General features: G+C 49.8%; 5 protein-coding genes across 5 annotated transcripts; 2 read left to right on the top strand and 3 right to left on the bottom strand.

Moving 5' to 3' along the window:
• Positions 1-8,554: 8,554 nt before the first annotated feature.
• LOC311216203 (olfactory receptor 14C36-like) lies at positions 8,555-9,493 on the bottom strand (the record flags this gene model as incomplete). The annotated part of the gene is made up of 1 exon (XM_084297749.1): positions 8,555-9,493. The coding sequence occupies one exon, from the start codon at positions 9,491-9,493 to the stop codon at positions 8,555-8,557; it is 939 nt and encodes a 312-aa protein (XP_084153875.1).
• A 9,606-nt stretch (positions 9,494-19,099) lies between these two features.
• On the top strand, positions 19,100-20,035 carry LOC311216202 (olfactory receptor 14J1-like; the record flags this gene model as incomplete). Its single annotated transcript, XM_084297748.1, has 1 exon — positions 19,100-20,035. One exon carries the CDS (start codon positions 19,100-19,102, stop codon positions 20,033-20,035), a length of 936 nt encoding a protein of 311 aa, XP_084153874.1.
• Positions 20,036-29,567: 9,532 nt separating this feature from the next.
• On the top strand, positions 29,568-30,509 carry LOC311216201 (olfactory receptor 14A16-like; the record flags this gene model as incomplete). Its single annotated transcript, XM_084297747.1, has 1 exon — positions 29,568-30,509. One exon carries the CDS (start codon positions 29,568-29,570, stop codon positions 30,507-30,509), a length of 942 nt encoding a protein of 313 aa, XP_084153873.1.
• Positions 30,510-37,920: 7,411 nt separating this feature from the next.
• On the bottom strand, positions 37,921-38,856 carry LOC311216200 (olfactory receptor 14C36-like; the record flags this gene model as incomplete). The annotated part of the gene is made up of 1 exon (XM_084297746.1): positions 37,921-38,856. The coding sequence occupies one exon, from the start codon at positions 38,854-38,856 to the stop codon at positions 37,921-37,923; it is 936 nt and encodes a 311-aa protein (XP_084153872.1).
• Positions 38,857-50,764: 11,908 nt separating this feature from the next.
• On the bottom strand, positions 50,765-51,706 carry LOC311216199 (olfactory receptor 14J1-like; the record flags this gene model as incomplete). Its single annotated transcript, XM_084297745.1, has 1 exon — positions 50,765-51,706. One exon carries the CDS (start codon positions 51,704-51,706, stop codon positions 50,765-50,767), a length of 942 nt encoding a protein of 313 aa, XP_084153871.1.
• Between the last annotated feature and the right edge of the window lie 18,724 nt (positions 51,707-70,430).

Genomic DNA, 70,430 nt, shown 5'->3' with positions numbered 1-70,430 from the left:
AAGCCTAGGGTTAAATAGAGTATTTTAATACTATTATTAAGGGTAGGGTTTAGGGTGAGTAAGAGAGTAAAAGTAATAGAAAGGGGCTATGGGGTGAGTTTTGCTTCAAGGAATACCTTGTGTTCAAGCTTTAGAGAAATGGATTCCTGTCAGAGTGTTGGAGGAGCATTTAGATTTAAGGATTAAGACTACTGGTTTAAATAGTGTAAGGGCCATACATTACTCTACAAGTCAGTGTTGCTGCACAACCTGCATTTCATGATGCCTCTTACCTCTACGAAATCATTAATTTCTGCTGGCCATGCTCCTCTTGCCACCTGAAAATCTCACATCTCTCATGTCCAGGTTGCTCCTGACCTCCCCATATCTTATTGGGATCAGCTTTCCGATGACATCCATGACATAGGCAGTATATGTCTCACCTCTGTGGGCTACTCTGTTCTTCAGAGAGAAGTGGCATTGTAGTCAGGAGGGAAAAGGGCCTAACGGAGCATCCTGCCCAGTATGCCCATCAGCTCTGCCTCTCTACAAAATTGCGCATCCTACCTACTAGTTTTGTTTCCAGAATAGCTTCCATGGATCTCAAGTTCTTTTTCCAGGCCCTTATGAATGCTTCAGTTTTGGATGTGTAGAGATGGGATAAGGAAAGCAATGTGCGGATAGACCTGAGCTTAGCAAGGGATGCAAAGAATAACAGGAAGAGATTCTATAGATGCATAGCTCAGAAAAGAAAGGCCAAGGAGAGTGTACCCACTCTGAGGGATGAGAAGGGTAAACCGGTAATGACAGACATGGAGAAGCCTGAGGGCCTCAACAACATCTTTGCCTCAGTCTTCCCTGCCAGTGAGGCTTCCCAAGTTTTTCATTTCCCTGAACCCATAGATGGAGGCTGGGGGGCAAAGAAGAAGATCAAGTGGCTGGAGAACCTCTCCTATGAAGAAAGGCTGAGAGCACTGTGGCTGTTCAGCCTGGAGGAAAGAAGGCTTCAGGGTGACCTCTTTGTGGCCTTTCAGTACTTAAAGGGGGCTTATAAAAAAGATGGAGTGTGATTCTTTGCTCAAGGACATCACAATCCCTGCCCTCTGCCCTGCCCCAAGGGGACAAACAGCTGAAGTTAGGGATAGGAGTGGGTTTGAAGATGAGATGTGCTGTGTGTGTGGTGGAGGGTTAGGTGGTCAATTTAACATTTAGGGATTAGAGGTCAACTTTTAGGGCTAATGCAATGGAAGGGCTTTGAGGGAGGGATTGGTGTTCTGCTCAAGATGCCTGCTCAAGGTGTGGGATAAGGGCAAGCCTTGTGGGTTAGAGTTTTGTTTAGTTCTTGGGTGAGGGCTAGGGTTAACGCTGGCATTCTAATTCATGATTAGGCTTAATCATCCTTCTGCTCAGCCTTGAAGTACAAGATGCTTTCGACATCTGCCTTTTCCACGTCCCGAGGAACCACTTTGATCAATCTGTCCTTTCCAAGGTCTTTGAGATAAGTCTTATGATGACGTCTGCAGCTCCACCAGCACATCTCTCATCCTTCCCATACTACCTATAAGCAACCCTAGGACTGACAGGGGGATGATGAAGGTATGAGAAAGGGCTTGATTAAAACCTCTGAGCACAGCCTTTATGGGCTTTACACAGACAGTGACAACGGTGTCATAGAAAACAGTGACACTCATGAGGACAAGAGCAGGTGGATAAGGCCTTGGGCTTGTCAACAGAGGATGCACACACATGAAAACTGCAGGAAAGAGAAGAGGAAGATGATCCAAAGGAAGGAAGGAAAGAAGGAAAGAAGGAAGGAAGATCCCAAATGTAGATTATGAAAGGAAAGACCATGAGTATCATTGTGGCACTGCAGGAGAGCTCCAGCAATGGGGGAAAACCACAGAAGGTGTCTATGACACTGGGGCCACAGAACAGTAGCTGGGAGGAGAAAGAATTACTGCACATGAGAGAAATTCCCCTGGTTCAGGTACAGCTGCCTTCTGGAGTCAGACCTTCCACTTCTCAAGCCTTTCAGAGCACAGGGGTGGCATACAGCCCAGGGCTGACTGTAGGACATGGCCCCCAGCAGGAAGCACTGTGGTCATGCAGAAGGTGCAGCTGGGAGTGCTGTCCCCCTTTGCTGACAGAGGTTGGAGCACTGTCTCCCCCATGTGGTGTCTTCCCCGTGTGGAGTATGGTGCCTTGTCTCCCCCACCGCACGGCCTTGACTCCTTGTCTCTGCTGGGCCCCACCTTCCACACGCAAATATGTCCCTTGGCTGTCGGCTCCCTCTCCCCTGCCCTGTGTAGCAAGCTGGAGCGGACAGGTTACCATTAGATGTGGTGGTGCTTCTGTAATTCACATTGGTGATGGCACAAATGACAGTTCCTTCACCAGTGATGCACATCCTTCTTCATGTTAGGACATAACTCAATGTCCTTCACTCTGCTTTATCACACTGATGAACAGAACATGGTCTCCTTGATTATTCTGAGGCACAATGCAATGCTTTTTGCCTTCTGCTACTCCAGCACAATATGTGTGACTTTCCCTTACTCTGCACATTGACTTGCAGGGTCATTCCACACTTTTTACTTTCAAGCCTTACTTGGACAGGGGCCATTTCCAAAGCAGGGCAAGCGGATGGGTTCTGCCTCAGCCATCTGAAGCATGCTATACTTGAGTTTTTCAGCCTGAGTTTGCTAAAGATGACCCAGGAAGGTAAACGGATGTTCCAGTGTCTAGTAGGAATAAGGGAGAGTATCTCAGGTTTCCAATGGCCATTTCAAATCTAGGTCAATCTCAGGACCCCACTGAAGAAGAGGTTTGATTTTGAAGGGGTTTCCTGTGCTGGACTGGGCTGCAGTTACAGGGACAAAGACCACTGCTGGCAGTGGAGGTGCCCTGCGAACTCCACCTGGCTCCACCTGATTTTCCCAAAGGGCTCCGGCCTCCTGCAGGTCTTTTCTGACATCTGCCAGTCCAGGCAAGTGCCTCAAACACAACAGGACCACAGGACGTTTTCCCTGGTCAGAGAGCAACGCTCTGCCTGAGTACTCAGTTATTTCTTTAGTTCTTAACTAATAAAGCAATCGCTCATCAGCTCAAATGATTCAATTCCTTCTGTAAAATGTCTCAAGTGAAGTGTAATTCCAATCAGGAAGAAATTATAATTACCATGATCTATACTCATCTCAGAAGAAGAAATACAGATAATCTCCTTTACTTGCATTCTCATCGCTTTGTCTATCATGGTGTGCTCCCTCATCTTCCAGGGACAACACACATCTTGATTACACAGACCCTGCTGAACGTCCCATTTCCACCTGCCTGTCTGGACCCATGCACTACCAATGGTTCTCCTGGTTTGCTCTCCCCTTACTCTTTGACCATTCAGACCTCTCTCACCAACCCAGTTGCTGCTGTGAGATTCAGTGAGTTCGAGCTCGCCCATCTCTCAGCAGTCTGTCTAATGGTTTCCTGAGCAAGAACCTCAAAATTATCATTGAATATGTATGATATGGATTAATATTAACACAATCATTTGAAATTTCCTATTAATCAGTGGAAAATACATCATGTACAGTCATCCTTTTAAGAAGGTAAACATCACTGGAGGCAACAAAATAAGGAACATGACCTTTGTTTTTTTTTGAAAATTGCAGCATGATTTCCTGTTGTTTGTTTTGAAATAGGAAAACCCTGCTCTTCCCACCTAAACAGGGCTTCAAAGGCGAAACCCTAGACCGATACAAACATGAGAATAATGCTCTAAACTGAAACACAACAAAATTCAGCCTTTAAAATGAAGAAAGATTTTTATTAGATACTCCTTGAAATCTTCCCCCTTAATTACAACATGAAAGCTCTCCAATTAGCTGAACAAGTCTTGAATACTTGAAGAAAACGGTGGGAGAGACATGGCTCCTTATGAGTTTCTGTGTTTTAATGAGTTCCATGGTGTATTTTGGTGCTGAGTCAATGAAAGTTGGGTACTGAGAGGAGAATGATGCAACTGAGCGAAAAAGCAAACTCAAAAGGAAAAGCTGAAGTGACTTGGAGTATTAATGGGTCCTACTGAGGGCTGTTACTAACAAAGCCTCCCCAGGGACTGCTTAGGGCAGATAATTGGAGGCCATGATTACAGACAGGCAAAGCACTGTGATGAGAAAAGTCTTGGTTGGTTTTGGTGAAGCAAAAGGTCTAAAGCCTGACCCCAGTCACTGTGAGGGGAGATCCTGCACCCCCCTGTCTGGCTCAGGACTTTTCCTGGAGGTCTGAGGAATGTGGTGGGCAGTGTGATGCCATGAGAAGGACACTGGTATGACACTACCCTGCCTCTGCACAGGGTTGCAAGGAAGCAAAGAGGCTGCATTGCAATGACTATATGTCATCTTCTTATAAGCTCTAGGCAAAGCGTCAGGACTGTTGGGGCCTTCCCTTTTTACCAGCAACCTCTGCCTTCTCCTCTGCACGTTTTAATATGCTGTCCCACACTTTGTCCTATTTCCTGGAAGTCTGCAGACACCCATCTCTGTTCACAACCTTGCTCTCATCCCAGCATTTCCATCATTTCACCGTCTCATCAACCCTCACCAGCTGTTCCTTGAAAAGTGAAGCTAAGGTCACATCATAGATACTCACCAGCAGCTTCCAAGCCAGGGCCCTGCTGCTGGCCTTGCAGCTTCTTGGCTACACACAGCCAAGCCTTGTGCCTCCTGTTGTGCAGTCATGGACTCAAGCAGAAGGGACAGGACAACCCATGTTGGGGCCTTCTTTCTGCCTGGGTCGTCCTGGCTCTGGAGGCAGAGGGGATCCCCCAGTCAGCATGCCAAGCAGGTGCCTTCTGCTGGCCTAGCAGGGCCACTGCCAGATGTCAGCCCAAAAGTGCAGATCCCAGGAAGAAGGCAAGGGTGACCTGCCACCTCCAGACACCAGTGACCTCACAGTCCCTTTCCATGACACGTTCCTGCAGCTGCCCTATCAAGTGCAGAGACAGAAGTGACCTCACAGTCCCCGCCACAGTCACATTCCTCCTGCTGGGGCAGGAGATCCTGAGATAGAGCCGAGCTCACTCTAGTCTCCTTGGTACCTCTTTTTCACTTTCTGTGTTAGAGATTAAGCAGAGTTTTAGTGGGAGTGTTTGGTGTTCTGCTTGTGGTGTCAGGTCTGTGGTTAAGGTATGGACAAGCTCTGTGGTTTAGGGATGTTTTAGGTCTGCTAAGAAGTCTAGGGTTAAATAGAGCATTTTAATGTTAGTGTTAACCGAAGGGATTAGGGTAATCAAGAGAGAAAACTGCTTCATTTCAGAGTATTATATTAGAATTTAGGTTGGGGAATAAAATTACTGTTTCAAGTAAGTTAAGGGCCATATGTGACTGTTTTAAGTCAGTCTTACTGCACTACTGGCATTGCATGAATGCTCTTACCTCTATGAAATCATTAATTTCTGCTGGCCATGCTCCTCTTCCCACCCCATAATCTCACTGCTGCTCCTGACCTCCCCATATTTTGTTGGGATCAGCTTTCTGATGACATTTAACATCTCAGTGTATCTGTCTCACCTCTGTTGGCTCCTCCATTCCTGAGAAGGAAGTAGCATTGTAGTCAGGAGGGAAAAGGACACGAAGGTCGTTAGGCACATCCTGCACAATGTGCCCATCAGCTCTGCACCTCCACAAAATCACGCTTCCTACCTACAAGTTTTGTTTCCCAAGTGGCTTCTGTGGATCCAGGGTTACTTTTCCCAGGCCCTCTCACATGTTTCAGTTTTGGATGTGCAGGGATGGGATAAGGAAAACCAAGGAATGGATGGAACTGAGCTTAGCAGGGGATGAAAAGAATAACAGGAAGAGATTCTGTAGGTACCTTGCTCAGAAAAGGAAGGCCAAGGAGAGTGTACCCCTGTGATGAATGAGAAGGGTGAACTGGTAATGACAGACATGGAAAAGGCTGAGGGACTCAACAACTTCTTTTCTTCAGTCTTCCCTGCCAGTCAGGCTTCCCAAGTCTTTCATTCTCTGAACCCATAGATAGAGGCTGGGATGTGCAAATTCCCACCTGTTGTAAGTCAAGAGAAGGTTTGAAGCCACCTGAAGAAGCTCAAAAAGTACAAGTCTATGGGGCTTGATGTCTTGCCTTTCAGGGTGTGGAATGCTGTGGCTGAGGCTGTGGATGTTCCATCCTTGGGGGTGTTCAAGGCCATGTTAGATGAGGCCCTGAGGAACCTGATCTAGGGGGTCGTGTCCCTGCCTATGGGGGGTTGGAACTAGATGATCGTCGAGGTGCTTTCCAACTCGACCGTTGTATGATTCTCTGATTCTGTGATTGTGCTTCAGAGGCAAAGTAATAATAACAGTAATAACAGTAATAACAATAACAATAATAAAAGCATGATATTGAGTTTCAGAATACTCAGTGATCCTTTGTGATATGGTTTAGTGGAGGACTTGTTAGTGGTAGGTCAGAGGTTGGACTAGGTGATCTTGGAGCTCTCTTCCAGCCTAGATGATTCTGGGATTCTGTGATCCAGTTCATCCATGAGACAAAACCCTGCAAGCAGCACGAAGGACACTGAAATGTGGCCTAACATGAAGGAGGCTCCAGATCACTGGTGTAGAAACAGCATTTTTGTGCCATGATGAATGTGGTATATGCTGCAGGAAAAGGCCTCCATCTGAAGTAAAAGGCCTAGGGCAGCAGCAGTGTGGCACAGGCTTGAGATTTGTGTGTTTGTGAAACTTATGGAACCACAGGCTCTTTAAGGTCCCTTCCAACATGAGCAGTTCTATGATTCTGTGCTTAGCAGCCCTGTACAGCCCCTGTAGGGCCTAGCCTCAGTTCGTGCACCTCAGCTTGTGCTCCAAAAGTGCTCCCTCACATCACTTGTCCCATCTGCATTCCTCAGCTACCCCAGGGCATCCTGAAGGCAGTGGCCACCTCTGAATAGAGAATGGAAACCAGCCATGAAAGTAGATCTAGGAAACAATGGGAACCTGTGCATAAAAGGACTCTAAGTAACAGCTGAAAGAGTCTTTTATGGCAACACCACCAGCTTTTTTTTTTTTTCTATGAATCTCTTGATTTAGTCTCATAGGTTTTTTATTATTATTTTATTTATTTATTTATTATTTACTATTGACAGCACTGTGGACAAGGATTACCTACCAAAGTAGGCTTTTTCTGTGAATAGTCTTATGCAAAGATTTACCAAAAGACATTTCCAAACTTTTTTTTTTTTTTTTTTTTTTTTTCCTTCTTCCTCCACCTCCCACTCTTCAAGCAGAACTCCAAGGGAAGAAGTCACTGAATTAAAGAATAACTCATGTTGAAAAGATCAAGACTGGGAAATGTGCTCCATGACATCATAAAGGGAGATAAAAAAGAGGGTCAACTGTGTTGGCCCAAGTGCCCATGACTGAAGGGTGCTGCTGGTAACTAGCTGGCAGGAGGACTTGGTATCACTAATGTCCAGCCAACTTCTCCCCCCCCAACTTCATCCCCTTCTTCAGTGTGAATATCAGCAATGTGGCTAAAGGGAGACTCCAGGAGACTATGGCAAAGGCCTTGCCAAATCCAGGTTCACCACATTCCCTTCTCTGCCCTCCCCTACTGCTTCACCTGCGGCAGGACTTTCCCCATCATGTTCCCATGGGCAGAGGTGACAACTGCAAATCTCCCAGTCCTTTTTCTTGTCCTTCCTGAAGACAAGTTTGCTGTCTGCTTTTTCCAAGTCCCCAGAAATCTCTCTGATCCAAACGCTTGATGGCCTGGTCCAGAAAGGCAGGGTAGTGTGACATAGCAGAGAGGGGTATCTGTAATGAACCTGTGAGAGGGAGGTTACAGAAATCTCACAGAGACACTGGGGGTTGGTTCTGGAGTCACACAGGGCAACGACAGCGCTCTGTGAGGTGTCCACATCTGAGCTGGCCTCCCACGCTCCTCATACACACAGGGCTGTTGCGAGACACGAGTCTCTGCCTTGCACACCACGCACAGTGCACTGCAGTGCCTGCAGTGTCCCTCTGGTTCCTGCAGCCACTGCCAGAGGCTGGGAGGCACCTCAGCCCTTCAGTGCTTTGCCCTGCTCTGCCCTTCTCTGAGATGCCCCACGGCATGAGGAATGGTCACAGGGACCTTGCTTCAAGGAAGCACATCTCAGAGCTGGATTCAGGTGCCTTCCCAGGGCATGTTACTTAACCTTGTGACACTGTCTGCCCCACTGGCCTTCATGAGACTTGTAGGAATGGCTGATGGCATTTGTGCTCGCTCGTGTTCATCTCTCTGTGAGTGTATGATGTGCCTGCTGGCACCAGCAGCAATGGGTTTCCCTTTATACATCTCCCATGAACCTGCAGGGGGCCCTGCTCTTCTCCTGGACATCCTACTTCCCAGGGAGCCTTTATGAGATGAGCAATGAGCAGTGGACTGGCCAGCTATTGCTGAACCTCCTTCGATGCACTGTATATCTCTGAGCTGGTGGTGATGCTCTCCAGAGTAAGAAAAATGACAACAAGATAACAGAACAAACCTTGAGCCTGCAATGTATTGTGGGTCATATGCAGAAAAAAATGGGCTATGTTTTTGATTGTGAAACATCTCCAGTCATGAGTCTCTTCAAGGCATCCTTGAGCTCCTGGTTCCTCATGCTATAGATGAGGGGATTCACTGTTGGAGGCACCACTGAGTACAGAAATGACACCACCATGTCCAAGGATGCAGGGGAAATGGAGGAGGGCTTCAGGTAGGCAAACATGACAGTGCTGACAAAAAGGGATACCACGGCCAGGTGAGGGAGGCACGTGGAAAAGGCTTTGTGCTTGCCCTGCTCAGAGGGCATCCTCAGCACCACAATGAAGATCTGCACATAGGACACCACAATGAAAATAAAGCAACCAAGGACTAAAGAAACGCTAAACACAAGTGCCCAGACTTCCCTGAGGTAGGCATCTGAGCAGGAGAGCTTGAGGATGTGGGGGATTTCACAGAAGAACTGGTCCACAGCATTGCCTTGGCAGAGGGGCAGGGAAAATGTGTTGGCCGTGTGCAGGACAGCATTGAGAAAGCCACTGCCCCAGGCAGCTGCTGCCATCTGGGCACAAGCTCTGCTGCCCAGGACGCTCCCGTAGTGCAGGGGCTTGCAGATGGCAACGTAGCGGTCGTAGGCCATGACGGTGAGAAGGGAAAACTCTGAACCAAAGAAGAAGACGAAAAAGAAGACTTGTACAGCACATCCTTGATAGGAGATGGCCCTGTTGTCCCAGAGGGCATTGGCCATGGCTTTGGGCAGAGTGGTGGAGATGCAGCCCACGTCGAGGAGGGCGAGGTTGAGGAGGAAGAAGTACATGGGGGTGTGGAGGCGGTGGTCGCAGGCTACGGCACTGAGGATGAGGCCGTTGCCCAGGAGGGCAGCCAGGTAGATGCCCAGGAAGAGTGTGAAGTGCAGGAGCTGCAGCTCGCACGTGTCTGCGAATGCCAGCAGGAGGAACTCGGAGATGGTGCTTCTGTTGGACATCTGCTTTTCTGGGGATGTGATCCTGAACAAAGAAGAGAAAGAATAGTAACAATGTACAACAGATTCATCAGAGAAAAACTCATCCCATTTCTCATTTAGAATTGCCAGAAAATTGTCCATTTCCAGGAAGACATTTGGTAGGTATCTTTCCTGAGTTCTTCCTGATGCCTGAGGGTATCCCCGGGAGCAGGGGACTCCTCTGTATTCAATGCAAGAGTCAGTTATGCCCAATAGCCAGAGGTAAGGTGGAACATGGGGCAATCTCAGACTCACTTCACTCCTGATATCAAAGAACCTTGCCCCAGTGTTGCTCCCCGGTTACCCAACTTCACAGCAGATATATATATACGATTTTTTTTAATTTTCATTTTATAGGGTCAGATTTTTTGTTGTTACTGACCTACCACACCTGCTGAGTTTTTCTAAAATAGAAATCCCGGGCATTTCTCCAGCACATAAGTGGAAATGTTGTGCATCCTAAGGGAAAAAGGGACTGGCCCTATAGTGCAGTGTCCTTTAGTGAGGACAGATAATCTGTCCATCAATACTGGTCTCAGCCACCATGTGAGTGTTGCAGGAAAGTTGTACTCAGAGGTTGACCTGAGAAGAACCTGAATACTGCTGAGAGTAGAGGAATCCAGGCACAAAGTGCCCATCTCCAGACCCCTCATCCTGTCCCCATACTCCTCTTCCAGCCAAACACTCCTAGGGCTCATGGAATGGGCATGTGAAACCCCCATCCCCAGCCAGCCTGGGAACAAGACCAGCAGCAGCACAGCCAGCTGGAGAAGCCAGGAGGAATGCCAGCGTGCTGCTGCCAGGGGAGGCAAAGCCAGGGAGGGACAGACGGACACTCAGCAGACCTTCCTGTGCTGCAGATCTGCCTGCAGATGAGGCAGCTCCTGCTGGGGACACCGGGGGCTTGAGGGCAGAGGCTGTGCTGGAGGGAGAGGAGAGCACGTTGTGTCCCAGGGAATGCTCCTGCCGTGCAGGGGGTTGCAGGTAGGTGCCTGAGCCCTCCCTTGCACAGCATTTGTGGCAGCAGCTCCCTCTCACCACCTGCCCAAGTCCCTGCTGCCTTCCTATTTCTCTGCTGGGAGATGGTTCTATGTCCCCACATCTCCCTGTCCATGCTCACAGACCCCATCCATGCTTCCACTGCACTGCAAGATTCGGAAAGCACAGAAACTAAAAAATCCTTCCTCTTCAGATTAACCAAGCCTCAGTTTTCCTCTGGAAATGCCCTTTTTTAAATGCCATTGTGTATAGCACATTCTATTCCACATTAAATGTAGAGTAAAAGTCATCCTGACAGATGCTATCAGCCATCAGATGTGCCAGCTGCAGAAGACCACTCTGGCAACCCGATCTGCAGTGCCCTGCTGCCAGAGCCTCACGGTGTCAAGAGCCTGCAGATGTGTCCTGCCACACGCTGCCCTCTGTTGTTGCGCTCCTCAGTGCCTCCAAGCCCTCTCTCCTTCTCTCCTCTCACCTGTGGTCAAAGCCCCCAGCCCTGCTGCGCTGTGCAGAGGAGCTGCTCCTGGGCACAGCTGTCTCTCTACAGCGATGCCTCTTGCCAGGAGCTCCCCTTGGGCTCAGGAGCCTGGCCCAGCTCAGCAGCACAGCACCCGACCGTGGCATCGCTTGCTCTGTGCCCTTGGGCTCCCTTGAGGTGTCCCCAAGGCCTCAGGGCTGACAGCTCCCAAAAGCAGCAGGGTCTCTGCTGGGGTGTGGTGTCTGAAGCAGACTGAATTCATCACCGACTGGCCTTCTCTGAACACAGGAGAGATGACTTTTAGAAATGTTATTTCTACTGTTAGAGTATGGTTGTCAAACATGATGTGCTTTAACCTGGCAGGCAGCTCAGCACCACACAGCTGTTAGCTCACACCAACACCCCCAGCCCCAAATGCTTATGTGTTGTAGTAAGGGCAGTTTGAAGTACTGAAGGGGAAGAGGAATAATAATAGCAATTATTTTTATTACTATTATCGTTATGTACAAAGCAAGCTATACACAGTGCAATTGCTCATTCCTGACTGATCTCCAGCCTGTCCCCAACTGGTAGAACATTGCATTAACCATCTGCACCTGCTCTTCTTTGACCTTCAACCACTGCATAAATGGAAGGGTCCTCCCAGGGACTGGGTGAGGGAGACAACTCTTTAACATCCTCTGTCTCCAAGGCAGCTATCCCAAAACTCCACCTGTACCCTTTTGGATCTTGGAAGTACCCTCTCATGGGGAAGTTTATGTTAAGGTTTCATAGATCAACATTCTTCTCCCTCCTTTCTTTTCTGGGCAGTAGTTCTTTTCCATTCTTAGGAGCCTGATTTTCACACCCATTGTTTTCTCCTGCATGTAGAGGCAATGGATCCTGGCAAAGGTTGGTGTTCTGGCCTAGCAAGAGCAGACCTGGGGGGTCTGGTCTAGGCCCCAGACTAGACCTGGGGCCTGTCACAGTGGCTGGAGTGGCTGCGGGACATGTCAGAGGTGTTGGAGTAGCTGCAGGGCCTGTACCAGGCTTGGAGCAGCACTGACTGAGGCTCCCTTTGGAATTCCCTTTGGAATTGCCGAGGTGATAACCTCTCCTTTTCAAGCACTTCTGCAATTTTTAAGGATTCTGCACGTGCTCAGGGGGGAAGTTCCAAAGCACTGGAGGTGCCCACTGCTCTAGGTTTCTGCCCAGATCCTCCCATGCTCCCTGCCAATCCTAAGTCTCCTGCCTTGCGGCAGGTCTCAGGAAGGCATTCTTCAAGAGTTGTTTATCCATAAACAATAGCTGAAAGACATTCTGGAGACATCACAGTAGGACCATCCCATGGGTATCCAAAGCTTTGTAGAGCTAGTGTAATTAGCCTGGAGGAGAAGGGGGAGGTGAAGGAGAAAGAGAGAGTGCATAAGTGGAGAAGTGTCTCTCCCGTTTCTCCTCATGGATTGGCTCCCTAAAGCAAAAAGATCAAGAGTGTAATTCTTAATAGTTTCTGAGTGATGGTTCCTGAGGTATGGAGGTGATGGCAATGCTCAGTACAAAGAACAGATTTGTCACATGACCAGTAATTTTCCTGACTCATAAGCCAGTGCTACACAACATAGCAAAATAACTTTATACCAGACCCAGAAATGATAAACAGCGCAATGGGAACACATGCAGCAAGTAATGTGCTATACAACACATTTCTGAAAACAAGCCCAACAGACCTGAGATCCAAAATGTCGACCTTGTGATCAGCAACTATTAAACTGGTCTAATGCTTATAACAATTTATCTTTAGCACTCTGTTGTAAGATCTGTCCTTATCTCAACCCTTCCTGCCCCACACCGGGTGCCAAAAAGACTGCTGTGGTTTAACGCGACAGTTTGAGTACATGGAATTATTTGAACAAGTCCAGATCAAGGGGCTAGAGCAAGTCTTCTATGAAGGCACACTGAGAGAACTGGTACTGTTCTGCCTGGAGAAGACAAGGCACCGGGGAAACCGTAGAGCAACCTACCAGTGCTTTGAGAGGACCTACAGGAAAGCTGGGGAGACAGTCTTTGTCTGGGATTGTAGTGATAGGACAAGGAGTAATGACTTTAAAATAGAAGATGGCAGGTTTAAATTAGATACATGGAAGAAATTCTTTCCTCTGAGGATGGTGAGGCACTGGAACAGGTTGCCTGGAAAAGCTGTGAATGTCCCATCCCTGGAAGTGTTCAAGGACAGGTTGGAATGTATTTTGAGCAACCCGGTCTAGTGCAAAGTGTCCCTGCCCACTGCAGGGGAGTTGGAATAGGACGATCTCTAGGTCCTTCCAACCCAAACCACAAACCCATGTTTCTATGATTATCTACGACACTGCCATCATTGACCATGTGAAGCTCATAAAGGCTCTCCTCAGAGATTTTAACCAAGCCCTTTCCCAAAATTTCATCATCCCCCTGGCCAGTCGTCAGGTTGCTTAGAGTTGGTTTTGGAAGAAGGAGAGAGGTGCTGGTACAGCTGCTGACATCATCATAAGACATATCTCAAAGACCTTGGAAAGGACAAATTGATTAAAGTCATTCCTCAAGACTTAGAAAAGGCAGATGTCAAACCCATCTTCTACTAGAAGGCTGAGCAAAAGGATGATTAAGCCTAACCAAGGATTATAACGCCAGCCTTCACCCTAGCCCCCAGTCAAGAACTAAACAAATCTCCAAAGCTTGATCTTCCCCTATAAATTGAGCAGGCATCTTGAGAAGAACACCGATCCTTCCCTTAAAGCCCTACCATTCCCATAACCCTAGAAGGTGAACTCTAATCCCTAAATGTTAATCTGAACACCTAATTCCCAAAACTCTCCACCATGCACACAACACATCTCAGCTTCAACCCCACTCCTACCCCTTACTTCAGCTGTTTGTCCCCTTGGGGCAGGGCAGGGACTGCGAGGTCCTGCAGCAGTCCCATGGCATTGGAAGAGGCATGTGAGGTGACAGGTATGTGATCAGATCAGAGGCCACAAGGAGGAGCTGGCTGGGAATGCTGGGATGGGATCAGGTGTGCCTCAGGATGTGCTGGGCCTGCAGGAGGCACATGGCGGTGAAGGAGGTTGGGAGGTCACTTCTGTCTCTGGATCTGACGGACCTGCAGGAGGAATGGGGCACAGATAGGAACCCTAAAGGGCAGAAGCATGTACATGGCATTGAAGATGATGGTGAGGCACCTTCTGTTCTGGTCAGGTGAGAGACCACAGGAAGGCTGATGGGATGGGAGTCGTGCTTGAGGTATAGCTCATGAGACCATAGAATCAGAGAATGGCAAGGGACTTTAAAGATCACCTATTGCCAGCCCTCTGGCCATAAGCAGGGATGCCCCCCAGGAGAACAGGTTGCCCAGAGCCCTTTGGACAGGAATCTCTTCCTCTGTTGCATCAACTACACCTCTCAGATTGGTGTCATCTGCACACTTGCTGAGGGTGCACTCGACCCCACTGTCTATGTCATTAATAAAAATATTAAATAATATGGGCCCGAGGACAGACCCCTGAGGTACAATACTTGTCACCAGCCTCCACTTGGACATAGAGTCGTTGACCACCACACTCTGGGTGTGATCTTTAGGCCAACTCCTTATCCACTGAATGGTTCACCCATCAAATGCGTATCTCTCTAATTTGGAGACCAGGATGTCATATGGGACAGTGTCAATGGTCTTACAGAAGTCCAAGTAGATGACTTAGGTCTGTCTTCTCTTGTTGCCTGATGCGGTCACTCCACTGTAGAAAGCTATCACATTGGTCAGGCACGATTTGGCCTTTGGTGAAGCCATGCTGGCTGTCTGAGATCACCTCTTTGTTTTGCATGTGCCTTGACATTGATACCAGGAGGATCTTTTCCATGATCTTGCCAGACACAGAGGTGAGGCTCAGCATTCAATAGTTCCAAGGCTTCTCATTTCTACCCTTTTAAAAATGGGAGTGATGTTTTCCTTTTTCAGGTCACAAGGGACTTCACCCGACCGCCAGGACTCTTCAAATATGATGGGGAGATGCTTGGCAACTACATCAGCCAGTTCCCTCAGGACCCTGGGATGCAAGTCATCAGGCCCCATAGACTTGTACTTGTTGAGTTCCATCAGGTGGTCTCAAACATGCTCTTCACTTAGAGTGGGTGAGACTTTGCACCCCCAGCCTCCATCCATGGGTTCAGGGAAATGAAAGACTTGGGAAGCCTGACTGGCAGGGAAGACTGAGGCAACGATGTTGTTGAGTCCCTCAGCCTTCTCCATGTCTGTCATTATCAGTTCACCCTTCTCATCCATCACAAGGCGTACACTCTCCTTGGCCTTTCTTTTATGAGCAGTGAATCTGTAGAATCCCTTCCTATTATTCCTTGCATCCCTTGAGAAGATCAGTTCCATCTGTGCCTTGGCTTTCCTTATCCCATCCCTGCACACCCGAAACTGAAACATGTGAGAGGGCCTGGGAAAAGGAACCCTGGCTCCATAGAAGCCACTTGGGAAACAAAACTTGTAGGTAGGAAGTGTGATTTTGTGGAGGTGCAGAGCTGGTGGGCACATTGTGCAGGATGCTCCTAAAGACCCATATGTCCTTTTCCCTCCTGACTACAATGCGACTTCCTTCTCAGGAATGGGGTAGCCAACAGAGGTGAGATAGATACACTGAGATGTTAAATGTCATCAGAAAGTTGATCCCAATAAAATATGGCACAGTCAGGAGCAGCTTGGACAAGAGACTGTAGATGCTAGATGCTACAGTAACACTGATTTAAAACAGTCATGTATTGCCGTCACCTTATTTGAACCAGTAATTTTAATCCTTAAAACTAAATGCTACTAAATACTAAATGCTACTCCACCTCTCTGAGAAGAATCCACTACTCAAAGTATGCACTGGAGCAAAACACAGCCCTTAGCCCCTTTCCCTTACCTTTCCCTCACCTTTACACTCCTGCTTACCCCAATCCCTACCCTAAACACTAACATGAAAATGCACTATTTAGCCCTAGAGAAGTTGTTGGCAGGCCTTAAAATACTCTAAACCACAGGGTTTGCCCATAAGCTTATGACAGACCTGATATGCACAGAAGAACACCAAAGAACACCATTAAACCTGTGTTTATCCTCTAACCTAGAATGGTGAGCTCTAGTCCCTAAAGGACTAGAGAGAGGTCAGCCCTACCTCAGGCTGTCCTTACCCAGCAGGAGGAATGTGACTCTGAAGTCACTTCTGCATCTGCACTTGATAGGGCAGCAGCAGGAATGTGTCATAGAAAGGGACTATGAGGTCACTTGTGTCTGGAGGTGGCAGGTCAGCCTTGACTTCTCCCTGGGAGCTGCACTTTTGGGCTGACATCTGGCAGTGTCCCTGCTAGGCCAGCAGAAGGCACCTGCTTGGCTGGTGGATCCCCTCTGCCTCCAGAGCCAGGAGGACCCAGGCAGAAAGAAGGCCCCAACATGGGTTGTCCTGTCCCTTCTGCTTGAGTCCATGAGTGGGCAGCAGGAGGTACAAGGCTTGGCTGTGTCTAGCCAAGAAGCTGCAAGGCCAGCAGCAGGCCCCTGGCTTGGAAGCTGCTGATGAGGTGACTTGTGTCTGCTTGGCTGAGAGGCCACTATGATTATGATGTGTTGGGATGCTTTCTTCATCTGAGAGAATGGAGCATCAGTGTGGGCGAACCTTGAGAAAATGCAATGTTTTGCCTAGAGAATCCTCTTGGCATTTACAAGGAGAAGAACCCAGTCCTGCACCAAAGAGGAACCCCACACATGGGGAAAACTGGGACCCTGCTGAGTGAGCAGTGCCCAAGAGGAGGAGGGCCTGAGCACCACGAGGGATGCCATAGAAGCAGTGGTGTTTGCTCAGCAAGAACCAGGCCATCTTCCTAGAGAGCTGCCTTATGAGGAGCATGGCCACCAAGAAGATCTGAGTTATCAGACTCAGCTCAGACTCAGTGTGACACCGCCGGACAAGTGCCTACAATAGCCACTTAAGAGGTACAGGTCTGGGATTCCCTAGGACAGCCTGGTGTGGAGAGGATCAAGGGTTTTACCAAGGCTGAAAGTCCCTACTCTGAGGCCTGACTGAAACTCACTGCCATTGACGAATCTGAAGAGAAAACTTGATAATGAGCCCAAGGTCCTCATTATCCCTATGCATGCACCCAAGAACCAGGCAGGGGTTGTACCATTCTCCTGCACTTGGCCATGCACATCCCCATCTCCTACTGCCCCACAAAGAGCCCTGAGAAAGGTGTGACTGCTAAGGATCTCCCTTCCCAGGGGACATGGGTCAAGACCCTTGTGCTTGGTGACACACATCCACTTTTCCCACACATCAGTGTCACCTTCACATTGCCTTTGTCTCCTTGTCCTCACTGCCTCCAGGGTTCTGCTCTAACGAGCTCCAAGGGAGGCTGTGTCAGTGCTGGCCCTCAGGGGGACACTGCAGGAAACTTGCCTCTGACTTGGACTTCTGGAGAGACGTCTTCAATTGTCTCTGAGTGCCTGAGGTTCGTGGGCTCATCAGCAAAGCCCCCAGAGGGATGATTGCAGTGCCTTGGGCTGGTGCTGTGCTGCTGAGCTGGGCCAGGCTCATGGGACAGAGAGAGCTCGTGGCAAGAGGGCCCTGGTGCAGAGAGAGAGCTGTGGCCAGGAGCAGCCCCTCTGCACAGCGCAGCAGGGCTGGGGGCTCTGACCGCAGCTGGCACACAGAGAGGAGAGAAGGAGAGAGGGCTTGGAGGCACTGAGGAGCGCAACAACAGAGGACAGCGTGTGGCAGGACACATCTGCAGGCTCTTGACACCGTGAGGCTCTGGCAGCAGGGCCATGCAGGTGGAGTTACCAGAGGGGTCTTCTACAGCTGGCACATCCAATGGCTGATAGTATCTGTCAGGGTGGGTCTCTCTGTTTCTCCAGCAATGAGCAGAAAATGCTTTAGAGAATGACATTTATGATTGGACATTTAGAGAGGAAGGCTAAAACTGGGGTTACCTGAAGGGTAAGATTTTTTCTATAGTCTGTGTTTTGAGCTTATGGCAGTGGAGTGCAGATAGGTTTCATGGTAATTTGTTGTCAGCATTGTGTAGGAGACTGAGACTCCTGGAGCATTGCACTGAGAGATCCATATGTCAGAAATGAACTTCATAAATTGCCTTTAGCCACCTCAGCTTAAAGATTGCACCAACGTCATGTTTGTGGTCTCCTCAGGTTTTTACTGAGCTGACGCTAATCTAGCTCCTGGCAAGGATATGGGCAGGTAGCAGGGACATGGGCAGGCAGTGAGAGGGAGCTGCTGCCAGAAATGTTGTGTAAGGGGGGGCTCAGGCACCTCCCTGCCATCCCCTGCAGGGTAGGCGTCTTCCCTGGGATACCCCCTACTCTCCTCTCCCACCAGCACAGCCTCTGCCCTCAAGCCCCCGGTGTCCCCAGCAGGAGCTGCCTCATCTGCAGGCAGAGCTGCAGCACAGGAGGGTCTGCTGAGTGTCCGTCTGTCCCTCCCTGGCCTTGCCTCCCCTGGCAGCAGCACGCTGGCATTCCTCCTGGCTTCTCCAGCTGGCCGTGCTGCTGCTGGTCTTGTTTGCAGGCTGGCTGGGGATGGGGGTTTCACATGCCCATGGGGTGAGCCCTCGGTGTGCTTGGGGGAAGGGGAGTTGCTCTGGATTGCTCTGCTCTCAGCAGTGTCCAGGTTATTCTCAGGTGAACTTCTGAGTGCAGTTTTCCTGCAACACAGATCAACTGAATCCATGGAGAGGATCCACAGGATCCAAAGTATTTCACGTGCAATAAGAAAGAAATGTACAGGATTTCTGCCTTAGATATTCTCCACAGGAGTAATGGCTAAGCTAGAAGAAAAGATACAAGTCTTCCTATGTTATTTACCTATTGGTGTAGGACAGGACTGACTCCTGCATTGCCTATAGCAGAGTCCTCTGCTCCAAAGCACAGCCTAAGCCAGCATCAATCCAAATGCAAGAAAGGAATCTGCCAAATATCTTCATGGAAGTGAGCAAGCATTTTGTGAGGCTTAAATGAGAAATGGAAATCCTTTTCCTTAGATAATTCTAATGTTAATAATCACCGTCTTTCTGTTCCTTGGGCAGGACCCCATGCCCAGAACAAGGAAATGCCCAACATCAGCTCAGTGAGTGAGTTCCTCCTGCTGGCATTCGCAGACACGCGCGAGCTGCAGCTCCTGCACTTCGTGTTCTTCCTGGGCATCTACCTGGCTGCCCTCCTGGGCAATGGCCTCATCCTCAGCGCCGTAGCCTGCGACCACCGCCTCCACACCCCAATGTACTTCTTCCTCCTCAACCTCGCCCTCCTCGACCTGGGCTGCATCTCCACCACTCTGCCCAAAGCCATGGTCAATGCCCTCTGGGAGAACAGGGCCATCTCCTATCAAGGCTGTGCTGCTCAAGTTCTCTTTTTTGTCTTCTTCTTTGGTTCAGAGTATTCAATTCTAACTACCATGGCCTACGACCGCTACGTTGCCATCTGCAAGCCCCTGCACTACGGGAGCCTCCTGGGCAGCAGAGCTTGTGTCCAGATGGCAGCAGCTGCCTGGGGCAGTGGCTTTCTCAATGCTGTCCTGCACACGGCCACTACATTTTCCCTGCCCCTCTGCCAAGGCAACGCTTTGGACCAGTTCTTCTGTGAGATCCCCCACATCCTCAAGCTCTCCTGCTCAGATGACTACCTCAGGGAAGTTGGGGCACTTGTGTTTACTGTTTCTTTGTTTTTTGGATGTTTTGTTTTCATTGTGCTGTCCTATGTGCAGATCTTCAGGGCAGTGCTGAGGATGCCCTCTGAGCAGGGCCAGCACAAAGCCTTTTCCACGTGCCTCCCTCACCTAACCATCGTCCCCCTGTTTGTCAGTACTGCCATATTTGCCTACCTGAAGCCCCCCTCCATTTCCTCTCCATCCTTGGACCTGGGGGTCGCACTTCTGTACTCGGTGGTGCCTCCAGCACTGAACCCTCTCATCTACAGCATGAGGAACCAAGAGGTGAAGGATGCAGTGAGGAAACTGTTTCAATACATGCTTCTTAAGCATCAGTAATGTGTTCAGAAGATGTATTTCTAATAATGTAGAATTTTGATTCATATTATGTTATTTCATTTTTATCTTTACTAGTGCTATCATAACATTATCATTCATAATAATCCTAACAGAAATAAAAGGGTATTTGGGAAGATGATATAGTATATTTTTAGTTATTTTTCTCTGTTAATATTTTAAATATCTTTGTTTTGTTTTTAATAATGCAATTCTTAGCATTCTGAATGTTCCGTTTTGTGTTAGTTTTCACCACATCATGTGTGACCCAGAGGCTTTCTCTGAATGTGTTTATCCCTAAATGACACCTGTACTCTGTTGTGGCATCTTGTTCATAAAATGAAGTTGCTCAGTGCTCAGGGCTCTTCTTCCCAATCTGGAGTGAAGAAGACAATCAGGGAATACCAGGCTCAAGGCCTCGGTATTGTACTTGGGTGCCACCTGGACACAGGGGCATGAGGAGTCAGGGCTGGACTGAGTCGTCACTGGTGGATGCCCATTGCCCCTGGAGACCCTGACCCGTCAAGAAGCAGCTTCTTGGGATTGACAAGTGACAGGACTGGTGGCATCAAGGAGGTATTGCGAGCCACCAGAATATCCTAAGGGTTCTCCTGGGACACTGTGTGCCTTGTGTTGGGTGGGCAGTGAGTGGATCGTCACGGTAAAGTTAAGCCAAAGGATGCATGGGCTGATGGGAGCTCTGCATTGCCAGGACACACAGTAATTACCCAGTAATTTATGTAGTACTTAATTAATAAAACAACAGCACATCAGCTCAAAAGATTCCATCCCTTCCATAAAATGTCTCATGTGAAGTGTAATTTCTATCATGAAATGTGATTGTTCAGGATGCATATTCATCGCAGGAGAAGAAATACTGGTGTTCACCTGTACTTGCATTGTCCTCGCTTTTCTATCATGGTGTGCTCCCTCCCTCATCTTTCAGGCACAAAACTCATCTTGATTACACAGACCCTGCTGAATGCCCCCTTTCCAGCTGCCTGTCTGGACCTGGACTTCCCATCTTTCCCCTGGTTTGCCCTCCCCTTACTCTTTGACCATTCAGACCGCTCTCACCAACCCAGTTGCTGCTTGGAGTTTCAGTGAGTTCAAGCTCACCCATCTCTCAGCAGTCTGTCTAACGTTTTCCTTAGTAAGACTCTCATCATTTATCATTGAATTAATATGATATGGATGGATATTAACACTATTATTTTAAATTTCCTATTAATAATTTTAAAATACATTGTGTACGTAGCCATCCTTTAGGGAACGTAAACATTACTGGAGGCAACCAAATTAGGAATTTGAACTGTGTTTTCTTGGAAATTCCAGTGTGTTTTCCTGTTCTTAGTTTTTAAATAGGAAAAAACACCTTTTCCTACCTATGCAGGGCTCCAAAGGAGAAACCGTAGACCAATACCTATCGGAGAATGATGCTCTAAACTGAAACACAACAAAATTCAGCCTTTAAAATGAAAAAAGATTTTTATTAGATGCTCTTTGAAATCTTCCTCCTCAACTACACCATGAAGGCTCTCTGTAGTGGGTTTATTTGGCAAGGTTTTCGTAGCAGGGGGCCATGAGGGTGGTTTCTGTGAGAAGGATCTAGAAGCTGCCCCATGTTTGGGAAGGGCCCCACTGGTTTCCAGAGCTGAGCCAATAAGCGATGTTGTTTTGCGCCTCTGTGAGAGCAGATTTAAGACAGGGAAAAAAAAAAAACGCTGCGCCACACAGCAGCTGGGAGAGTGAGAGGAGTGAGGAACGGCCTTGCAGGCACCAAGGTCAGTGTAGAAGGAGGGGGAGAGGTGCTCCAGGCACCGGAGCAGAAGTCGCCTGCAGACTGTGGTGAGGACCATGGTGAAGCAGGATGTCCCCCTGCAGCCCATGGAGTACCACGGTGGAGCAGGGTTCCACGCTGCAGCCCGTGGAGGAGACCACGGTGGAGCAGGTGGCCCTGCACCGACGGAGGCTGCCGCCTGTGGAAGACCCCTGCCGGAGCAGATTCCGGGCCGGACCTGTAGCCCGTGGAGAGGAGCCCACGCAGGAGCAGGTGACCCGGCAGGAGCTGCTGCCCGTAGGGGAGCCAGGTTGGAGCAGTTTTCTCCTGAGGGATGGACCCCGTGGTACAGACCCATATCTGGAGCAGTTCTGGAAGAGCTGCTGCCTGTGGGAAGCCCACGCCGGATCAGTTCATCAAGGACTGCATCCCGTGGGTGGGACCCCACAGCACAGGGGACGAGAGTGACCGAGAAGGAGCGGCAGAGAAGAAGTGCTGTAGACTGACCATAACCCCCATTCCCCGTTCCCCTGCGCTGCTCGGGGGGAGGAGGTGGAAGAGGGTGGATGGGGGGGGAAGGTGCTTTTGGTTTTTTCTTTTTCCTTTGTTTTCTCACTTCTCTCGCTTGTTAGTTGTAGGCAATAAATCTTACTATCTCCTTATGCCGAGTCTGTTTTGCCCGTTACAATAATTATTGCGTGATTTTCTCGTCCTTATCTCAATCCTTGAGCCCTTTTCACATATTTTCTCCCCATTCCTCTTTGAGGAGGGGGAGTGAGAGAGCGGCTGTGGTGGAGCTCGGCTGCCCACTCGAGCGGAACCACGACACTCTCAAAGACAATAAAAAAAATAAATAAATAAAAATACTTTAAATGATGGAAGGTTAGGGAGAATCATAATGCTTTATTGGATTTTTGGGGGGAAACCTGGTGACAAGGAATGAGGTAAAGGCTGAGACACATAATGTCTTCTTTGCCTCTTTTACTAGCAACAAAACCAGTTGTTCTCCTGGACATTTCTTCCTTCTCATGGCCAGTGCCATCCTTCCAATGCACATTTTGTAGCATTCTGTTTTTTCTCTCCTGCTCTTTCCTACTACCAAAGGAAACTCCATCAGGGTGGAAACTACTCCTGAAGTAGGCATCCCAACCCAGCAGCCTTCTTGCAACCAGTCGGACAACCAGTCACCTCAGCAGCATCTTCCAAGCCAGGGAAGGCTGTGGATGTGGTCTATCTTGACTTCAGCAAGGCTTTTGACACCATCTCCACAGCATTCTCCTCAAGAAACTGGCTGCTCTTGACTTGGACTGGCGCACGCTTCATTGGGTTAGGAACTGGCTGGATAGCTGGGCCCAAAGAGTCGTGGTAAATGGAGTCAAGTCCAGTTGGAGGCCAGTCACTAGTGGCGTCCCCCAGGGCTTGGTGCTGGGGCCGGTCCTCTTTAATATCTTCATCAATGATCTGGATGAGGGCATTGAGTGCACCCTCAGTAAGTTCGCAGATGACACCAAGCTAGGTGCGTGCGTCGATCTGCTTGAGGAAAGGAAGGCTCTGCAGGAGGATCTGGATAGGCTGCACCGATGGGCTGAGGTCAACTGCATGAAGTTTAACAAGGCCAAGTGCCGGGTCCTGCACCTGGGGTGCAATAACCCCAAGCAGAGCTACAGGCTGGGAGAGGAATGGTTGGAGAGCTGCCAGGCAGAGAAGGACCTGGGAGTGATGGTGGATAGTCAGCTGAATATGAGCCAGCAGTGTGCTCAGGTGGCCAAGAAGGCCAACGGCATCCTGGCTTGTATCAGGAACAGCGTGACCAGCAGGGCTAGGGAGGTGATCGTCCCCCTGTACTCGGCTCTGGTGAGGCTACACCTCAAGTACTGTGTTCAGTTTTGGGCCCCTTGCTACAAGAAGGACATCGAGGTGCTTGAGCGGGTGCAGAGAAGGGCGACGAAGCTGGTGAGGGGCCTGGAGAACAAGTCCTACGAGGAGCGGCTGAGGGAGCTGGGCTTGTCCAGCCTTGAGAAAAGGAGGCTGAGGGGTGACCTTATTGCTCTTTACAGATACCTTAAAGGAGGCTGTAGCGAGGTGGGGTTTGGTCTATTCTCCCACATGCCTGGTGACAGGACGAGGGGGAATGGACTAAAGTTGCACCAGGGGAGTTTTAGGTTGGATGTTAGGAAGAACTTCTTTACCGAAAGGGTTGTTAGGAATTGGAATGGGCTGCCCAGGGAAGTGGTGGAGTCACCATCCCTGGAAGTCTTTAAAAGATGTTTAGATGTAGAGCTTAGGGATATGGTTTAGTGGGGACTGTTAGGTCAGAGGTTGGACTCGATGATCTTGAGGTCTCTTCCAACCTAGACAATTCTGTGATTCTGTGATTCTGTGGGCCTGCTGCTGGCCTTGCAGCTTCTTGTGGAGACACAGCCAAGCCTTGTGCCTGCTGCTGCCCACTCATGGACTCAAGCAGAAGGGACAGGACAACCCATGTTGGGGCCTTCTTTCTGCCTGGGTCCTCCTGGGTCTGGAGGCAGAGGGGATCCCCCAGTCAGCATGCCAAGCAGGTGCCTTCTGCTGGCCTAGCAGGGCCACTGCCAGATGTCGGCCCAAAAGTGCAGCTCCCAGGGAGAAGTCAAGGCTGACCTGCCACCTCCAGACACAAGTGACCTCACAGTCCCTTTCTGTGACACGTTCCTGCTGCTGCCCTATCAAGTGCAGAGACAGAAGTGACCTCACATTCCCTGTCACAGTCACATTCCTGCTGCTGGGGCAGGAGATCCTGAGGCAGAGCTTGCATCTCCCTAGTCCCTTAGGGACTAGGAATCACTTTTCTGGGTTAAAGTGTAAACAGAGTTTTTTTGGGAATGTTTGGTGTTCTTCTGTGGTTAGGGTGTGGACAAGCTCTGTAGTTTAGCATTTTATTTAGGTCTGCCAAGAAATCGAGGGATAAATAGATCATTTTGATACTAGTGTCCAGGGAAGGCATTTGGGTGAGTAAGCCTCAGCTTGGCAAGAGATGCAAGGAATAATAGGAAGAGATTCTAGAAATACATCGCTCAGAAAATAAAGGCCAAGGAGAGTGTACCCCTTGTGATGGATGAGAAGGGTGAACTGGCAATGACAGACATGGAGAAGGCTGAGGGACTCAACAACATCTTTGCCTCAGTCTTCTCTGCCAGTCAGGCTTCCCAAGTCTTTCATTTCCCTGGACCCATGGATGGAGGCTGGGGGTGCAAAGTCCCACCCACTCTAAGTGAAGTGCATGTTTGAGACCACCTGATGGAACTCCACAAGTACGAGTCTATGGCACCTGATGACTTGCATCCCAGGGTCCTGAGGGAACTGGCTGATGCAGTTGGCAAGCCTCTCTCCATCATATTTGAAGATTCCTGTCAGTTGTGTGAAGTCCCTGGTGGCTTGAAAAAGGGAAATATCACTCCCATTTTGAAAAAGGGTAGAAAGGATAACCCAGGGAACTACTGAATGGTGAGCCTCAGCTCTGTGCCTGACAAGATCACGGAAAAGATCCTCCTGGAATCAGTGTCAAGGCACAAAGAGGTGATCCGAGACAACCAGAATGGCTTCACCAAAGGGTAAATGGTGCCTGGCCAATCTGGTGGCTTTCTACAATGGAGTGACCACATCAGACAACAAGGGAAGACCGACCAATGTCATCTACTTGGACTTCTGTAAGACCATTGCCATGGTCCCACACGACATCCTGATCTCCAAATTAGAGAGATATGCATTTGATGGGTGAACCATTCAGTGGGTAAGGAGTTGGCCTGAAGGTCACACCCAGAGAGTGGTGCTCAATGGCTCTGTGTCCAAGTGGAGGCTGGTGATGAGTCTTGTACCTCAGGGGTCTGTCCTCGGACCCGTACGGTTTAATATGTTTATTAGTGACATAGTGGGGTCGAGTGCACCCTCAGCAAGTGTGCAGATGACACCAAGCTGAGAGGTGTAGTTGATGCAACAGAGGAAGGGATTCCTGTGCAAAGGGCCCTGGCAACCTGATCTCATGGGGGGCATCCCTGCTTACGGCCGGGGGGGTTGGAACTAGATGACCTTTAAGGTCCCTTCCAACAGGAGCCATTCTCTGATTCTGTGGTCTCACGAGCTCTACCTCAAGCATGACTCCCACCCCATCAGCCTTCCTATGGTCTCTCACCTGACCACAACAGAAGATGCCTCACCATCATCTTCAATGCCATGTGCATGCTTCTGCCCTTTACGGTCCCTATCTGTGCCACATTCCTCCTGGAGGTCCGTCACCTCCAGAGACAGAAGTGACCTCTCAGACTCCTTCACAGCCATGTGCCTCCTGCAGGCCCAGCACATCCTGAGGCACACCTGATCCCATCCCAGCATTCCCAGCCAGCTCCTCCTTGTGGACTGTGATCTGATCACATACCTGTCACCTCATATGCCTCTTCCAATGCCATGGGACTGCTGCAGGACCTCACAGTCCCTGCCCTACCCCAAGCATAAAAACCACACAAGGTAGGGGTAGGAGTGAGGTTGAAGCTGAGATGTGCTGTGTGCAGGGTGGAGGGCTTTGAGGGTTAGATGATCAGGTTAATGTTTAGGAATTAGAGGTCACATTCCAGGGTTAAAGGAATGGCAAGGGCTTCAAGGAATTGTTTGGTTTTGTGCCTAAGGAACCTGCTCAGGGTTTAGGATAAGGGCAAGCTTTGAGGACTTCAGTTTAGGTCTGGTTTGGGGCCTAAGGCTAAGGCTGGCACTTTTCTCCTTGGTTAGGCTTAATCATCCTTCTGCTTGCCCCTCTACTAGAAGATGGGTTTGACGTCTACCTTTTCCAAATCCTGAGGAAAGTCTTTGATCCATCTGTCCTTTCCAAGGTATTTGAGATAGGTCTTATGACAATGTCAGCATCTCCACTAGCACCTCTCTCACCCTTCCCACACCACCACTAAGAAACCTGAGGATTGACCAGGGGATGATGAAGGTTTGGAAAGAGCTTGGTTAAGATCTGTGAGGTGGGCTGTTCTGTGCTTCACACAGAAAATGATGATTGTGCCATAGAAAAAAGTGACACTCATGAGGACAGAAGAGCAGGTGGATAAAGCTTTGGGCCTGCCAACACAGGGCACACACACATGAAATCTGCATGATTAGGAATAGGAAGATTGGATACAAATGCAAATTTTGAAAGCAAAACCAAGAGTATCACCGTGGCACTGCAGGACAGCTCCAGAAATGGAACAAAACCACAGAAGGTGTCTATGACACTGGGGCCGCAGAACTGTAGCTGGGAGGAGGAGAAAGAATTCCTGTACATGAGAGAAATTCCCCTGGTTCAGGTACAGCTGCCTTCTGGAGTCAGGCCTTCCACTTCCCAAGCCTTGCAGAGAACAGGGGTGGCATACAGCCCAGGGCTGACCGTAGGACATGGCCCCCAGCAGGAAGCACTGTGGTCATGCAGAAGGCGCAGCTGAGAGTGCTCCCACCTCTGTGAGCAAAGGGGGTGCTGTCCCCAGCCAGGAAGCTGGCCAGCATCTGACGCAGGGTGCTGGAGCTGTGCAAGGAGGACAACTCTCCCCCAGGAAGAAGGCCACGAGCATCTGCAGGTGTTTGGTGTCAGGTACCAGCATAGTGATGAGGGTGTTCCACATCCCAGTCACCGTGCTGGACAATTAACAGGGGAAGAAGATATTTGTGTATGGGTAGAGGATCTCCCAGATGGACAGCTAGGGAAACTCAATGAATGGTGTCTTAGTGTCCTATTTCCTTCATGGAAACCTTTTACAGCATTCTGGTCCCCCCTCTTTTGTTAGAACACGTTCGGAGGGGTGAAATGATCCCTGCCTGTCATGGCTGATGTGTCCTGCAATACACTGGGAACAGAATAGGGGTTAAGGGAGGGAAACATTTGTACTCATGTTTGACAACCACAGTCCAACAGCACAAATCACACTTAAAAATCAGTCTCTGACATCTACAGAAGAGAAACAGTCAGTGATGCCTTCAGTCTTCTTCAACCACCACACCCCAGCAGAGACCCTGCTGCCTTGGGGAGCTGTCAGCACTGAGGCCTTGGGGACACCTCGAGGGAGCCCAAGGGCACAGAGCAAGCGATGCCATGGTTGGGTGCTGTGCTGCTGAGCTGGGCCGGGCTCCTGGGCACAAGCGGAGCTCCTGGCAAGCGCTGCAGAGAGACAGCTGTGCCCAGGAGCAGCTCCTCTGCACAGCGCAGCAGGGCTGGGGGCTCTGACCGCAGCTGGCACACAGAGAGGAGAGAAGGAGAGAGGGCTTGGAGGCACTGAGGAGTGCAACAACAGAGGGCAGCGTGTGGCAGGACACATCTGCAGGCTCTCGACACCGTGAGGCTCTGGCAACAGGACACTGCAGGTGGGGTTACCAGAGGGGTCTTCTAAAGCTGGCACATCCGACAGCTGATAGCATCTGGCAGGGTGGGTCTCTCTGTTTCTCCAGAAAGGAGTAAAAATGCTGTAGAGAATGGCATTTATGATTGCATATTTCAAGAGGAAGACCAAGGCAGGGGCTACCTGAAAGGCAAGACATTTTCTGTAGCCTGTGCTTGCAGATACCTGCGGTAGAGTGGAGGCTGGTTTCATGGTAATACGTGGTCAGGTTTGTACTGCAGACTGAGACTCCTAGAACATTGCAGTGAGGGATCAATATTTCATCAATGAACTTCATAAAGTCCCTTCCCACACTTCAGCCCACAGACTCCACCAACATCATCCTTGTGGTCCTCACATGTTTTTTTCTAGCTGATATTAAGGAGCTACAAACCCTCCAATGGCCAGTGCCCTGTCTTTGAGAGTCTCTCCTTGCTTGAGATGAGCACAGATCACCTGCACTGAGCATGAACTGACTCCTCTGCAGGCAGAGCTGCAGCACAGGAGGGTCTGCTGAGTGTCCATCTGTCCCTCCCTGGCCTTGCCTCCCCTGGCAGCAGCACGCTGGCATTCCTCCTGGCTTCTCCAGCTGGCCGTGCTGCTGCTGGTCTTGTTCCCAGCCTGGCTGGGGATGGGGGTTTCACATTCCCATGGGGAGAGCCCTCAGTGTGCTTGGGGGAAGGGGAGTATGGGGAGAAGGTGAGGCATCGGGAGATGGGCACTTTGAGCCTCGATGTCTCTACTCTCAGCAGTGTTCAGGTTCTTCTCAGGTCAACCTCTGAGTAGAACTTTCCTGCAGCTCTCACAGGGCAGCTGAGACCAGCACTGATGGACAGATTGTCTGTCCTCACTAAAGGACACTTCGCACTATATGGACTGCCTCTTTTGCTCTTAGGATGCACAAAGTTTCCCTTCAAGTGCAGGAGAAATGCTCAGGGTTTCTGTTTCATAAAAACTCAGCAGGTGTGGTAGGTTAGCAACCACAAAAAATCTGACCATATAAAATAAAAATTAAAGAAATCTGTGTATATATATATGCTCTGAAGTTGGTTAACCCGGGAGCAACACTGGGGCAAGGTTCTTTGATATCAGCAGTGAAGTGAGTCTGAGATTACCCCAGGTTCTGCCTTTCCTCTGGCTATTGGGCATAACTGACTCTTCCATTGCCCACAAAGGAGGCCCCTGCTCCCAGGGATACCCTCAGGCAGCATCAGGAAGAACTCATGAAAGGGACCTGCCAAATGTCTTACTGGAAGTGGACAACTTTTCTGGTGATATTAGATAAGAAATGGGATTAATTTTTCTCTGATAAATCTTTTGTACGTTACTACTGTTCTTCCTCTTCTATGTGCAGGAACACATCCCAAAAAAACAGATGTCCAACAGAAGCACCATCACTGAGTTCATCCTGTTGCCATTCGCAGACACACGTGAGCTGCAGCTCCTGCACTTCGCGCTCTTCCTGGGCATCTACCTGGCTGCCCTCCTGGGCAATGGCCTCATCCTCAGCGCCGTAGCCTGCAACCACCGCCTCCACACCCCCATGTACTTCTTCCTCCTCAACCTCGCCCTCCTCGACGTGGGCTGCATCTCCACCACTCTGCCCAAAGCCATGGCCAATGCCCTCTGGAACACCAGGGCCATCCCCTATCAAGGCTGTGCTGCACAGGTCTTATTCTTTCTCTTCTTTATAGCAGCAGAATATTCTATTCTCACTATCATGGCCTATGATCGCTACGTTGCCATCTGCAAGCCCCTGCACTACAGGAGCCTCCTGGGCAGCAGAGCTTGTGCCCAGATGGCAGCAGCTGCCTGGGGCAGTGGCTTTCTCAATGCTGTCCTGCACACGGCCAACACATTTTCCCTACCCTTCTGCCAAGGCAATGCTGTGGACCAGTTCTTCTGTGAAATCCCCCAGATCCTCAAGCTCTCCTGCTCAGATGCCTACCTCAGGGAAGTTGGGGCACTTGTGTTTAGTGTTTTTTTAGGCTTTGATTGTTTTGTTTTCATTGTGGTGTCCTATGTTCAGATCTTCAGGGCAGTGCTGAGGATTCCCTCTGAGCAGGGCAGGCACAAAGCCTTTTCCACGTGCCTCCCTCACCTGGCCGTGGTCTCCCTGATGGTCAGCGCTGCCATGTTTGCCTACCTGAAGCCCCCCTCCATCTTCTCTCCATCCCTGGACCTGGTGGTTACAGTTCTGTACACTGTGGTTCCTCCAGCAGCGAACCCCCTCATCTACAGCATGAGGAACCAGGAACTAAGGGATTCCATCAGGACTCTACTTGAATACACACATCTTCAGCAAATTCACCTATAATACTATGCCTAATATTAGAAATCCAGGCTTTTCTAAGAAAGAAAATAACATGATATCTTCCATTATTAAATATCTGTATTGTTATTTTCTCTCATTATTTCACTTTTGTTTAAATAATATTTTTCCTAGCACCGTAGAAGTCAATTATTTTCCGATAGAAGTTGGCTTCCTGTGTAGGTAAACCCAAAAAGAAATCCATCAGAAATTCACTGGTGTCAGTCTCTTCCTATCTCCTCTGGAGCTGGGGGAGCAACCTCAGCATGCAGGAGGGTTTCTGGATCAAGAGCCCAGCTGCCACATGCAGGAGCATCCTCAGTGGCCCTTGGGACTGCCCCTCACTGCCCGCTGGGCTCTGCCTCTCTGCTGCCTTCAGGTCGGGGCTGCTGCTTCCCTGGAGCCATGGCCATGGCCAGCAGCAGGATGTGGTCTTTTCACTGCTGCTCTCATTTAGCTTCCACACTGTACCTCTTTCTGTGCTAGTCTTGAGTTTTCATATGCCTTGGTGACAGTCCTGTTGTCTCTGCAGTGGCATCCCTGTGGCTGCAGGCAGCAGCAGGCACTGTGCAGCCCTGGGTCACAGCTGGCCTCCCTGCTAGCACCACAGTACCAAGAGGGTCTTTCTCAGGGCAAACCCAGGAGCCTGGACACCTCTTCCAAATGTGCTATCAGGAACACAGCCAAGGGGTTGCTCCCTGCTCTTCTGTTTTCTGGGCTTCTTCATGGAGTGTGGGACAGAGGCTGAAATTCCCATGGAGGTCTGTGAGGGACCAAGAGTAGGACTAAGCACTCTCGTTGGGGCAGCACTTGCCTAAGGAGATGACAACTCATCTTGGACTCATCTGATTGGGACTGTGCTGATGCCAACCTGGAGAGGAATCTGGAGCTTCCAGGAGATGTCAGGGGATCTCCAGGGACAGGGTGCTCAGTGGGTAGTGATTAGAACCTCATAAAATGACTGTGCAAGGTCGTTTCAGGTAACAAACAAGGTGAATCTGAGGAGTGCATGGGCAGCTCAGACTGCTCAGGCTGGGTCAGCTGTCACTGCAGGTTCTCCTCCCAGCCTCTTGCCCACCTGCAGCCAACTGACTCCTGGGGCAGAATGAGAAGCCGAGAAGGCCTTGATGCTGTGCAAGCACTGCTCAGGAACAGCGATCAGAACCACAGGTGACCAACACTGCTCTGGTCACATATCAAAAACACAGCACCACACGGCCTGATCTGCAGAGAGAAATGCAGTCCCAGCCAGTCTTTGTCCCCACAATGGATGAGAAGGCTGTGAGAAACAAGGACACTCAGGGCTTTAGCAGATCCTTAAAGTCCTGCCTGAGTCCCCAGAGGGAAAGCAATCTATGTCTGGGTGGATGAGAAGGAAGTGGTGAGTACCGAATGGGGGACAGGGCTGAAGGTCCCTGCGTGAAGCTGGGTGGATGGAGAAATGTCCAACTTGCATGTGTGCCTCAGCCTGGGAGCAGGGACCTGCCCGTTGTGCAGGATGGCTGGGCTGTGCTCAGCCATGCCCCAGGAGATGACCTTGCTCTCTTCCTCCCCACCACTACCCACACAGGGCAGGCCCTCAGGAAACACCCCTGAGCCTGGAGATGCACCAACCTGCTGCAGTGAGGTGCCACTACTGCAGGGGCAGAAGGGAGGCTTGGAGAGACACGTGGGGCCTGCGAGCAAGAGTGGTGTGGCCTGGGGAACTCAGTGCCTGGGAAGAGTTACCCTGGAGCCATAGGAGCCATTCTGGAAAGAAAACTTGTAGGGAGGAACCACACTTTTGTGGCACTGCAGAGCTGCTGGGCACATTGTGCAGGATGGACATTGGTGTCCTTTTCCATCGTGTCTTAAGTGGCTCTTTTCTCAGAAATAGAGTAGCCAACAGAACACTGACAGATAGTTTAAGATCATGAAAGGCATCATAAGCATGCCCCTAAAAAGATAACTGATATGGGGAAATCAGGAGAAGCCTGGCCAGGAGAAATGTGAGACTGAGAGGAGGGAACAGGGGCTTGGCCAGCCAAAATTAAGGATTTTGTAGAGGTAAGAGGGTTCAGGTTATGCTGATGCTGCTGTAACTGTGACTTAAAATAGTCATACAAGGCTATTCCCCAGCTTCAACCTGTAAACTTATTTCTAAACCTAATTGCTACTCAGCACCCTGACAGGAATCCACTACTCTAATGACTGACCTCAACGTATCCCTTGAAGACAAAACTCAGCCCATAGCTGATTCATCCTAGCTCTTACTCTCTTAATCACTCTGATCTCTGCCCTTAATAGTAGCACTAAAATAGTCTATTTAACACTAGAAAACTGCTTAAGAGACCTAAACAAAACCCTAATTCCAAATGAATGTGTTGGGCCATGGACCTGATCAGCTTGTGGGCCACAAGGAGGAGATGGGTGGGAATGCTCTGAGGAGTTCAGCTCTGCCTCAGCATCTCCTGCCCCAGCAGGAGGAATGTGACTGTGGCAGTGACTGTGAGGTCACTTCTGTCTCTGCCCTTGATAGGGCAGCAGCAGGAACGTGGCACAGAAAGGGACTGTGAGGTCACTTGTGTCTGGAGGTGACAGGTCAGCCTTGACTACTCCCTGGGAGCTGCACTTTTGGGCTGACATCTGGCAGTGGCCCTGCTAGGCCAGCAGAAGGCACCTGCTTGGCATGCTGACTGGGGGATCCCCTCTGCCTCCAGAGCCAGGACGACCCAGGCAGAAAGAAGGCCCCCAGATGAGTTGTCGTGTCCCTTCTGCTTGAGTCCATGACTGCACAGCAGCAGGCACAAGGCTTGGCTGTGTCTAGCCAAGAAGCTGCAAGGCCAGCAGCAGGCCCCTGGCTTGGAAGCTGCTGCTGAGGTGACTTGTGTCTGGTTGGCTGAGAGGCCGCAAGGAGCCTGCTGGGTTGGGATGCCTACTTCAGGAGTGGTTTCCACCCTGATGGATCTTTCTTTGTTAGTAGGAAAGAGCAGGAGAAAAAATCTTGCCACAAAGTGTGCCGTGGAAGTTTGGAACTGGCCACGAGGAGGAAGAAATGTCACTCAAAGGGTCATGCTGTTGTCCCACAGGTCACCCTCTGATCAGACCATGGCTTTGTCTTTCAAGGAACAGCTCGTGAGGGTTGACGAGACATTGGAGATAGCCAGGTTTGAGAGCAAATTGGTGAACAGAGATGGCTGTATGAAGACTTCAAGGAAATAGGATAAATTGTGGGGCAGCATAGGAAAGCCTTCAGAGGAGAAGGCAGAGTGTGCTGGTAAAAAGGGAAGGTGTTGGGAATTGGCATAATTGTTCGATCTAAGCTTGCTTTAAGCAACCAGGGGTAGGCCTTAGAAATCTCAGGGCCTGCTGTAGCTGAGCAAACCAAGCTGCCAGAGTAACTGTGAGAAGCTCCCACTGCTATGACTCCCACATCACCCAATTGAGGAACTCAGATAATATTGTTATCAGCAGCTGGCCTCAAGGACTAGGTCTACGTGGCCGTTAAGCACAAAGGGGGTTGTTTTCCTAACTTCTAATCAAAAGGGGGGTTCTTTTCTTGCAGGTGGTGTTATTTTCTTAACGGTTTGTCTGAGTGCTTTTGACCAATAATCTTGTGTGAAACACTGTCCACCCCTGTAAAATTCACTATAAAAGTTGGGCTATTTGGGCAATAAAATGGTGAAGCATGATCTGACTCTGCTGGTGTCTGTCGTGCTTTCGTCCGTGCTTCGCAACAGGAAGGTGCTAAGAACCTTGAGATATTTGTCTCCTTGGTTAGAGCTTATGAGGAGAGATGTTATACTCGTTGCAATGGGGCCTCATTGACTCCTTGCAACCATGTACAGCAGCTCAGAGGTGACATACCACTGTTCTTCCCTTGGCATCACCCTGCCCACCACATCCCACAGACCCCAGGAAGAGCCTTGAGCCAGATGTGGGGGTGCAGGATCTCCTGTTCCAGTGGCTGGGGCCAACCCTTGGCCCTTCTGCATTACCAAAAGCAACCAAGACACTTATCAGCAGAGTGCTTTGCCTGTCTGCAATCATGGCCTCCAATTACCTGCCCTAACAAAGCCCTGGGGAGGCTTTGTTAGTAACAGCCCTCAGAGGGGCCCATTAATACTCCAAGTCACTTCAACTTTTCCTCCTGACTTTTCCTGGCTCAAGCAGTTACATCACTCTCCTCTCAGTACCTGAGCTTCATAGACTCAGCACCAAAATACACCATGGAACTCATTAAAATGCAGAAACTCCTAACATCTCTTTCATAGTTGTCTTTAAGACTTCATGCCTTGTGCAGCTACTTGCAGAGCTTGCAAGATGTAGTTAAGGAAGAAGATTTCAAAGAGCACCTAATAAAAAGATTTTCTTATTTCAAAGGCTGAATTTTGCTGCATTTCAGTTTTGAACATCATTCTCCTATTGCTATTGATCCAGGGTGACTTCTTTGCAGACCTGCATCAGGAGGAAAAGCAGAGTCTGGAGGTCTGACACGTCCACTGCCAGTAGTGGTCTTTGTCCCTGTAACTGCAGCCCAGCCCAGCACATGAAACCCTTTCTAAGACAAGTCAGGGGTTCCTCGGGAAACAGTTAAAGTAATAAAATAAAATAAAATAAAATAAAATAAAATAAAATAAAATAAAATAAAATAAAATAAAATAAAATAAAATAAAATAAAATAAAATAAAATAAAATAAAATAAAATAAAATAAAATAAAATAAATAAAGTAAGATTGAAATGACCATTGGATCCTGAGAAATTCAGCCTGACTCTCAGTAGACACCGGGACATCCATGGACTACCTTGGGTCATCTGTGGAAAACTCAGGGTGAAAAATAAAGAAAACATACCTTTATTGGCTGTAGGTGTACCCATGAGATTGGCCTCTTTGGGGAAATTGTCCCCTTCCAGACAAAGAAACCTAAATAGAATAAAGTGAAAAGACCTGCCCAGTCAATAGAGTAGGGCAAAGTCCTACTTCCTGTGCTATAGATGCAGAAGGCAAAAAGCATTGCATTGTGCCTGACACTACTCTGGGACGTGTCACCCAGGTCATACATCTTTACCTTAGTGCTGACAAGTCCATCACTAAACCACGCTGCCAAGCTCTGCATCTACACCTTGGCTCTCCAGTCAATGACTCAGCTCATGGATGGCAATCAGAGAGTCTCGGATAGCGCAACGCTACCTCAGGTGTGCCACCATGGAAGCCATTGGCACCTGCTGTTCTTCACCCCTCAGCAAACCCCCAACAGAAGGATTCTGTGGAAGGCCAAGCAAGGTAGACAACTGGTTCATGTCCTTTGTCTCCAAGGCAGCTCTGCCAAAGCCCCACCTGTGGTGCCCTCTTGGAACTCTGAATTCCCTCTCCTGAAGCAGTCTACGCCGAGGATGCACATAGCCTCCGGGCCAGTCCCAATCGGGTGCTTTTGCCATTTCTTTCCAGTTCGACTCACATCAGCCTCCAGTACAGTTAATGGGATCCCCTTGTCACTCCAGAAATACAGGTGGGTTCTACCTCTTTCTAGCTTAATGGCATTATAGTACTCTGTGCACCAGTGTGCAGTAGAGCCTGATACATTTGTGGGTCTGATGTGCCAGGCCTTTAAATATACACAGTCCAGTAAACCCAATTGTCCAGGAACACTAGGAGAAGCAGCCCGCAGAGGTGGGGCCGAGCAGAGACAAGGAATCAAGGCAGTGGGCTGGGGGAGGCCATCAGAAGCAGCCCAACGGGTGGTGCTGCTGGTGAAGACACGTTTGTGGCAGCGGCCTGATTGGGCAGCAGCTGTGCGCAGGCGAGGGGAGGCCAGGAAGCACATGGCAAGAGAGCTCCTGCCAGCAGAGCCAAGGCCAGGGCTGAGGCCAAGGGCAAAGGCAGACCCAGGGCAGGGGGCTGCAAGGGCCATGCTGAGCTCCCTGCCCCTGCAGCAGCCACTCTGGCCCTCAGCAGACGTGCTGGCAGGCTGTGGGGAGGGGACAAATGCCCTGGGCCCCCTTCCAGCTCTGCCCAGGCCAGCAAGGGCCCAGAGCGGCCTCCTCTCCCCTGCCCCTGCAGCTCTGGGCTCCCTTTGCACAGCCCTGGCTCTGCAGCACCAAGCCCTGCTGGGAGCCCTCCCCTGCATGCTGCCACCGCTCCCTGACGCTGCTGTTGCCCTCTGCCGGGCACTGCCCAGCCCAGCCCAGCCCCTGCCCACCTCTCCCCACCTCCCTGCCCTCTCCCCAGCCCAGCAGCCCAGGCTGTGCTGGCCCCAGGGCAGTGCCCACCACTGGCTGCTGCAGGGCTCTGGGCATGGCCACCACAGCCCTAGCCCCTTGTAAGGCACCGTAGCTGCTGGCACAAAGGCAGCTCTTGGCCTCCCCAGAAGCCCCCGTGCTGGGACCAGCGCCAGGTCAGGAGATGGAGGTCTGTGAAGCTGCAGGAGCCCTGCTCTCTTGCCTGGCAGATCCCCAGCACACAGTGCCTGTGCCCCGCAGGGCCAGCCCCGCTCTCCAGGCCAGCACAAGAGGCCTGGCCCAGCCACAGAGCAGCTCCACATTCCTCTCCAGCATGCCATTTGCCATCAGACTAAACACAGTCCCAGGCCAGTCAAGGCCAGTTATTGTTTGCTGAGCCATGTGCAGCCAAGAAGGGAGCTCCCAGTCCAGCACTACACTGAGCACTCTGAAATTCTGATCCACAGTGAAGCCCTGAAAAGCAAGAGGCCCATTCATGCAGCAGTTCCTTGGGTATATTCCTAGCACCAGATTTGGAAGAGCTGTGCAATGAAAGAGATGCCACTGTAGAGACAACAAGATTGTCAGCAAGATACATGAGACCTCAAGACTTAGTTGAATGTGAAAGCACAAGAGAACAATGAGGAAGCCAAAGGGAGCAGCAGTGACAAGGCCACGTCCTGCTGCTGGCCATGGCCATGGCTCCAGGGAAGCAGCAGCCCCGACCCGAAGGCAGCAGAGAGGCAGAGCCCAGCGGGCAGTGAGGGGAAGCCCCGAGGGCCACCGGGGCTGTTTCTGCATGTGTCAGCTGGGCTCTTGGCCCTGAGCCCCTCCTGCATGCTGGGGCTGCTCCCCCAGCTCCAGAGGAGATGGGAAGAGAGGGATACTGAGACCAATGAATTTCTGCTGACTTCTTTATTGTCTTTATCTACCTAGGAAGCCTGGATCTGTGTGTACATTAGATACGGTAAAAACTAACACAAAATGTAACATTCAGAATGCTGATAAATATGTTATAAAAAAACCAAAATATTGTTAAAATATTAACAGAGAAAAGTAATTTTTAAAATGTTCTATCATTTTCCCAAATATCCTTTGATTTCTGATAGGATTATTATTAATGACAATGTTATGATAACACTTGTAATGATAAAAATGATACAATATAATGTGAATAAAAATATTTGCATATTATTAAGAATACATCTTCTGAACACATCATGGATGCTTAAGAAGCATGTATTGAAACAGTTTCCTCACTGCATTCTTCAGCTCCTGGTTCCTCATGCTGTAGATGATGGGGTTCAGAGCTGGAGGCACCACCGAGTAGAGAAGTGTAACCACCAAGTCCAGGGATGGCGAGGAAATGGAGGGGGGCTTCAGGTAGGCAAATATGGTAGTACTGACAAACAGGGAAACCACGGCCAGGTGAGGGAGGCACGTGGAAAAGGCTTTGTGCTGGCCCTGCTCAGAGGGCATCCTCAGCACTGCCCTGAAGATCCGCATACAGGACACCACAATGAAAACAAAACAACCACAGCCTAAAGAAACACTAAAGACAAGTGCCCCGACTTCCCTGAGGTAGGCATCTGAGCAGGAGAGCTTGAGGATGTGGGGGATTTCACAGAAGAACTGGTCCACAGCATTGCCTCGACAGAGAGGCAGGGAAAATGTGTTGGCCGTGTGCAGGACAGCATTGAGAAAGCCACTGCCCCAGGCAGCTGCTGCCATCTGGGCACAAGCTCTGCTGCCCAGGAGGCTCCCGTAGTGCAAGGGCTTGCAGATGGCGATGTAGCGGTCATACGACATGACAGTGAGAAGGGAAAACTCTGCTCCAAACAAGAAAGCAACGAAAAAGACCTGTGCAGCACATCCTTGATAGGAGATGGCCCTGGTGTCCCAGAGGGCATTGGCCATGGCTTTGGGCAGAGTGGTGGAGATGCAGCCCACGTCGAGGAGGGCGAGGGTGAGGAGGAAGAAGTACATGGGGGTGTGGAGGCGGTGGTGGCAGGCTACGGCGCTGAGGATGAGGCCGTTGCCCAGGAGGGCAGCCAGGTAGATGCCCAGGAAGAGCGCGAAGTGCAGGAGCTGCAGCTCGCGCGTGTCTGCGAATGCCAGCAGGAGGAACTCGCTCACAGAGCTGATGTTGGGCATTTCCTGCCGTTCGTCAAGGGCACTGCAAAGAAGTTAAAATACAGACTGTTAGGGGAAATTTCCCTGAACAATACTCATTTCTTTTCTCATTAAAGCCTTTACATTGCCTTTCTTTCAAGGTGCCCTTTTTTTCTCTCCCTGGTTGTAGCCCTGATTTGTGCTTGCTGAGTGTCCTGTACACAGCAGCCACCTCTGCTCCACTGCAGTGGGAAATGTTGTTGCTGTGGGGGCAAACCTCAGCCAGAGGGCACATCCAGGAGGGCTGCTCTGTCCATCCTCTGGCTGCTGTCTGCTTGCAGCACTTACCTGGGGTATGGCTGTGCTCAGAGGTTGTGTTAAAAAATCACATCTTGATTTCAGGTCCTAAAGAACAGCTCAGAAAAGCCCTGGTGCAGTCTGAAAGCAAAGAGAAGGGAAGGGATATTCTGAGTTTCATCACTAACCACCTGCTCATGTCTCCGTTCAGTGCAATAGGAAGCTCAGTCACTTGTGCAAATCCAGCCACTCTGTTAACACAGAGCCTACCTCACAATCAGAGCAGGAAGAGGCAGGCAGAGAGTGCAGAAAGTGCCTTCTCCTTGCAGGCAGCTCCTGCCCTGCCCTTCTTCTGCCCAAGCCCCTGGGCTCCCTGGGCAGGCTGAGTACTGAGCCTGGCAGGTGGCAGAGGCCCTGCCCTGGCACACAGCCCCTGGGGCACCGCAGGGACCCTGCTCTGCACCACAGCCCTGGGCACCCCTGCCTGCACCCCCGGCTTCTCCTTCCTCCAGGACCTGCCACTGCATTGCCCTCAAGCCAAAGACTTACCAGGTTCAGGGCTGGGAAGTGTTCTCCACCACTGAGCTCTGTGCATCCTGCCACTTCTGCCTGTCTTTAAGCACTCTGTCTCTGCAGGCAGTGCCCCCAGCCCTGCTGCGCTGTGCAGAGGAGCTGCTCCTGGGCACAGCTGTCTCTCTGCACCACGGCCCTCTTGCCACGAGCTCTCTCTGTCTGAAGAGCCTGGCCCAGCTCAGCAGCACAGCACCAGCCCAAGGCACTGCAATCACCCCTCTGGGGGCTTTGCTGATGAGCCCACGAACCTCAGGCACTCAGAGGCAATTGAAGACAGCTCTCCAGAAGTCCAAGTCAGAGGCAAGTTTCCTGCAGTGTCCCCCTGAGGGCCAGCACTGACACAGCCTCCCTTGGACCTCGTTAGAGCAGGACATTGGAGGCAGTGAGGACAAGGAGACAAAGGCAATGTGAAGGTGACACTGATGTGTAGGAAACGTGGATGTGTGTCACCAAGCACAAGGGCCAGGCCTTGACCCCAAGTGCTTTGAAAGGGATATACTTTCCTTTACAGGTTGCTCAGGGCTCTTTGTGGGGCAGTAGGAGATGGGGATGTGCATTGTCAAGTGCAGGAGAATGCTACAGCCCCTGCCTGGTTCATGGGTGGGGGCGAGGAGGCTGCGAGGTCCTGGTTCTTCAAAGATAAGCTGTCTCCTCATAGGCCTCAGTGGCAGAGAAAACAGCCATGGCCATGGACACAAAGACCTGGTCCTTTTGGGACTTCCAGCCTTGTCACAGTCCTCTATCCTGTCTATACATGGCTTTGCTAGGGACTCTGAGACCTCCACATCCTTCCTTTCTGGCTGCAGACCCTTATCTCTGTGGTGTCACAGCAGATCTGAGCTGAGCGTGATACCTCAGATCTTCTTGGTGGCCATGCTCCTTGTAAGGCAGCTGTGTAGGAAGCTGGCCTGGTTCCTCGTGAGCAGGCACCACTGCTCGTATGGCATCCCTCGTTGTACCCAGGGCCTCCTCCTCCTGGGCACTACTCACTCAGCAGTGTCCCAGTCTGCCCTGATGTGTGGGGTTTCTCTTCCTCTGGTACAGGACTGGGCTCTTCTCCATGTGAAAGTCAAGAGTTTTCTGAAGTCAAAATCCTGCAGTTTCTTAAGGTTCACCCGCAGTGATGTTCGATTCTATCAGCTGTTAATGTCAGCAGGCAGACAGTTCAACCTTCGTGTAATTGTGCTATATCTGACTAGACAGCAGCAGCAGCAAGAGTTGCAGGGAAATTTGGATTTTTCAGGAGTAACCAGCTAAATGGAATTGCAGCACAGTCACTCAAGGGCAGGGGATGGAAGGCTGTCAGGTTCCACATTTGCTGCGCTTTCTTCTCATGCATGCTGTCAGTTTCTCTGGAATCGTGTCCTGAATGTTATGGGGCTCTGCAGGTGAAAATTAGAAGGGCCAAAGCCCAGCTGGATCTCAATCCATCTATTACTGTCAAAGACAAAAAAAAATAATAATAAAATAATAATAAAAAAAAACTATTTTAAATGAAGGAGGATTGGGGAGAATCATAATCCTTTATTGGATTTTGGGGGGAAAACCTGGTGAAAAGGGATGAGGTAAAGGCTGAGACACTTAATGCCTTCTTTGCCTCTGTTACTAGCAACAAGACCAGTTGTTCCCCTGGATATTTCTTCCTCCTCATGGCCAGTGCCATCCTTCCAACGCACACTTTGTGGCAGTTTTTTTCTGCTGCTCTTTCCTACTACCAAACGAAGCTCCATGAGGGTGGAAACCCCTCCTGAAGTAGGAATCCCAAAACCAGCACGCTTCTTGCAGCCTCTCAGCCAACCACACACAAGTCACCTCAGCAGCAGCTTCCAAGCCAGGGGCCTGCTGCTGGCCATGCAGCTTCTTGGCTACACACAGCCAAGCCTTGTGCCTGCTGCTGTGCAGTCATGGACTCAAGCAGAAGGGACAGGACAACCCATATGGGGGCCTTCTTTCTGCCTGGGTCGTCCTGGCTCTGGAGGCAGAGGGGATCCCCCAGTCAGCATGCCAAGCAGGTGCCTTCTGCTGGCCTAGCAGGGCCACTGCCAGATGTCAGCCCAAAAGTGCAGATCCCAGGGAGAAGTCAAGGCTGACCTGCCACCTCCAGACACAAGTGACCTCACAGTCCCTTTGCGTGACACGTTCCTGCTGCTGCCCTATCAAGGGCAGAGACAGAAGTGACCTCACAGTCCCTGCCACAGTCACATTGCTCCTGCTGGGGCAGGAGATGCTGAGGCAGAGCTGAATTTTCTCTGGCCCCCTCGGTATCTCTTTTTACTTTCTGGGTTAGAGATTAAGCAAAGTTTTAGTGGGAGTGTTTGGTGATCTGCTTGTGCTGTCACGTCTGTGGTTGAGGTATGGACAAGCTCTGTGGTTTACGGGTGTTTTACATCTGCCAAGGTGTTTAGGGTTAAATAGAGCATTTTAATGTTAGTGTTAAGTGAAGGGATTATGGTTATCAAGAGAGAAAATTGATTCCTTTCAGAGTGTTGTAGTAGCATTTAGGTTTAGGGATTAAAATCACTGTTTCCAGTAAGGTAAGGGACATACATTACTGTTTTAAATCAGTGTTACTGCAGCATCGACATTGCATGAATGCTCTTACCTCTATGAAATCATTAATTTCTGCTGGCCATGCTCCTCTTACCACCCCAAAATCTCACGTGTCTTGTTCAGGCTGCTCCTGACCTCCCCATATCTTATTAGGATCAGCTTTCTGATGATATTTACCATCTCAGTGTATCTGTCTCACCTCTGTTGGCTCCTCCATTCCTGAGAAGGAAGTGGCATTGTAGTCAGGAGGGAAAAGGGCATGAAGATCTTTAGACGCATCCTGCACAATGTGCCCATCAGCTCTGCACCTCCACAAAATCATGCTCCCGAGCTACAAGTTTTCTTTCCCAAGTGGCTTCTGTGGATCCAGGGTTACTTTTCCCAGGCCCTCTCACATGTTTCAGTTTTGGATGTGCAGGGATGGGATAAGGAAAGCCAAGGTATGGATGCAACTGATCTTCTCAAGGGATGCGAGTAATAATAGGAAGAGATCCTATAGGTACTTTGCTCAGAAAAGGAAGGCCAAGGAGAGTGTACCCCCTTCTGATGGATGAGAAGGGTGAACTGGTAATGACAGACATGGAGAAGGCTGAGGGACTCAACAACATCTTTGCCTCAGTCTTCCCTGCCAGTCAGGCTTCCCAAGTCTTTCACTTCCCTGAACCCATAGATGGAGGCCGGGGGGCAAAGTCCCTCCTGCTCTAAGTATAGAGGAGGTCTGAGTCCACCCGCAGAAACTGAGCACATACAAGTCTATGGGGCTTGGTGACATGCATCCCAGGGTCCTGAGGGAACTGGCTGATGTAGTCGTCAAGCCTCTCTCCATCATATTTGAAGAGTCCTGGCAGTCAGGTGAAGTCCCTGCTGACTGGAAAAAGGAAACATCGCTCCCATTTTTAAAAAGGGTAGAAATGAGAACCCATGGAACTACCGAATGGTGAGCCTCACCTCTGTGCCTCAAAAGATCATGGAAAAGATCCTCCTGGAATCGATGTCAAGGCACATGCAAGACAAAGAGGTGATCTCAGACAGCCAGCATGGCTTCTCCAAAAGGTAAATCTTGCCTGACCAATGTGATGGCTTTCTACAATGGAGTGATCACATCAGACAAGGGAAGACCGTCCGATGTCATCTACTTGGACTTCTGTAAGACCATTGCCATGGTCCCACATGACATCCTGATCTCCAAATTAGAGAGATATGCATTTGATGGCTGCACCATTCAGTGGATAAAGAGTTGGCCTAAAGGTCACACCCAGAGAGTGGTGCTCAATGGCTCTATGTCCAAGTGGAGGCAGGTGATGAGTGGTGTACCTCATGGGTCTGTCTTGGGACTGGTACAGTTTAATATCTTTATCAATGACATAGTGGGATTGAGTGCACCCTCAGCAAGTGTGCAGATGACACCAAGCTGAGTGGTGTAGTTGATGCAACAGAGGAAGGGGTGCCAACCAAAGAGCGCTGTACAAGATTGAAATTTGGGTCCCTGTGAATCTAAGGAGGTTCAACAAGTCCAAGTGCAAGATGCTGCACCTGGGCTCGGGAAATCCCAGATATGAGGAAAGGCTGGGAGAAGAACTCATTGAGAGGATCCCTGCAGGGAGGTACCTGGGGGTTCTGCTGGACAAAAAGCTCGACATGAGCCAGCAGTGTGTGCTTGTAGCCCAGGAGGCCAACTGCATTCTAGGCTGCATCAAGAGAGGAGTGGCCAGCAGGTGGAGGCAGGTGATTCACCCCTTCTACTCTGCCTTTGTGAGGCTCATCTTGGAGTCCTGCATCCAGGACTGGGGCCGCCAGCACAAGAAGGGTGTGGGTCTGTTAGAACGGGTCCAGAGGAGGGCCATGAAGATGATCAAGGGGCTGGAACACCTCTCCGATGAAGAAAGGTTGAGAGAGCTGGGGCTCTTCAGCCTGAAGAAAAAAAGGTTCCAGGATGACCTCATCACAGCCTTTCAGTACTTAAAGGGGGCTTATAAAAAGATGGAGAGTGACTCCTTGCTCAAGGACATCACAGTCACTGCCCTGCCCCAAGGGGACAAACAGCTGAAATTAGGGATAGGAGTAGGTTTGAAGATGAGATCTGCTGTGTGTGTGGTGGAGGGTTAGGCGGTCAATTTAACATTTAGGGATTAGAGGTCAACTTCTAGGGCTAATGCAATGGAAGGGCTTTGAGAAAGGGATTGGTGTTCTGCTCAAGATGCCTGCTCAAGGTGTAGGATAAGGGCAAGCCTTGTGGGTCAGAGTTTTGTTTAGTTCTTGGGTGAGGGCTAGGGCTAACACTGACATTCTAGTTCATGATTAGGCTTAATCATCATTCTGCTTGACCTTTAAGTACAAGATGTGTTTGACATCTGCCTTTTCCAAGTCCCGAGGAACCTCTGATCAACCTGTCCTTTCCAAGGCCTCTCAGATAGATCTTATGACAACGTCTGGAGCAGTTCCACCAGCATGTCTCTCACCCTTCCCACTCAACTGCTAAGCAAGCTGAGGATTGAGCAGGGGGATGATGAAGGTTTGGGAAAGGGCTTGGTTAAAACCTCTGAGCACAGCCTTTATGGGCTTCACACAGACAGTGAGGGTGGTGTCACAGAAAACAGTGACACTCATGAGGACTAAAGAGCAGGTGGACAAGACCTTGGGCCTGCCAACACAGGACGCACACACATGAAAACTGTATGGGAGGGAAGAGGAAGATTGGATCCAAAATGTAGATTATGAAATCAAAGAGCATGAGTATCACCGTGACACTGCAGGACAGCTCCAGCAATGGGGCAAAACCGTACAAGAGGTTTCTATGACACTGGGGCCACAGAAGAATAGCTGGGAGGAGAAGAAATAACTTCTGTACATGAGAGAAATTCCCCTGGTTCAGGTACAGTTGCCTTCTGGAGTCAGACCTTCCACTTCTCGAGCCTTGCAGAGAACAGGGGTGGCATACAGCCCAGGGCTGACCGTAGGACATGGCCCCCAGCAGGAAGCACTGCGGTCATGCAGAAGGTGCAGGTGTCCTGGTTTCAGTTAGAACAGAATTAATTTTCTTCCTGGTAGCTGGTGGAATGCTGTGTTTTGGCTTAGGATGAGAAGAGTGCTGATAACACCCCGATGTTTTCATTGTTGCAGAGCAGTGCTTATACCAAGCCAAGGACACCTCAGCCTTTTGCTGTGTCCTGCCAACAGGCAGGCTGGGGGTGCAGTAAGAGCTGGGAGGGGACAGACCCAGGACAGGTGACCCGAACTAGCCAAAGGGGTATTCCATACCATCTGACGTCATGCTAAACAATAGATAGGGGTGGCTAGCCGGGGGGAGGGGGCCGGACTGCTCGGGGTTAGGCTGGGCATCGGTCAGCGGGTGGTGAGCAATTGCATTGTGCATCACTTGTTTGTACATATTATTAGTAGTAGTACTATTATCATCATTGTATTATTATTATTATTATTATTATTATTATTATTATTATTATTATTATTATTATTATTATTTTCCTGTCTTATTAAACTGTCTTTATCTCAACTCACGGGCTTCACTTTCCATTTCTCTCCCCCGTCCCAGAGAGGGAGGGGGAGGGTGAGCGAACGGCTGCATGGTGTTTAGCTGCCGGCCAGGTTAAACCATGACAGCAGGTGAGAGTGCTGCCACCTCTGTGAGCAAAGGGGGTGCTGTCCCCAGCCAGGAAGCTGGCCAGCATCTGATGCAGGGTGCTGGAACTGTGCAAGGAGGACAACTCTCCCCCAGAAAGAAGGCCACGGGCATCTGCAGGTGTTTGGTGTCAGGCACCAGATGAGTGATGAGGGTGTTCCACATCCCAGTCACTGTGCTGGTCAAGCAAGAGAGGAAGAAGAGATTTGGGTATGGGTAGAGGATCTCCCAGGTAGAAAACTGATGAGCTGGTTCATCCACTGGAGAACCAAGGTGTAAATGTAGAGCTTGGGAGCGTGATATAGTGATGGCCTTGTCAGCACTAAGGCAAAGTTGCCTGACCTGGGTGACACGTCCCAGAGTAGTGTCAGGCACAATGCAATTCTTTTTACCTTCTGCATCTAAAGACCAGGAAGTAGTACTCTGCCTTTCTCTATTGACTGGGCAGGTCTTTTCACATTACTCAATTTAGGTTTTCCTGTCTGAAAGGGGCAATTTCCCAAAAGCAGCCAAGCTCATGGGTACAGCTACAGCAACTTAAAGATATATTTTCTTTCGTTTTCATCCTGAGTTTTCCACAGAAGACCAAAGAGATACCATGGATATCTAGGTGTCTACTGCAATTCAAACAGAAATTCTCAGGTTCCAAAAGTCACTTAAATTTTATTTTACTTTATTTCATTTTAGGTTTCATTTTTTTTATTTATTTTATGTTTCATTTTATTTTATTTTATTTTATTTTATTTTATTTTATTTTATTTTATTTTATTTTATTTTATTTTATTTTATTTTTGGTTTTATTTTATTTTATTTGTTATCAAGGAACCCAAGTTGTCTTAGAAAGGGTTTCATGTGTGGGCTGGGCTGCATTTACAGTGACAAAGACCACTGCTGGCAGGGAGGGTGTCTGACCTCCAGACTCTGCTTTTCCTCCCGAAGAAGGTCTCCAAAGAAGTTACCCTGGATGAACAGCAATAGGAGAATGATGCTCAAAACTGAAATGCAGCAAAATTCAGCCTTTAAAAACTGAAAATATTTTCTATGAGCTGCTTTTTGAAATTTTCTTCCTTAAGTACGCCATGCAAACTCTGTAATTGGCTATACAAGGCATGAAGGCTTGAAGAAACTATTGAAGAGATGTTAGGAGTTTCTGCATTTTAATGAGGTCCATGGTGTATTTTGGTGCTGAGTCTATGAAGCTCAGGTACTGAGAGGAGAGTGATGTAACCGCTTGAGCAAGTAAAGTCAGGAGGAAAAGCTGAAGTGACTTGGAGTATTAATGGGCCCCACTGAGGGCTGTTACTAACAAAGCCTCCCCAGGGCCTTGTTAGGGCACATAATTGGAGGCCATGGTTACAGACAGGCAAAGCACTGTGCTGAGAAATGTCTTTGTTGGTTTTAGTGAAGCAGAAGAGCCAAGGCCTGACCCCTGGAACTGCGAGAGGAGATTCTGCACCCCCACATCTGGCTCAAGGCTGTTCCTGGGGTCTGTGGGATGTGGTGGTCAGTGTGATGCCATGAGAACAACACTGGTGTGACACCTCCGTGGTGCTGTACAGGGTTGCAAGGAATCGGTGAGGCCTCATCAGAATGAATATAACATATCTCCTAAGCTCTAGCCAAGAGGAAAGAAATTTCAGGGCTGTTGGGCCTGCCATTTCTACCAGCACCCTCTGCCTTCTCCCCTGCAGGCTTTCCTTTGCTGTCCCGTAGTCTGAACTATTTCCTTGCAGTCTGCAGACACCCATCTCTGTTCATCACCTTGCTTTCATCCCTTGCTTTCACCCATGTCTCATCAGCCCTCACCAGATTTTCCTTGAAAGACAAAGCGACGGTCTAATCAGAGGGTGACCTCTGGCAGCACAGCACGACCCTTTGAGGGACATTTCTTCCTCCTTGTGGCCAATGCTTAACATCCAAGGTACACTTTGTGGATTTTTTTTTTTTTCTGCTCTTTCCTACTACCAAAGGAATGGAGATCAGGGTGGAAATCCCTCCTGAAGTAGGCATCCCAACCCAGCAGGCTCCTTGTGGCCTCTCAGCCAACCAGACACAAGTCACCTCAGCAGCAGCTTCCAAGCCAGGGGCCTGCTGCTGGCCTTGCAGCTTCTTGGCTACACACAGCCAAGCCTTGTGCCTGCTGATGCCCACTCATGGACTCAAGCAGAAGGGACAGGACAACCCATATTGGGGCCTCCTTTCTGCCTGGGTCCTCCTGGGTGTGTAGGCAGAGGGGATCCCCCAGTCAGCATGCCAAGCAGGTGCCTTCTGCTGGCCTAGCAGGGCCACTGCCAGATTTCAGTCCTCACTTGGTTTTGAATGCCATGAGACCTCATGGCAACCTCACGGTTCCTGCCCTGACTCAAGGGGCCAAGCACCTAAAGTTAGAGGGCTTGAAGGTGGGGAGGTTAATGCACAGGAAGAGGGGCTTTGGGTGTTAGATGTTCATGTATGGTGTTAGGGGCTAGGGCTCATCTTTCTGAGTTAGAGATTAAGGCAAATTTAGTGGAAGTGTTTGGTCTTCTGTTTAAGGTGTGCTGTCTGTGCTTAGGGTATGGGGAAGCTTTGTGGTTTAGGGTTTTGTTTAGGTCTGTAAAGAAGGTGTCTAGGGTTAAACAGAGCATTTCAATGCTAGGATTAAGGGCAGGGATCAAGGTAAACAAAAGAGTAAGGGTAAGGGAAAGAGGCTATGGGCTGAGTTTTGGCTTCAAGGGACACTATGAGTTCTGGCATTAGAGTAGTGGATTCCTGTCAGGGTGTGGTGTAGCATTAAGGGTTAGGGATTAAGTTTACAGGTTGAGACCTTGGAAGGGCCTCACATGAATTTTTGAAGTCAGTGTTAGAATAGCATGAACATTATCTGAACATTTTTTCATCTTCCAAATCATGGATTTCTGCTGCCCTAGCTCCTCTTCCCTCCCCTAAATCCCACATCACTCTTAGCCAGGGTTCAGCTGACCTCCCCATAGCAGTAATCTTGTTGGGATTAGCTTTCTGATGGCTCTCATGATCTCAGAGTATCTGTCTCACCTCTGTTGGCTACTCCATTCCTAAGACAGAAGTGGCGCTTAAGGCAAAATGGAAGAGGACACAAACATGTCTAGGAACACCCTGCACCATGTGCCCAGCAGCTCTGCACAACCACAGAAGTGAGCTTCCTGATGTTAAGTTTTGGTTCCAGAATGGATTCAGGCTAATTTTTTCCAGGCCCTCAGGCATGCTTCATTTTCCTCCAGGGATCTTGGAGGCACTGGCTGCCTCTGTGTAGAAAACTGAAAGCAGCCGTGGAGGATGACTTTAGGCAAAAGCTGAAATCTTTTGATTTTGACATGACAACCAGAGGTGCTGCTCTGCAGAGCGAGGGAGCTGTGCCCAGGGCACGGGGGCACTCTGCAGGGCCATGCTGGGCAGGCTGGGAGGCAGACCCAGCTCATGGGGTCACTGCCACTGCCCCAGGGCTGCAAGGAATCACTCGCTAGGCTCCTTTGCTGGGGCTGCTGTGTGCCCTGGGGCTGCAGAGCTCTCCTCTGCCTGCTCACACCAGACTGAGCACTTGAGCTCTGCTCAGTCCACCTCAGACATAACATGGTGCTTGGCAGTAAATACTGGGGTCATCTTTCCAAGACAAGGTAGCAGTTTCTCAGAGACTGGCAGCACAGCAATCTGCTTGTGGGAACCGATGAGTTACTAAATATTCCTCATGTTTGGGGTTGCAATTCCTTTTTCTTTATTTTTTTCTTTTCCTTTCGCTTCGTTATGTGTCTATCTCTCTGTGAGTTTTTATGTCCTTTCACTTCTCTCTCTAGATGTGTTTCCTCCTCTCCCTCTAGAGGGGGAGGAAGCAGGCAGCTCACGCATGTGTAGTTTCTGGTTGAGGTGAGAAACGAGGAGGCTGGCTATGGTGCAGCTGCAGGAGCCCTGGTCTCTTGCCTGGGAGATCCCCAGCACACAGTGCCTGTGCCCTGCAGGGCCAGCCCCGCTCCCCAGGCCAGCACAAGAGGCCTGGCCCAGGCACAGAGCAGCTCCACATTCCTCTCCAGGATGCCATTTGCCATCAGACCCAGTAACTGCAGGACATGCCAAGGCCATGCCACTTATTACTGTTTGCTGGGCCATGTGCTATCAAGAAGTCAGATCCCAGTCCAGTCCTTTGTCCTTCAGTAATCACTATGGGACTGATCCATCCTGAAGCCCCGAAAAACAAGAAGCCTGTCGAGGGAGGAGCTCCTTGGGTGTATTTCTGACACCAGCTTTAGAAGAGGCATACAGAGATGTGGCAGAAATGCCACTGTAGGGACATCAAGACAGTCACCAAGGTGCATGAGATCTGACGGCTAACCCACGTACAAGAGCACAAGAGAACAAAGTGGAAGCCAAAAGAGAGTAGGAAGGAAAAGGCCACGTCCTGCTGCTGGCCATGGCCATGGCTCCAGGGAAGCAGCAGCCCCGACCCGAAGGCAGCAGAGAGGCAGAGCCCAGCAGGCAGTGAGAGGCAGCCCCGAGGGCCACCGGGGCTGCTCCTCCATGTAGCAGCTGGGCTCTTGGCCCTGAGCTCCTCCTGTGTGCTGGGGCTGCTCCCCCAGCTCCAGAGTACATGGGAAGAGATGGCAGCTGAGATCAGTGAATTTATGCTGTCTGCTTTATTGTCTATACCTACAGAGCATGCCTAGTTCAATAGGTTGATTAGAAGATGTACTCAAAGTAAAAAATTACTAAATAAATTCAGCCAATATCAGAAGTCATGAAAATAATAAAAAGAAAAGAAAAATGATATGAAAATCTGTCATGTTCATTTCTCAAATACAATAGTAGTCCTGACAGGATTATTATTAATGTTTAAAATATGATAATAATACTAAGGATAAAAATAATATGATAAAAATCACAATAATATTAACAATATTGATGTTTAATAAGCACATACAAAAACAGTTTCCTCACTGCATCCTTGAGCTCCTGGTTCCTCATGCTGTAAATGAGAGGGTTCACTGCTGGAGGCAACACTGAGTACAGAAGTGACACCAGTAGATCCAGGGATGGGGAAGAGATTGAGTTGGGCTTCAGGTAGGCAAAAATGCCAGTGCTGACCATCAGGGAGACCACGGCCAGGTGAGGGAGGCACGTGGAAAAGGCTTTGTGCCGGCCCTGCTCAGAGGGCATCCTCAGCACTGCCCTGAAGATCTGCACATAGGACACCACAATGAAAACAAAACAACCGAAGGCTAAAGAAATACTAAACACAAGTGCCACAACTTCCCTGAGGTAGGCATCAGAGCAGGAGAGCTTGAGAATCTGGGAGATTTCACAGAAGAACTGGTCCACAGCATTGCCTTGGCAGAGGGGCAGGGAAAATGTGTTGGCTGTGTGCAGGACAGCATTGAGAAAGCCACTGCCCCAGGCAGCTGCTGCCATCTGGGCACAAGCTCTGCTGCCCACGAGGCTCCCGTAGTGCAGGGGCTTGCAGATGGCAACGTAGTGGTCATAGGCCATGATGCTGAGAAGGGAATACTCCGATGACATCAACAAGACAAAGAGGAAAACCTGTGCAGCACATCCTTGATAGGAGATGGCCCTGTTCTCCCAGAGGGCATTGGCCATGGCTTTGGGCAGAGTGGTGGAGATGCAGCCCAGGTCCAGGAGGGCGAGGTTGAGGAGGAAGAAGTACATGGGGGTGTGGAGGCGGTGGTTGCAGGCTACGGCGCTGAGGATGAGGCCGTTGCCCAGGAGGGCAGCCAGGTAGATGCCCAGGAAGAGCGCGAAGTGCAGGAGCTGCAGCTCGCGCGTGTCTGCGAATGCCAGCAGCAGGAACTGGCTCACAGAGCTGATGTTGGGCATTTCCTTGTTCTGGCCATGGGGTCCTGCCCAAGGAACAGAAAGACGGTGATTATTAACATTAGAATTATCTAAGGAAAAGGATTTCCATTTCTCATTTAAGTTTCACAAAATGCTTGCTCACTTCCATGAAGGTATTTTGCAGATCCCTTTCTTGCATGTGGATTGATGCTGCCTTAGGCTGTGCTTTGGAGCAGAGGACTCTGCTATAGGCAATGCAGGAGTCAGTCCTGTCCTACACCAAGAGGTAAATAACATAGGAAGACTTGTATCTTTTCTTCTAGCTTAGCCACTACTCCTGTGGAGAATCTCTAAGGCAGAAATCCTGTAAGTTTCTTTCTTATTGCACGTGAAATACTGTGGATCCTGTGGATTCTATCCATGGATTCAGTTGATCTGTGCTGCATGAAAGCTGCAATCAGAAGTTCACCTGAGAATAACCTGGACACTGCTGAGAGCAGAGACATCCAAGCTCAAAGTGCCCATCTCCACACCCCTCACCCTGTCCCCATACTCCCCTTCCCCCAAGCACACCAGGGACTCACCCCATGGGCATGTGAAACCCCATCCCCAGCCAGCCTGGGAACAAGATCAGCAGCAGCACGGCCAGCTGGAGGAGCCAGAGGAATGCCAGCGTGCTGCTGCCAGGGGAGGCAAGGCCAGGGAGGGACAGACGGACACTCAGCAGACCCTCCTGTGCTGCAGCTCTGCCTGCAGACGAGGCAGCTCCTGCTGGGGACACCAGGGCAGAGGCTGTGCTGCTGGGAGAGGAGAGCAGGGGGTGTCCCAGGGAAGGCGCCTGCCCTGCAGGGGATGGCAGGGAGGTGCCTGAGCCCTCCCTAACACAACATTTCTGGCAGCAGCTCCCTCTTACTGCCTGCCCATGTCCCTGCTATCTGCCCATATCCTTGCCAGGAGCCAGATTAGCGTCAGCTCAGTAAAAACCTGAGGAGTCCACAAACATGACGTTGGTGCAATCTTTAAGCTGAGGTGGCTGAAGACACTTTATGAAGTTCATTTCTGACATATGGATCTCTCAGTGCAATGCTCCCAGAGTCTCAGTCTCCTACACAATGCTGACAACAAATTACCATGAAACCTATCTGCACTCCACTGCCATAAGCTCAAAACACAGACTATAGAAAAAATCTTACCCTTCAGGTAACCCCAGTTTTAGCCTTTCTAAATGTCCAACCATAGATGCCATTCTCTAAAGCATTTTCTGCTCTGGAGAAACAGCGAGACCCATCCCAACAGGTGCTGTCAGCCATTGGATGTGCCAGCTGTAGAAGACCCCTCTGGCAACCCCACCTGCAGTGCCCTGCTGCCAGAGCCTCACGGTGTCAAGAGCCTGCAGATGTGTCCTGCCACACGCTGCCCTCTGTTGTTGCACTCCTCAGTGCCTTCAAGCCCTCTCTCCTTCTCTCCTCTCTGCGTGCCAGCTGTGGTCAGAGCCCCCAGCCCTGCTGTGCTGTGCAGAGGAGCTGCTCCTGGGCACAGCTGTCTCTCTGCCCCAGGGCCCTCTTGCCACGAGCTCTCTCTGTCCCACGAGCCTGGCCCAGCTCAGCAGCACAGCACCAGCCCAAGGCACTGCAATCACCCCTCTGGGGGCTTTGCTGATGAGCCCACGAACCTCAGGCACTCAGAGACAATTGAAGACATCTCTCCAGAAGTCCAAGTCAGAGGCAAGTTTCCTGCAGTGTCCCCCTGAGGGTCAGCACTGACACAGCCTCCCTTGGAGCTCGTTCGAGCAGAACCCTGGAGGCAGTGAGGACAAGGAGACAAAGGCAATGTGAAGGTGACACTGAGGTGTAGGAAAACTGGATGTGTGTCACCAAGCACAAGGGACAGGCCTTGACCTCCAGTCCCTGAGAAGGAAGATCCTTTCCCTCCACACCCTGCTCATGGCTCTTTGTGGGGCAGTAGGAGATGGGGATGTGCATGGCCAAGTGCAGGAGAATGGTACGACCCCTGCCTGCTTCATGGGTGGGGGCGAGGAGGCAATGAGGCCCTGGTGCTTTAACGATCAGCTGTCTCCTCATGGGCGTCAGTGGCAGAGACAACAGCCATAGCCATCTACACAAAGGCCTGGTCCTGTTGGGACTTTCAGGCTTTTCACAGCCCTCTACCCTGTCTATACATGGCTTTTCTAGGGACTCCAAGACCTCCACATCTTTCCTTTTTGGCTGCAGACCCTTATCTCTGTGGTGTCACAGCAGATCTGAGCTGAGCGTGATAACTCAGTTCTTCTTGGTGACCATGCCCCTCGTAAGGCACCTCTGTAGGAAGCTGGCCTGGTTCCTCGTGAGCAGGCACCACAGCTCGTATGGCATCCCTCGTGGTGCCCAGGCCCTCCTCCTCCTGGGCACTGCTCACTCAACAGGGTCCCAGTCTGCCCTGATGTGTGGGGTTTCTCTTCCTCTGGTACAGGACTGGGCTCTTCTCCACGTAATAGTCAAAAGTTTTCTGAAGTCAAAATCCTGCAGATTCTCAAGGTTCACCCATAGTGATGTTCCATTCTATCAGCTGTTAATGTCAGCAGGCAGGTGGTTCAACCTTAGTGTAATTGTGCTATCTCTGACCAGACAGCAGCAGCAGCAAGAGTTGCAGGAATATTTGGATAATTCAGGAGTAACTATTTGAATGGAATTGCAACACAGTCACAGAAAGCAGGGGACGGGAGGCTGTCAAGTTCCACATTTGCTGTGCTTTTTTCTCATGCATGCTGTCAGTTTCTCTGGAGTTGTGTCCTGAATGTTATGGGGCTGTGCAGGTCAAAATTAGAAGGGCCAAAGCGCAGGTGGAGCTCAATCCATCTATTACTGACAAAGACAATAAAAAAAATATTTATATAAATACCTAAAATAAAGGCGGATTAAGGAGCATCATCATTCTTTATAGGATTTTGGGGGGGAAAACGTGGTGACAAGGGATGAGGTAAAGTCTGAGGTATTTAATTCCTTCTTTGCCTCAGTTTGTAGCAGCAAGACCAGTTGTTCCCCTGGAAATTTCTTACACCTCATGGCCAGTGCCAATCTTCTAGGGTGGTTTGCATTGATTTTTTTTCTCTCCTGCTCTTTCCTACTACCACAGACAGCTCCATCAGGGTGGAAACCACTCCTGAAGTAGGCATCCCAACCCAGCATGCTCCTTGTGGCCTCTCAGCCAACCACACACAAGTCACCTCAGCAGCAGCTTCCAAGCCAGGGGCCTGCTGCTGGCCTTGCAGCTTCTTGTGGAGACACAGCCAAGCCTTGTGCCTGCTGCTGTGCAGTCATGGACTCAAGCAGAAGGGACAGGACAACCCATCTGGGGGCCTTCTTTCTGTCTGGGTCCTCCTGGCTCTGGAGGCAGAGGGGATCCCCCAGTCAGCATGCCAAGCAGGTGCCTTCTGCTGGCCTAGCAGGGCCACTGCCAGATGTCAGCCCAAAAGTGCAGCTCCCAGGGAGAAGTCAAGGCTGACCTGCCACCTCCAGACACCAGTGACCTCCCAGTCCCTTTCTGTGACACGTTCCAGCTGCTGGCCTATCAAGTGCAGAGACAGAAGTGACCTCACAGTCACTGGCACAGTCACGTTCCTGCTGCTGGGGCAAGAGTGACCCTGAGGCAGAGCTGAGCTCCTCAGAGCATTCCCATCCATCTCCTCTTTGTGACCCACAAGCTGATCAGATCCATGGCCCCTCACATCCATCTTTGAATGCCATGTGGCTGTAGAGCAGCCTCACTGTTCCTGCCTTGCCCCTAGGGAAAAAGAACCTAAATTTAAAAGTCAGGAAAAGGGTTACAGTTAATGGAGGAGGTTAATGCACAGGAAGACAGGCTTTGGATGTTTGTTGTTCTTTTATGGCATTAGGGAGTACAGCAAAATTTTCTGGGTTATACATTAAGCAAATTTTTAGTAGGAGGGTTTGGTGTTCTGCTTGGGGTGTCAGGTCTGTGGTTAGGGCATGTGGAAGCTCTTTGGTTTAGCATTTTGTTTAGATCTGCAAGAATACTAGAGTTAATTAGAGCATTTTAATGCTAGTGTTAAGGGCAGGGATCAGGCTGAGCAAGAGCGTAAAGGTAATGGAAAAGGGTTTGGGACTGATTTGGGACTTCAAGGGATATTTTGTTCAAAAATTAGAGCAGTGGATTCCTCTCAGGGTGTGGTGTGGCATTTAGATTTATGAATTAATATTACAGGTCAGAATAGGGTAAGGGCCTCACATGAGTGCTTTAAGTCAGCTTTATGATGGAATCACAGCAAGCTCTCAATTCCTTCGGTGCCCCAAGGGGTCAAGCACCTAAAGTTAAGGTTAGGAGATGGGTTGAATCTGAGGAGATTAACGCACAGGAACAGGGGCTTTGACTGTTCATCATTCAGGTTTGGGATCAGTGGGTAGGACTCACCTTGCTGGGTTAGCGATTAAGCAAAGGTTTATTGGGTGGGTTTGGTGTTCTGTTTAGGGTGTGACGTCTCTGGTTAGGGTATGGGTAAACTGTGTACTTTAAGGTTTTGCGTAGGTCTGCCAAGAAGTCTGGGGGTAAATAGAGCACTTAGAATCAAGTGTTAAGGGCAGGGATCAAGATAACCACTAGAGTAAAGGTAAGGGAACAAGGCTATGGGCTGAGTTCTGTGGATACTTCAGTGGATACTGTGAAATCAAACATTGGAGCAGTGAATTCCTGTCAGGATGTGGAGTAGTATTTAGATTTATGAATTCAGGTTATCGGCTGAAAGAGGGGAAGGGCCACATTTGACTGTTTTAAGTCACTGCTACTGGAGAATCAGCATAACCTGAATCCTCTTCCAATAAATCCTTAATTTCTGCTGGAAGAACCCTTATTCCTTCTCTCAAATCTTACATCTCTGTTAGGGTTTAGGAATTAGGGATTAGAGCTTTCCTGGGTTAGGCATAGTTCACAGTCTTAGGATGTTCAGGTCCATATTTATGTTATGGACAAGTTTTTTGGGATAGGGTTTTGTTTAGGGCTGGCCTGAGTGCTAAGGTTAAATAGAGTATTTTAATCCTAGTGATAAGGACAAGGATTAGGGTGAGAGAGAGGTAAATGGTAAAGGCTTCTGGTTTGAGCTTTGGCTTGAAGTTAAGGTTTGAGGTTAAGCAAGAGAGTAGTGGATTACAGTCAAGGTGAGGAGTAGCAGTTAGGGGTTAGAAACACAGTAAGAGTCTAAAGGGAGTATTTTCAGAGTCAGTGTTGCAGCAGCATCAATATTACCTGAACCCCCTTACCTTTTCAGAATGGTTACTTTATGACGGCCAAGCCATCCAGTGGATCCAGGGTAACTTTTAATTCAGAGCTGGCAGTGTTGCTCTGCAGAGCGAAGGGGCTGTGGTGCCCAGGGCACAGGGGCAATCTGCAGGGCTGTGTTGGGCAGGCTGGGAGGCAGACCCAGCATATGGGGTCACTGCCGTTGTCCCAGGGATGCAAGGAATCACTTGCCATGCCCATTTTGCTGGGGCTGCTGTGTGCCGTGGGGCTGCAGAGCTCTTCTTTGCCTGCTCACACCAGACTGAGCACTTGAGCTCTGGTTAGTCCACCTCAGACAGGCTCATGCTCTGTGGGCTCCATTCACTGCTGTCTCCTGGGCTCATGCTGCCCTGACAGAGGAGGCCAGTGAGTGATTCGTTGTAGCCCTGCGGCAATGGCAATGACATTTCCTTGTTTCTCACAACCTTCACACAATTGTTTCTCCTGGCCCTCCCCACTGCCCAGCACTGTCTCTCAGGTGGCACTCGGTGACCCTTCAGAAGGGCCTTTGGGCTTCCTCGATTGTCCTGGTGCTTATTAGCACCTTCCTGGCTCTTTCCAGAGCTTCTTGTCCATTGTGGGGACACTGATTCTGGCTGGGAAAGAGTTCTTCTGCAGAGCAGCCCCTGCGGTGCTGTGTTTTTGATATGTGACCAGAGCACCGTTGGTTGCCCACGGCTGTAGTCGCTGTTCCTGTGCAGTGTTTGCACAGCATCAAGGCTTTCTCTGCTTCTCACTCTGCCCCACCATTCAGTCGGCTTCCACTAGACAAGGTTGCTCGAAGCCCCATCCAACCTAGCCTTGAATACTTCCAGGGATAGGGCATCCACAGCTTCCCTGGGCAGCCTGTTCCGCTGCCTTACCACCCTCTAAGTCAAGAACTTCTTTCTAATAGCTAATCTAAATCTACCCTCTTTCAGTTTAAAACCATTACCGCTCGTCCTATCATGACACTGATGAAGAGTCCCTCCCCAGCTTTGCTGTAGGCCCCCTATTGGTACTGGAAGGGCTCTTTAAGGTCTCCCCAGAGCCTTCTCTTGTCCAGGCTGAACAAACCCATCTTCCTCAGCATGTTCCTAGGAAAAGTGCTGCAGCCCATTGATTGTCCTCATGGCCCTCCTCTGGACTCCTTCTAACAGATACACATCCTTATTGGGGCCCCAGAGCTGAACACAGTACTCCAGTTGTGGCCTCACAAGACCCCCTAACAGATCAACATTCACTCCAAACTTGGTGTCAACTGCAAACTTACTGAGGGTGCACTCGATCCCCTCATCCACATCATTGATGGAGATATTGAAGAGACCTGGCCGTGGTACGGGGCCCTGGGGGACACTAAGGACAGGCCTCCATCTGCACTTGTTCACATTTACCATGACTCTTTGGTCCAGTTTTTAACCCCACAAAGCGTACACCTGTCCAAGCCTTGAGCAGCCAGTTTCTCTGGAGAATGTTGTGGGAAAAGATGGAAAAGCTTTACTGTGGTCTAGGTAGAGCACATCCACAGCCTTTCCCTCATCCACTGAGAGCATCACCCTGTCACACCTTGAGATCTGATTTGCCAAGCGGGACCTGCCTTTGAGAAACCCATGCTGACTGGGCCTGATCACCTGGTTGTTCTGGAAGCGTTGTGTGATGGAATTCAAGGTAATCTGCTCCAAGAGCTTCCCCAGGACCGAGTTCAGACTGACAGGCTTGTAGTTCCGCGATCCTCCTTCCAGATATTTTGTAGGTGACCATCACAGTTGCTAGTCACCAGCTGACTGGGAACATCCCTGATAGCCAGGACTGCTGATAAATGATGGAAGGCAGCTTGGTGAGCACTTCTGCCAGTTCCCTCAGTACCCTCGGCTATATCCCATCCAGCTCCATAGATTTGTGAACACCCTCCATGAGGGATGGCATACAAGTAGTGGTGCCTGCTCACCAGGAACCAGGCCAGCTTATACAGAGCTTCCTTACGAGGAGCATGGCCACCAAGAGAATCGGAGTTATCAGACTAAGCTCAGATCCCATGAGACACCACAAACACAATGATCTACAGGAACGGGGAAAAAGGTACAGGACTGCGATTTCCTAGGACAGCCTGCTTCAGAGAAGAGCAAGGACACTGGAAAGGCTGAAAGTCCCAACAGAACCAAAATCTTTGTATCCATGGTAATGGCTGCTATCTAAGCCACTAAAGCCAATGAGGAGACATATTGTTAAAGCACCAGGGCCTCATTGCCTCCTCACCTCCACCCATGAACCAGGCAGGAGTCGTACCATTGTCCTGCACTTGGCAATACACATCCCCATCTCCTACTGCCCCACAAAGAGCCCTGACCAACCTGTCAAGGAAAGAATCTCCCTTCCCAGGGGCTGGAGGTCAAGGCCTGGCCCTTGTGCTTGGTGACACACATCCAGTCTTCCTACGCATCAGTGTCACCTTCACATTGCCTTTGTCTCCTTGTCCTCACTGCCTCCAGGGTTCTGCTCGAATGAGCTCCAAGGGAGGCTGTGTCAGTGCTGGCCCTCAGGGGGACACTGCAGGAAACTTGCCTTTGACTTGGACTTCTGGAGAGACGTCTTCAATTGTCTCTGAGTGCCTGAGGTTCGTGGGCTCATCAGCAAAGCCCCCAGAGGGGTGATTGCAGTGCCTTGGGCTGGTGCTGTGCTGCTGAGCTGGGCCGGGCTCGTGGGACAGAGAGAGCTCGTGGCAAGAGGGCCCTGGTGCAGAGAGACAGCTGTGCCCAGGAGCAGCTCCTCTGCACAGTGCAGCAGGGCTGGAGGCTCTGACCGCAGCTGGCACACAGAGAGGAGGGAAGGAGAGAGGGCTTGGAGGCAGTTGGCAGTGGGAAGATGCTGAGAGCTGCCTGCAGGAGAAACCTGCACAGCCCTTGACAAGGTAAGTGCCTGGCTGCAGGGCCATGCAGCTGCAGGTCCTGGAAGGGTCTCCTCCTGCTGGGTCTTGTTTCTGCGAGGGCAGTGGGTAATGCAGTAGGCTTTGAGAGTCCTGCTGGGTTGCACTGTGAGTTGAGGAAGTCTGGCAGAAGCCCCTTGGAGTGTCATAACCTAGCTACCCCTGGTCAGATAAAAGAGGAGTGGACAAGCCTCCTCCAGACTCTTTAGGGGGTGCAGCTGGGATATGGGACACTCCAGCTTTCAGATATCCAGCTCTGTCTGTGGGGCATCCTCCTGGGCTGCAGGCTGCTCTCCAGCAGGATGCAGCTCTCCTGTGGCATCCTTGTGTTATCCAGGTGCCCAAGGGAAGGACACCTCCATACTAACATCATGTCCATGCTACTAGATGTCTGTCTGTGGGCAGCAGGAATGAGGCCTCTGCAGCCCTGTCTAGTTGGGAAGAGCTGAGATCCTGATCAGTCCCCTGGAGAAAAGTCAAGATGCTGTTCAGCTGCACTTGGAGTGGGGCTTCTCTGCTCTCAGCTGTCTCCTGTTTCTTCTCAGGGCAGCACCTGAGAGGGATGGTCCTGTAGCTCATAGAGGGGTAGCCCAGGGCAGCAGAGAGCAGGACTGATGGGAAGAGCTGCTCTGCTCAGTCTTCCCCAGAGGACAAGTCCTTTGCCTCTTGGCACCCACAGGATATCACCTGGAGTGTGGAAGTAATGTCAGGGAGTTCCACCATCCAATACCTCTCCTATGTGTTATATGGGCAATTAGGATAAAATAAAGTGAGGAAAATAGTTGCAGCTTTGCTCCGCAATCAGCTCAGTTGTTTGCAACAATACTGCAAGACTCATCGGTCTGACATTTTTCTGACTTTGAGTTATCCACCCTTCTATTTCCTATTTTCCTCAGAGAAGTCTGTTCTAACATTGCTCTGCTTTCTCCTCTTTAACAGACAAGCAAGTACAAAGTCAGAGAATGATGAACAGCAGCTCTGTGAGTGAGTTCCTGCTGCTGGCGTTCGCAGACACATGCGAGCTGCAGCTCCTGCACTTCTCTCTCTTCCTGGGCATCTACCTGGCTGCCCTCCTGGGCAACGGCCTCATCCTCAGTGCCGTAGCCTGTGACCACCGCCTCCACACCCCCATGTACTTCTTCCTCCTCAACCTCGCCCTCCTCGACCTGGGCTGCATCTCCACCACTCTGCCCAAAGCAATGGCCAATGCCCTCTGGGACACCAGGGCCATCTCCTATCAAGGATGTGCTGCTCAAGTTCTCTTTTTTGTCTTCTTCTTTGGTTCAGAGTATTCAATTCTAACTATCATGGCCTATGACCGCTACGTTGCCATCTGCAAGCCCCTGCACTACAGGAGCCTCGTGGGCAGCAGAGCTTGTGCCCAGATGGAAGCAGCTGCCTGGGGCAGTGGATTTCTCGATGCTGTCCTGCACACGGCCAACACATTTTCCCTGCCCTTTTGCAAAGGCAATGCTGTGGACCAGTTCTTCTGTGAGATCCCCCACATCCTCAAGTTCTCCTGCTCAGATGCCTATCTCAGGGAAGTTGGGGCACTAGCATTTAATGTTTCTTTAGGCTTTGGTTGTTTTGTTTTCATTGTGGTGTCCTACGTGCAGATCTTCAGGTCAGTGCTGAGGATGCCCTCTGAGCAGGGCCGGCACAAAGCCTTTTCCACGTGCCTCCCTCACCTGGCCGTGGTCTCCCTCTTTCTTAGCACTGTCATGTTTGCCTACCTGAAGCCTCCTTCCATCTCCTCTCCATTGCTGGATCTCGTGGTGTCATTTCTGTATTCAGTGCTGCCTCCAGCAGTGAACCCCCTCATCTACAGCATGAGGAAGAAAGAGCTCAAGGAGGCACTGAGGATGTTATTGCAATATTCAGTATTTCAAAAAGGAATTGGTCTTCTGCATCTGATTCCCTGAAGGATACCTGGAGAAGGCAGAAATATCTTTGTTCCTATATTTCAAAAATTGTTCATCCTTGTCAATATTATTCCAATATGCTAAATATTTTCTTATGAATTTATTTTATAAATTTAAGATATATTTATTCCTCTAACTTCTACATTTTCTTTTAACCCAAAGTCCTCATGTAGAGGTACTGTTAAGCTCTTTGTAGCTAACTAAATAAAGGAACCAGCAGGTAGGCAGTTTCTGTGGATCTCATTTCTCATAAACTCTTCTCAGGTACAGCAGTGGCTGTGGGATGAAGATCCCTGCTGCAACGTGGTGGAAAGCCCTGGTGTCCTCCTTTGGGGCTGCCCTTTCTGCCCTAGAAGGCACTCCCTCCCTGCAGCCTTTGGAGGGGACTTCCAAAGCCCATCTAGCCACCCCCACTAGCCACGCATGGACACCTACACCAGGCAGCCCAGGCCCATTTCCAGTTGGGTTTGGGGTATCTCCAGTTGAGGAGGACTACCCCACTTTGGGGGAAACCTGATCGAGTGCTTGGTATTGGAAATATGATCCAGTTCTTGATATTGCTCACAGTAAAAGTGTTTTCCTGTGTGCAATTCCCATGTCTTGTCCAATCACTGGGCATTGCTGAGACTGTCAGAGGAAAAGATCTGAGAGCAAATCCATGTCTCACAGACAGCTCATAGCAGCAGACAGAGATGAAGTAGACATGTTTTCTTGGTATTAGTCAGAACCAAAATGGTCACCGAGGCCTCTGTATTCAGTAAAAAGAGATCAAGGATGAGAAGAGCATGTATTGAGAGGAAGTTCATAAAAAGCCACCAGGACAAGGGCCATTTTCTGTCCCTGCAGGAGACTGACCCTGGGCAAGGCCCAGCTTGGGAAGCAGCTGTGTTGGACGTACTTAGTGGGCAGTGAGCTGAGCAGGAGGCAGCCATGTGCCCTGGGAGCACAGGAGGGAAGGCTGAGGGGCACCTCACCGCAGCCTGCCAGGAGCTGCAGGGATGTCAGGAAGAGCCCCTGCGGGGCCAGGCTGTGACCTGTGATGTGCAGGGAGCCCTCCTCTTGCCATGCTGCGTGTGCTGGCTGCAGCAGCAGGGGACCCCCAGCCAGCCCCTGCATGGGGCATGGGGCTCTGCCACCCGCCTGGCCCCGGGTTTGGCTCCTTGTCTCTGCTGGGCCCCACCTTCCACACTCAGATATGTCCCTTGGCTGTCGGCTCCCTTTCCCCTGCCCTGTGGGAATACCAAGCCGGGGCGGACAGGTTACCATTAGGTGCAGTGGTGCTTGTGTAATTCACATGGGTGATGGCATAAATGCTGGTTCCTTCACCAGTGATGCACATCCTTCTTCATGTCAGGCCAAACTCAACGTCCTTCTCTCTGCTTTTCCTCATGGATGAACTGGATTAGGTCTCCTTGATTATTCTGAGGCACAATGCAATGCTTTTTGCCTTCTACTACTCCAACACAATATGTGTAACTTTCGCTTACTCTGCACATTGACCTGCAGGGTCATTCCACATTTTTTGCTTTCAAAACTTTAGTTGGACGGGGGTCATTTCCAAAGTGGGGCAAGCGGATGTGTTCTGCCTCAGCCATTTCAAGCATGCTATACTTATACTTACCAGCCTGAGTTTGCTAAAGATGACCCAGGAAGGTAAACGGATGTTCACATGGCTAGAAGGAAGAAGGGAGAGTATCTCAGCTTTCCAATGGCCATTTCAAATCTAGGTCAATCCAAGGAACCCACTGAAGAAGAGGTTTGTCTTTGAAGGGGTGTTCCTGTGCTGGACTGGGCTGCAGTTACAGGGACAAAGACCACTGCTGGCAGTGGAGGTGCCTTGGGAACTCCACCTGGCTCCACCTGATTTTCCCAAAGGGCTCTGGCATCCTGCAGGTCTTTTCTGATATCTGCTGCTCCGGGGAAGTGCCTCAAACACAACGGGGCCACTGGAGGTTTTCCCTGGTTGCTTATGGTCAGACAGCAAAGCTCTGCCAGAATACCCAGTATTTTTTTCAGTACTTGAATAATAAAGCAACAACTCATCAGCTCAAAAGACTCAATCCTTTCTGTAAAATGTCTCATGTGAAGTGTAATTTCTATCATGAAGAAATGTGATTTTTCAGGATGCATATTCATCCCAGGAGAAGAAATACTGGTGTTCACCTGTACTTGCATTGTCATCACTTTTCTATCATGGTGTGCTCCCTCCCTCATCTTCCAGGCACAAAACTCATCTTGATTACATAGACCCTGATGAATTTCCCCTTTCCAGCTGCCTGTCTGGACCTACGCACTTCCCATCATTCTCCTGGTTTGCCCTCCTCTTACCGTTTAATCATTCAGACCACTCTCAGTGACCCAGTTGCTGCTTGGAGTTTCAGTGAGTTCGAGGTCGCCCATCTCTCAGCAGTCTGTCCAATAGTTTCCTTAGTAAGACCCTCCTTGTTTATCATTGAATTAGTATGATATGGATTAATATTAACACAATTACTTAAAATTTCCTATTAATCACTGTAAAATACATCATGTACAGTCATCCTTTTGGGAAGGTAAACATCACTGGAGGCAACAAAATAAGGAACTTGAACTTTTTTTTTTTTTTTTTAAATTGCAGCATGATTTCCTGTTGTTTGTTTTGAAATAGGAAAACCCCTGTTCTTCCCACCTAAACAGGGCTTCAAAAGAGAAACCCTAGACCAATAAAACCAGGAGAATGATGCTCTAAACTGAAACACAACAAAATTCAGCCTTTAAAATGAAGAAAGATTTTTATTAGACGCTCTTTGAAATCTTCCCACTTACCTACAACATTAAAGCTCTCCAATTAGCTGAACAAGTCTTGAATACTTGAAGAAAATGGTGGGAGAGACATGGCTCCTTAGGAGTTTCTGTGTTTTAATGATTTCCATGGTGTATTTTGGTGCTGAGTCAATGAAACTTGGGTACTGAGAGGAGAATGATGCAACTGTGTGAAAAAGCAAATTCAAAAGGAAAAGCTGAAGTGACTTGGTGTATGAATGGACCCCACTGAGTGTTGTTATTAATAAAGCCTCCCCAGGGAAATGTTAGGACAGATAATTGGAGGCCATGATTACAGACAGGCAAAGCACTGTGCTGAGAAAAGTCTTGGTTGGTTTTGGTGAAGACAAGGTCCAAAGCCTGACCCCAGCCACCGAGAGGGGAGATCCTGCACCCCCTGTCTGGCTCAGGACTTTTCTTGGGGGTCTGAGGAATGTGGTGGGCAGTGTGATGCCACGAGAGGAAAACTGGTATGACACCACTCTGCCTCTGCACAGGGTTTCAAGGAAGCAAAGAGGCTGCACTGCAATGACTATATCTCATTTTCTCAAAAGCTCTAGGCAAAGTGTCAGGACTGTTGGGGCCTTCCCTTTTTACCAGCAACCTCTGTCTTTTCCCCTGCACGCTTTCCTATGCTGTCCCACACTTTGTCCTGTTTCCTGGAAGTCTGCAGACACCCATCTCTGTTCACCACCTTGCTCTCATCCCAGCATTTCCATCATATCACCAACGTCTCTTCAACCCTCACCAGATGTTCCTTAAAAAACAAAGCTAGGGTCTGATCATAGATACTCACCAGCATCTTCAAAGCCATGGGCCTGCTGCTGGCCTTGCAGCTTCTTCGCTAGACACAGCCAAGCCTTGTGCCTCCTGATGCCCACTCATGGACTCAAGCAGAAGGGACGGGACAACCCATGTTGGGGCCTTCTTTCTGCCTGGGTCGTCCTGGGTCTGGAGGCAGAGGGGATCCCCCAGTCAGCATGCCAAGCAGGTGCCTTCTGCTGGCCTAGCAGGGCCACTGCCAGATGTCAGCCCAAAAGTGCAGCTTCCAGGGAGAAGGCAAGGCTGACCTGCCACCTCCAGACACAAGTGACCTCACAGTCCCTTTCTGTTCCTGCTGCTGCCCTATCAAGTGCAGAGACAGCAGTGACCTCACAGTCACTGCCACAGTCATATTGCTCCTGATGGGGCAGGCGATCCTGAGGCAGAGTTGAGCTCCTCAAAGCACTCCCACCCATCTCCTCCTTCTGGCCCACAAGCTGATCAGGTCCATGGCCCCTCAAATTGATTTGAGGTAAGGGTATTGTATAGGTCTCTTAAGCAGTTTTCTAGTGTTAAATAGACCGTTTTAGTGCTACTATTAAGGGCAGAGATCAGAGTGATTAAGAGAGTAAGAGCTACGATGAATCAGCTATGGGCTGAGTTTTGTCTTCAAGGGATACGTTGAGGTCACTCATTAGAGTAGTGGATTCCTGTCAGGGTGCTGAGTAGCATTTAGGTTTAGGAAATAATTTTACAGGTTGAAGCTGGGGAATAGCCTTCTATGACTATTTTAAGTCATGGTTACAGCTGCATCAGCATAACCTGAACCCTCTTACCTCTACAACATCCTCAATTTCGGCTGGCCAAGCCCCTGTTCCCTCCTCTCAGTCTCACATTTCTCCTGGCCAGTCTTCTCCTGATTTCCCCATATCAGTTATCTTTTTAGGGGCATGCTTATGATGCCTTTCATGATCTTAGACAGTCATAGCTGTCTAAGATGTCTAACATCTGTCAGTGCTCTGTTGGCTACTCTATTTCTGAGAAAAGTGGCACTTAAGACATGTCGGAAAAGGGTACAAAAGTCCATCAGAACTCCCTGCCCCTGCAGCAGCTTCCCTGGTCTTCAGCAGATGTGGTGGCTGGCACGCATGGGGAGTTGCTGACGTGCATCAGAGAGCAGCAAGGAGGACGCCGGAGAGGGCCAGGGCCAGGCAGGTGGCAGAGTCCCATGCAGGGGCTGGCTGGGGGTCCCCTCTACTGCAGCCAGCACATGCAGTGTGGCAGGAGGAGGGCACACAGGGCTTGTGGCCACCTTGCTGCACAAGAGCCCTGATCTGGAGGACAAAGCTCTTCCTGCTCGGAAGGACAAGCATCTCCGGCTTCTCCCCACACCTCGTGTCTTTACCCGCTCCCTGTGCACCACAGGGCACAGCCAGGCCCTGGGCCCTTCCTGACATCCCTGCTTATCCTGGTGATATCAGTTCAGAAGGACATTTGGTTCTCTCCCTGTTAGAATAATAAAACCAAATTTGAAATACATTGCTATGTTTAATTAGATGGAAGACTATTAACTTTTTGTGTCTGATGCTACCTTAGTTACTAACACCTTATCTGTAAGGCCATACAGAATTGTAACCCAGGATGGAGGAGACGGATGAGATAATCTAGGGCTGTAGTATGTGCCTGTAAAGAATAGGTGAGGAACTTGTGGTATACAAGCAGTGCTATAGGCTGGGAGATGAGTGGTTGGAAAGCTGCCAGGCAGAGAAGGACCTGGGAGTATTGGTTGATAGTCAGCTGAATATGAGCCAGCAGTGTGCTCAGGTGGCCAAGAAGGCCAACGGCATCCTGGCTTGTATAAGAAGCAGTGTGACCAGCAGGGCTAGGGAGGTGATTGTCCCACTGTACTCGGCTCTGGTGAGGCTGCACCTTGAGTACTGTGTTCAGTTTTGGGACCATCCCTACAAGAAGGACATCGAGGTGATTGAGTGGGTGCAGAGAAGGGCAATGAAGCTGGTGAGGGGTCTGGAGAACAAGTCTTATGAGAAACTTAGGGAGCTGGGCTTGTTCAGCCTGGAGAAGAGGAGGCTCAGGGGTGACCTTTTTGCTCTCTACAGCTACCTTAAAGGAGGCTGTAGCGAGGTGGGTGTTGGTCTGTTCTCCCATGTGCCCAGTGACCGGACTAGAGGGAATGAGCTAACGTTGTGCCAGGGGAGGTTTAGGTTGGCTATTAGGAAAAACTTCTCTACTTGTGAGATATGTTCATCTGATTCGTGTCAGTATGGGACAATGCTAGGGCCACATGGTATGATGAATGTGACCTTCTCTCTTACATACATATAAGCAAAAGTCTAAGAAAAACAGAGTGGTTAATGTATATAATTCTTGTTTCTTGCAAAGGAATGTTTTAGCAATTTGTGTCAATAGAGAGCTTGAAGGGAAATGTATTTGTAGACTTTTCCTTGAAGTCTCTGATATCTGGGGGGGGGGGGGGGGTTCAGAATAACTGCTAACTATTATGACTATTGCATGGGACACTATGCATATGCAAGTTTCTGATATCTAGCCAGGAGATTAAGGAGACGGGGAGAGCTGAAGAACAACTAAAAGACAAAGCTTGCAGGGGACATTGCACAAGTCTCTGACATACAGACAAGTTGGACAAAGGAGAAGGACAAGAGGAAGGAAGACTATGAGCCTTCAGCACGAGAGACCCCCAGAGGGACCACCAGAGACTGATACGCATGCTCCAGTAGGAGGGTTCGGATTCCGGAAACTAATTATAATAATCCTGTTTTTATTTTTTTATTTTTTTAGAAGTAGTAATGAATATGTATCAGCCTAGGAGCATAAAAGTCAGCTGCTTGATGTAACTGGTGTGCATCTTGGTGGAGCAGAGACTCCCGGCGCACCCAGCGCTGTTTGCTTACCTCTATTCCTTTAATAAACTGTAAACTTTGATTATAGTCCTATTTTGAAGATTGAGCCATTTATTACATACTGAAAGGGTTGTTAGACTTTGGAACGGGCTGCCCAGGGAAGTGGTGGAGTCACCATCCCTGGAGGTCTTTAAAAGACATATAGATGTAGAACTTAGTGATATGGTTTAGCAGAGGACTGGTTAGTGTTAGGTCACAGGTTGGACTAGGTGATCTTGGAGGTCTCTTCCAACCTAGATAATTCTGTGATTGTCTAGTCAAACCTTCTTCTATGGACAGGGACAATTTCCATTAGATTAGGTTGCCCAAAGTCACCTGCCAACTGGCCTTGAACAAGGGCTCACCTTTCTGCGTTAGAGATTAAGCAAAGGTTTGTTGGGAGGATTTGGTGTTCTGCATCAGTTATCAGGTCTGTGGCTGGGGTATGGACAAGCTTCGTGGTTTATGGTTTTCTTTAGGTCTGCCAAGAAGTCGTCTAGGGTTAAAGAAAGTGTTTTAATGCTAGTGTTAAGGGAAGGGATTAGGATGAGCAAGAGAGTAAAGGTAAGGAAAGGGGCTATGGGCTGAGTTCTGCTTGAAGGGATACTCTGAGGTCAGGTATTACTGCAGGGGATTTCTGTCAAGGTGTTGGAGCAACATTCAGGTTTTGGGATTAGGGTTACTGGTCAAAACAGGGTAAGGGTTTTACATGACTGTTTTGAGCCAGTTTTAAAGCACCATCAATATTGCATGAAACCTCTTACCTCTACAAAATCGTTAATTTCTGCTTCCCAAGCTCCTCTTCCCTCCCCTAAATCTCACTTCCCTCTTGGCCAGGCTTCTCCTGTCATCCTCATATTGGTTTTCTTATTGGGATCAGCTTTCTGATGGCTTTCATGATCTCAGAGTATCTGTCTCACTCTGTTGGCTACTCTGTTCCTGAGACAGAAGTGGTGTTGTAGTCGGTAGGGAAAAGGGCACAAAGTTCTGTAGGAGCATCCTGCACGTTCCCATCCACTCCACACCTCCACAAAAGTGTCCATCCTATGAAGAAGCGTTGGTTCCAGAATGACTCCTATGGATCCAGGGTAACATTTTGCAGGCCTTCGTGCAGGATTTACCTCCTCTCAGGCATCTTGGAGGCAGTAGCCACCCCTATGGAGAAAACTAAAAACACCTATGAGGTATGAGTTTAGTCAAAATTTGAGATCTCTGACATGACAACCAGAGGTGCTGCTCTGCAGAGCGAGGGAGCTGTGGTGCCCGGGGCACGGGGGCACTCTGCAGGGCCATGCTGGGCAGGCTGGGAGGCAGACCCAGCTCATGGGGTCACTGCCATTGCCCCAGGGCTGCAAGGAGTCACTCGCCAGGCTCCTTTGCTGGGGCTGCTGCGTGGCCTGGGGCTGCAGAGCTCTCCTCTGCCTGCTCACAGCAGATCAAGCACTTGAGCTCTGGTCAGCCCGCCTCAGACAGGCTTTTGGTCCGTGGGCTCCATTCACTGCTGTCTCCTGGGCTCACGCTGGCCTGACAGAGGAGGCCAGAGAGTGATTTTTTGCAGGTCTGGGTTAATGGCAGTGATATTTCCTTGTTTCTCACAGCCTTCTCACATGTCTTTCTCATAACCCTTCCCACTGCCCAGCACTGCCTCCCAGGTGGGAATAAGTCAACCTTCAGAAGGGCCTTTGGGCTTCCTTCATCATCCTGGTGCTTATTAGGATCTTCCTGACTCCCCACAAAGCTCAGAAGGAGCCTTCTTGTCCGGTGTGTGGTCCTGCACTGGTTCTGTCTGGGACAGAGTTACCTTTTCCTGTAGAAGCCCACCCAGTGCTGTGCTCTGCTTGAGTAGCTAGAACAGCACTGGTATCACGGTTCTGTTTTGTCTACTGCTGAGCAATGCTTTCACAGCATCAGGGATCCCTCTAGTCCCCCCTCCCCAAAGAGCCAGCAGGCTGTGGGTGTGCAAGAGACAGGGAAGGGATATCACTAAGGCAGCTGACCTAAACCAGCCACAGAGATATTCCATATCATATGATGTCACACTCAGCAATAGAAGGTGGAAAATGGAAGGAGAGGGGAAAGCTGAGCTCCCATTATGAAAATGTCTGTCCTTCTAAAAATCAGCTATATCTATTGAGGCCCTGTTTCAAGGAAGTTGTCAAGCATCACTGTCACAA

Source organism: Netta rufina (assembly GCF_964035555.1).
Source record: "Netta rufina genome assembly, chromosome: 18".
In the NCBI taxonomy this organism is placed as follows: domain Eukaryota; kingdom Metazoa; phylum Chordata; class Aves; order Anseriformes; family Anatidae; genus Netta; species Netta rufina.
Note: the sequence above shows the minus strand (reverse complement) of the source record. Positions and strands in the feature narration are given on the sequence as shown.